This window comes from Chenopodium album, chromosome 17 (assembly GCF_948465745.1).
Source record: "Chenopodium album chromosome 17, dcCheAlbu1.1, whole genome shotgun sequence".
Taxonomy (NCBI): domain Eukaryota; kingdom Viridiplantae; phylum Streptophyta; class Magnoliopsida; order Caryophyllales; family Amaranthaceae; genus Chenopodium; species Chenopodium album.
In genome coordinates, this window is record NC_137850.1 from 6904105 (window position 1) to 6976193 (window position 72089).

A 72089-nucleotide genomic window follows, 5' to 3' on the forward strand; every position below is an offset into this window, starting at 1 on the left:
TGGCCCAAACCAAAACGATTAAGGAGTACGTCACCTTCCTTTAGCTATCCTCTTTGGGGCTTAAATCATTCGGTCCAAATGCCTCGTCTTCACACAAGTCGAGCCCTTATTCACCGGCTTGATTACTCTAACCGATCTTGGGCTATGAAAGATGGTCGTGCTCCTCCAATGCTCGTAGTTGCTCCATAAAATCCCGGGAAAATGCTCCAAAGGTGCAATTCCCTACAAAACTCAACCAAAACTATGAAAACACTAGAAAACACATATTAGTAATAAAAGTGGCTCTAAAGAGGCAAAAAACACTACTAATTATGACCAAGGGACGGGGGTAAAATACTATATAAAATAGACATATCACTTAGCTTTCCTTGTTCATTCGCCCTACCGACTGCCTCCATTTTCTGTAACATAAAGTCCCCAACCTTTAGGGGTCGCTTGTGTACTCTTTTGTTGTAGGCTCTAGTCATTCTCAGATAGTAGATCTCATGATGCAAGACGGTATTGCCCCTGCGCTCAGGAAGTGAGTCCAATGCTAGCCGCATGGCCTCCCAATTTGCCTCTTCGTCATATAGCATGACTCGAAGAGTCAGCTTATAGTGTTCAATGGGCAAAATGGTTTCCGTACCGTAAACCATGAGAAATGGGGTATCTCCAGTTGCCCCTTTTGCTGTTGTTCTGATGGCCCATAGGACGTGTGGTAGTTCATCCGGCCATAGGCTGCCAGCTCTTTCAATTTTCTTTTCTATACCTTCTGAGATTAACTTGTTAAAGGCTTCAACCTGGCCGTTTACTTGGGGTCGGCCGACTGATGCAAAACAATGTGAGATCCCTTGATCTCCCAACCAAGTCTTGAGATGAGGCGTCTCAAACTGAGGACCATTATAAAAAACCATAGACATAGGCACCCTAAACCGGGTGATGATGTTCTTCCAAATGAAGGAGATGACGTCCTTTGTCTTGATGGATTTGACCGCCTCTACTTCCACCCATTTGGTGAAGTAATCCACGACAACAAAGATATTTCTTTCTTTTATTTGACTTTCCTTCAAACCTTGCACCCAATCAGAGTTTATTTTACTTGGAGAATTGATGAAAAATGTGGTGATGATGAAATATTGAATTGAGAATTGAGTTATGACTCTCTTGTTTTTCGAATGGTTATTACTTGGAATAAGTGTTTAGTGAAAAGTTTTACTTGGGAATTTTTGAGAATAGGCTTATGAAGGAATTGAGTAAGTTTCATTGGGAAATTAGAAAAGAACTTGGTGAGCTAGTTAATAAGTATTAAAGCGTCAGTATATGAGTTAAACTACGAGTGTTTTGTAGAGGATTGGGAGATGATTGAGATGAGAACTACCTACGAAATTATAATGAAATGCTTGGTGATAATATATATTGAGGTGAGTTACGGGGGCGTAACTCTTTTCTTTAAGAGAGGTAGAATGCGATATATAATTTCTTGCTTTTTTACCTAATTCATGCTATTTATTGTGCAATTTTGCATGATTTTCCTCGTTATTGCATAAAAGTATTGTGTTTGCATGCTATTAAAGTATGTAAAATTTGGCCAAGTACGAGTCTATTGAGTATAATAAGTTCAGTTTGTCGAGTATAAATGTTGAGAAGCAAGCAATGTACAGCAATACAAAACACAAAAGTTTGAATAATTTTGAGAAATTATGGATTTTGGGTAAGTTTCGGGGACGAAACTTCTTTTAAGAGGGGTAGATTGTAATCCCCCACGATTTCGTAATTATTATAATTATTTTTATTATTAATTATATGATTATTTTACGATAATTATATAATTTTATAAATATTTCGAAAATAATAAATTAGTTTTAAGCTATTTTAGCTATTACTAATTATTGAGAATAATCATTTTACCCATACAAACTAAGAGCCTCGTCCAAGTTACCTCAAAGCCCAACCTTACACCTTATTATTTTTTTAAGCTTTGGTATATATTTGGGCCTAAACAAGTTATCCTAATTATATTTGGATTAGGATACCCTCAAACCCATTTTTTATTATTTATACCCACCTAAAATTTTTCCCCTTATTTCCCCTCCAATTTCACATAAAACCTCACCCCCTCACCAATTTATTTTGCTGCTTTGCCTCTTCTTCCTATTCACGCATCAACCAGCAAAAAAAAAAAAAAAAAAAAAAAAAATTGCTTGCTGCCGGCGACACCGAGCCACCACCGGCGCCACCCTGCTAACCGGAAACCTCCGCGGCCCCCCTACATCAGTCTGCTCTTCTCTCTTCTTTCTTTCCTTTTCTCTCTTTTGTTAATTTAATTCAAGGTTTTAATCTTTATCAAATTTTGTTATTAAATTAATATTATTGTGGTTTGATAATGTATATGAATTATAAAAGAGTATAAATTTATAAGTTTTATCATGTTTAAATTATGAAATAAAATTTCAGATTTAATTATTTAAGAAAATTAGGGCTTAAACCTTGTTTTTTCATGATTTTAGGGCTTAAAACGTGTTAACCAATTTACTTATATATATATATATAGTGATTATATTATGTTAAAATTATATTTTTGATGATTAAAACTAATTTTTAGATTTGTTAAAGTTTTAATTTTGGGTCTAAATTGTATTAATTTAATGTGTTTCAAGTCTTTAATTTCATTAAACAAAGGCTTTGGATATTTTATGATGATAAAGTTGGGAACTTTAAAGTTTGATTGCAATAATAAATTTTCAGATTTTATGTTATTGTTTTTGAAGCTTCTAATTGCATTGAATTGGTGAATTTTTGAGTTTAAAGCCTACTAACTTAATATAAAGCTATAAGTAGTTTCAAATATTACTATAATTTTAAGATTTCATGTATAAAGTAAATTTTTCAGATTTTTATAAAGCTTTAAACTTGCTGTACTTTCATGTACAAGGGTGTATTTTAAGGTTTTTATGAAGGAAATTTAAAGAACTGTATATAAGCTTTTGATTTTAATTAAAAGGAAGGTTTTAATGTGTTGTTTAATTGGATTTTAAAGGTTTTAAAGTAAGTTAGTATTTCTATAAATTTGGTTGTTTGGGTATTGATTGAAATCAAATTGTTTGGTTTAGGAGAGGACTTTGTAGAAGGTGATTTCTAGTTGGTTAAGTGGCCAACCAGCTCGTTTATTCAAGGTACGTATAAGTTACGAAACCTTGCCTTTAGAAGCATGTTTAGGTATGTATCGAGAACTTAGTATCATGTATAGAGAAGACTGGGCTTAATTGTTTGGTTATGCACTGTGATTTCTGTATATTGTGTATTAATCTACCTTGTAAGTATTATTTATGCGTTAATTTGCAAGATGCGCTTAGGGTATGTGAATTTGTGGAATGAATTATTTTATTACTCGTTCATGATTATAGAAATGGAATGAGTAAAGGAAGAATTAAAGTCTTATAAGACGAGGTTAAGGATTTGAGGTGCCTTATGCACTTAAGGTGTTTATACACCGAGGTAGTTAAAGGATTCAATAATAAATATTGCTTGTCACTAATAAATCAAGAATTGAATTGGAAACTTTAATTGCTTGTATGATTTGATATTTGATTGATTGTATTGTTTGCATACGAGTCATCACCAAGTCTAAACTTGTAAATCACGTAAAGAGCAAGATGGATGAGCAATAAAACTCTAGATTGGTGCACATCTAGAGTAATGACAATCAGGGTTGGGGTACACGGGGTATTAGCCATGCACTTTTCTAGAGCCCGTCTGATCTACGAGTCTCTTATTTCAAATAATTTTTAAAAACTATAAGGAGTTAGATGAGATCTCATACTAGGTACGGTCACGGAGTCGCGCTCGTGGCCATTGGATGTTTATTGATGTTTCCGAAAGGAGGCATGGGGTTTTTCTTTTATTGATATTCCTAATGGAGTATGGGAGGACCACCTTGTCTATTGCTTAATCCAATACAATGAATAAAATGAAATAATTTATCTAAATAATAAGTGAAGTCTTAGTAATGTAAACAGGGAGTCATGTGTTTGAGTCTATAATTAAATTGTATTTGATGATTGATTATTAGTAGCATGCTAGGAATTCCTTATTATATTTCGTAGCTTGTATGTACTCGGCGTTGCTGATTGCGTGCTTTTGTGTGTCTTTCTTTGGTCATGGCCTTTGCCTTTCAATGACCCTATAATGATCCAATTTTTACACTTGTAATATTGGGGAGCAGATTAACCACAGGTTTTTATATATTTAGAACTTGTATCAAGGTGGTGGGATTTTGAATTGAGTGTTGATTACCATTCACAGTTTATATTATTTCTTACTTTTGAATCTATTTAAACTCTAATTGTTTTATTTACCACTTTACTGGATTTTGAATAAGGGCCTTAATGGTTCCAAGTTGTAAGATTTAATTTGGTTTTGATCGTTGGTTTTGAAACTTATTTTTTTTAACTGAGTTAGTTTTTTCGCCGCTAAATTCTGAATTTGCCTTAACGTTTGAACACATGGCAGTAGCACGTCAGTAATTCTCTTGGATTTTGTTAGGGTACTCACAGGTTTGAAGAGAGAATTATTGGGGTGTTACAAAATGGGGTCTCTCCAGTTGCCCCTTTTGCTGTTGTTCTGATGGCCCATAGGACGTGTGGTAGTTTATCCGCCCATAGGCCGCCAGCTCTTTCAATTTTCTTTTTTATACCGTCTGAGATTAACTTGTTAAAGGCTTCAACTTGGCCGTTTGCTTGGGGTCGGCCGACTGATGCAAAACAATGTGAGATCCCTTGATCTCCCAACTAAGTCTTGAGATGAGGCACCTCAAGCTGAGGACTATTGTCAAAAACCATAGATATAGGCACCCCAAACCGGGTGATGATGTTCTTCCAAATGAAGGAGATGACGTCCTTTGTCTTGATGTTTTTGACCGCCTCTGCTTCCACCCATTTGGTGAAGTAATTCACGGCAACAAAGATATACCGCAGTCCGCCTGATGCAGGAGTATATGGCCCCAAGATGTCCATGCCCCATTTGGCGAATGGTACTGGGCTATGTATGGCCATTGGATCCGTGGCCGGACGGTGTATAAGTTTGCCGAATTTTTGGCATTTATCAAATTTCTTCACCAATGTCATGGCGTCTTCCTCAAGGGTGGGCCAAAAGTAGCCCTGCCGTCAAGCCCTTTCTGCTAGAGACCTACCGCCTATATGTGAGGCACATAAGCCCGCTTGCAAATCTTATAGAATCTCCTGCCCCTTTTCGGGGGTGATTGACAAGGTAATAATCGCGTCGTCAAACGACTACACCTAGATCAAATACAATTTATACAACCTAAACAAACCTAATACGAGTATAAGGCAAGCATAGGGGTCGAACCACAGAGAACGATTAAACACTACCAAATGCTATCAACAATTAAGCTAGTCCGGAATAAGGGAAGGTAAACTAAAGGTCTAAATATGCTAAAACTAGAGATAAAACATTAAGGGAAATGGTTTAGGTATAGCATTCACTTGAACATAAACAAAAGCATAGAAGTTGAATTAATTATGAACTAAACATGCTCAAATATCGAAATAAAAGATCCAATCTAGCCGCCTTCCGGGGATAATCGGCTTCTCCTAACATAGCCTCTATGTTTCCACATTAGAACCATATACTAGGAGGTACTATCAAATAACAATCGATATAAATGAACCTTAACTAAGTCAACTTCCGTTTCATGTTAGCAAAGATTCACTCCCAATCAACTAACAACATGCATTTTGCAAGTAGATTGAAGAACATCAAGCATATAAAGACTTTAATCACAATAAATCAATTCCAAACCCTTGAACATTCTCAAGATCCAACTACACCACAACCATCCCCTTAATGGGGAAATTACTCACTAATCATGATAACAACAAGATTAATCAACAAATAATCAAGAATCAACATGATTAACAAGCAATACCAACAACAAAAACAATAATCAAAATAAAACAATAAAAATAGAGGAGAGAGAGTTAGAGATTCTCATTGATTGAAGATGAAAGTCTACAAACAAGATGATCAATCTTCTTCTTCAAAATCCAAGCTCAACAATGGTGAAACCCTCACTTTCTCTCTCTAAACTACTCTAATCCTAAGCTAAACCTAGAGAGAGAAGCTCTCCTAAAACTAGGGAAAAAGATCTAAAAGAATGAAGTTCCGCTTTTACAAAACAAGCCCCGCAATATATAAAGAATCGCGCAAAAACGCTGAACAGGACCCGCTGTGCGCCCGCGCAAGGATCTGTGCGCCCGCGCATGGTAGCTGTGCGCCCGCGCGTGCGCCCTCGCAGCGGTCTGTGCGCCCTCGCAGCGGCCTGCGCTCCCTCGCAGCAGCCTGCGCGCCCGCGCAAAGTATCTGCGCGCCCGCGCATTTGTGGGTTGCGCGGCTTGTGCTTGGGTGTGCGCGCCCGCACGGTGTGGGTGTGCGCCCGCGCACATGTCGCGCACAGGTCGCGCAAAACTTTCTGCCTCGATTCTGCAATTTCGCCAATTTTGCGCGGGTTCTCACAGGGCTGCGCGCCCGCACATTATTTGCGCCCTTGCACCTTGCTTTCTTCGATTCTTCTCTCATGTTTCCTTGGCTTCTTCTTTGCAATCCAGGACTTCAAATACCTAAGCACAAACACCAAGGGAAGCAATAAGGTATAGGGAACGGTGCAAACACGCAATGAAGGCAAGCATACAACAATATACGCGATTTCATTAAAATCACATCGAGACATGTATGCATGCATTATTTGAACAAAACAACTACAAAACACCCTAAGACAAGCTAAAACAAGGCATAAACACTATCCTAGGAGTGACATAAATGTCACTCATCAGTGATGCATTTCAAGAGGGGTTGTAGAAACCCTTTCTTAAAAAGTTCTCCTTTTCTAATTTCAAAGTTGGCCGTACACTTTTTCAGTGCGGCTGCTTCAGGAGATGAGTCTGGCAGCGTTCCGTTTAGTAGATATGCCTGGATATTATCCATCCAGGTAGAGGTTCGATCAAGTATTCCAATAGGATTCTCTTCAATGGTTCGTTTTTCCATCACTTCCCAGAAGACTAACCGAGGTGTATCACATAAGGCGGATGATGCCAGCTTAGAGAGAGCATCCGCCTGATTGTTTTCGGACCGGGGCACTTGACTCAGATTGAATTTTTCAAGTGTCCCGGCCTTAGCTTTGACCGCCTGCATATATTTGATCATAGCCGGATGGGTGGCCTCGTAGTCCCCATGGTATTGGCTAACAACCAACTGAGTGTTAGAGCAGGCGTTAATTTTAGTTGCCCCTGCCGCCTTGCACATGCGGATGCCGGCTAGCAGGGCTTCGTATTCTACCTCACTATTCGAGGCCTGGAACTTGAACCGTAGTGCATCCTCGTACTTATCTCCCTCAGGAGACTGATATGTAATCCCTGCACCACAACCGTTCATAGTGGAGCTCCCGTCCACATACACTTTTTCAAACCTGATCGGCGTTATCCGGCGCAGCCGGCCTTGTCATTTTGACAATAAAGTCGGCGAATGCCTGCTGTAGACACCTGATTGTGTCTCCCCAAAAACCAAACCTAGTGATGAATACCTTTCGCGTAATTGATTATCGAACGAAGTGAAAGTGTGAAAAGTTGTTTTAATAAAATATCTCTTCTTTCTGTTTTCAAAAAATGTACTCTATTTATGAAAATGTCCAATACAATTTAGTTTGGTCCATAATAAGGGTCCAATAATGGTGTAGTTGGATTGGGCTTGAAAAGAGCTTTCCAACAATATATTATAAGCCCAATTCCGATGAATAATGAGGAAGTTATGGCCAAAATACTAAATTGGGCTTGAAATGGTTTTTTATATGGCCCAATGATCTAGTGAAGGGCCCATTAATTATTATTCCTAAAATTATTAGGATTGATTTAATCTTCTAGAATAATCTAGAAGGTTATTTTGAATTCTAGTGGAATTAGGATTAATAATTATGTTATAAAAATAAAGAATTTTATTTGGATTAAAACAAGTATTTTAAAGAAATTAAATTTGATTTTTAAAGATACGTACGGACGATAATTAGTCGAACTTAATTAGATTAAGGACTCCGTACGGATTTTAGAAAACGCGTGAACCATCGCGAAACGACAGAACTAGCATGATAAAGCTGTCGCACAGCGACAAGGCTGTCGCGCCGCGCTGGAGCCTGTCACACCGCGACAGAGGTAGTTTTATTTCAAATGGGATTCGGTCTTTTTCTGATCGTTTCCGGGCTACTTTTTTCTTATAAATAGGGTCGTATTTCGCCGTTTTTTATTCATTAACAATCATCAACAATCATTCACAATAATCAACAATCATCTTTCACTCTCTCTTAAGCAATAGCTTATTCTTTCTCCCTCTTTCTAAGCCTTCCCTTTTCAAACACAATACCGCATTCACAAGTTCTAGACACACCTAGCCAAGTTCGAAGTTGCCTTCGCCCTAGATGTGAATGGTTGATAATTTCTGAGGGTTTGGTCCCAAATCCCTATTTCAATTATTTGTTTGATCTAATATTTTCATTGAAGTTACTAACGTGTGTATTGTTTTGATAGAAAGAGATACGAGGCAACAAAGTAAGTTGTTTTATTGCTATATCTTTAGAAAGCATGTTTATATTATTTTAATTTCTAGTATCATGTTAGGATGTTATTTATTGCTTTCTAGTATCATGATTAGGTTGCTTTCTATTTCTCCTATCATGTTGGTATCATGTTAGGGATAAAGCTTTGATCTTTAATGTTTAGTGACATGCAAGGATTTGTTATTAATCATGTTAATATCATGCCTAGGATCTTGCTAATATTATTATGCTTTGATGATATTATTATTTTGATTATGATAATTATTGTTATGTTGCTTGATATATTATTATTATTTCTTGATCACGCCCTCTCTTGTAGGTTTAAAGGGAATTTGTACTTGTAATCATGCTTAATAAGATAGTTAATAATCTTGTTTAGGTTAATATGATTTTAATTCAAGTGATCGCCAATAATAGATTTGTTTGTGCATTAATATTCAACCAACATAGATTATACAGGTTTAGGATTAATATATTGTTTGTATGTTAGTCAGAAAGCGCACATGAATATGAGAAGAATAAAGTAGAGGCCTTTTTAGGGTAGGTTCAAATCTCTCTTAGGTTGGATTTGTAATTTCATCCCCGAATATCCAGTCATGGTTCCAGACCACAATGGAGTTAGCGATCTCATAGATCGTGAAGGGGTGTAACCTTCACCCTGTGAATGGTTTACAAGTTCCTAAAATTTGTTGGCGACTCTTTTACTCTAGCTTCCTTCCCTTTGGACGCCACCATGCTTAAGTGTATGATCACAGTGGGGTTCAAGTGTGGGATGCTTGAAATATTCTCTACACCTGCCCTTTTATTGCCTCCTTGGTTCGTAAGTGATTTCCAGACTTTGCATTTCAATAACCCATTTGAGCATTCGGCCCAATGATTCCAGGGTTGTCATTGGCCACTTGATCGGTTGATCAGTATAGACCACTACCGTATGTGCCAAGAAGTAGGGTTTCAACTTCTTGACAGCCATAAAAAGAGCGAGGCCAAATTTTTAAACCATGAGAACATGGCTAATGAAATAGACCGAGAGTTGGGTGTCGTCTCTTTCAGCAAGGAGAACAACACTGAGAGCATGATCTAAGACAGCCAAGTGCATGCAGAGCGTTTCTTTGGGCAAAGGGCTGACTAGCCTTGGCAAAGAGTGCAAATGTTGCTTCAGCTTTTGGAAAGCCACCTCAGCATCATCCCCCCATTCAAACACAACCTTCTTCCTGATTGCTTGGAAGAAGTAAAGGTACTTGTCGCTTGATCGGCCGCTGAGGAATCTCCCTATGGCCTCTAGGGAACCTGTTAGTTTCTGAACTTCTCTGACTGTACGGGGTGACTTAATGTCAATGACCGCTTGTATTTTTTTTAGGGTTGGCCTCTATCCCCCTCTGATTAATCAAGAATTCGAGAAACTTCCCAAACTCAACACCAAAGACACTTTTCTTAGGATTAAGCATGACCTTGTGCTGCCTGAGTGCTTGCTGCTTGGATTTGACTATCATGTCATCTATGTACGCCTTTACATTCCTCCCAATCTGATTAATGAAGACTGTATTAATCATTCATTGTAAAGTAGCAGACGCATTCTTCAAGCCAAATGGCATCACAGTATAACAGAATAACCCCTAATCAGTGACGAATGCCATCTTCTCTTGATCCTTTTTCCACAGGGGAATCTGATGAAAGCTTGAGCAGGCGTTCATGAAACTCATTAGGGCATGTTCGGCTGTATAGTCGACCAGACTATCAATCTTTGGAATCCGATAATTTTCCTTCGAACATGCTTTATTTAAGTCACTGTAATCTACACACATGCGCCACGTACCATTTGGCTTCTTTACGAGCACAACATTCGCAACCCAATCAGGGAAGTTACATGCCCGAATGAACCCAGTGTCTAACAGCTTTTTAACCTCGGCATCTGCCGCCTGACTTTTTTCCTCGCCGTGATTTCTTTTCTTTTGCCGGATGGGCTTCTTTTTTAGATCCACGGCGAGTTTGTGGACAGCAAGATCCGGGCTGATACCGGGCATCTCTTCCACTTCAAAGGCAAAAATGTCTTTGAATGCAGATGGTGCAAGTCTCCACCCAAATTCGCAAAAGCAACCGTCCCCACCTTAACAGTTCGCTCTGGACTGCTGTCCTCCAGAGGAATATTAATGTGCTCGCCAGCTGGCTGGGGACGGAGGTCGTCTGACCGTTACCCGGTTAGTAATTGCTATTGTTTTTCTTTTTAATCACCACCAGCTGATCAATTTTTCTTTTCTTTGTGGCTGGTGGGGCAGGATCAGGATCCTTGATATTATCAAGGTCTATTGGCTCCTTCCCCTGTCCGGCTGCTGCGCCATGGGTTTGACGTCTAAAAGATAGCATTCTCTAGCCGTCTTCTGATCTTCGTTCAAGGAGCCAACAGAGCCATCATCCCTTTCATACTTGAACAGCATAAGAGATGGGATGATGACGACCTTACACTCCTTCAGAGTGGGTCGGCCCAGAATGAGGTTATAGGCGGTCAGCTCTTCGACCACCAGAAACCGGACGGTCATGTGCCGCCCTTTACCCTTCTCTCTCAGCCGGATAGGGAAATCTATCCGTCCAACTGGGTGCACAACTCCTCCCCCAAAACCAACAAGAGGGTAGGAGACATCGTGCATGCTATCTAGCTTATACTTAAACTTGACAGGCACTTGTAGCTGATGATGTCAGAGGAGCTACCTGTGTCAATTAAAATTCGGCCAAACATTTGGTTGGCCACTTTGCATTCAATGACCACAGGGTCATCATGCGGCCGGCAGACTTTGCCCCGGTCTTTTTCAGTGATGACAACCTCTTGGAATGCGCTGGTGGTAGACGCCTGCCCTTCATCAACAAATTGACCATCTTCCACAGATGGTCCTTGGTGCCCCGGATGGTCGGGCCACCTCCAGCAAATCCTCCTGCTATAGTGTAGACTGGCTCCTCATCAATGTCCGAACTACCAGCAGGTTGGGGAGTCTTTTTGGAGGACTGCCCCGGATTCATCTTGGAAGTCACTTTGGACTTTACATAGGATTTCAGCGCTCCTTTATCGGCCAGACGGTCAAGCGTCCGCTTGAGGCTGTAACAGTCGCTAGTGTCATGGCCGACATCCTCATGGTAGTGGCAGTGTTTGTTTTTGTTCCGATTTTCAGCGGAACCTTTCATTGGATTCAACTTCTCTAAAGTTAGTCGGTCCTTTATCTCTTTTCTCTTTTTGCTCTCTTTAGACTTTTGAGCCGGCTAAGCAGGCCGACTCTCTTTCTGCTTATCAGACTTTTTAGAGTCCGATTGCTTATTGGAGGAGCAGAGTTCGATTGCCTATATATAGGCTTCCGCCTCCATCAGAGCTCCTTGGAGGGTAAAACTTTTCTTACGGACGAGATCGAACTTGAAAGTCGACCCATCCTTCAGACCCTTGAAGAAGTCTGTATAGGCTACCTCGTCAGATAGCCATTGAATCTGGATTCACACCAGATTGAATTGCTTGACGTAGGAGCGCAATCCTTCTCTATCTCCCTGCTGCACATTGCTCAGATCGAGACTTGTTTTCTTTGCAGGGATATTCATAGAGAAGTTCGAAGCAAACAAGAACACAAGCGTCATGAAGCTGTTTATGCATCTAGCCGGCAGGTTTCCGAACCACTGTTGGGCTATGCCCTTCAGGGTAGCTGGGAAGCAGCAACACCAGGCGACATCATCCAACCCCTGTAGATACATCAGGTGGGTGTGTGCTAGAAGGTGATCTTCTAGGTAGGTGGCACCATCATAGGTGCCCACCAACACATTTTTAACCTTGGCCGGTTGTTCAGCCTCGGCTGTCTCCCTGAAAAACGCAGAGGGTTGTTCTCCAAGGTTTTGCAGCCGAAGGTGCCAGTCCATAAGCTGGAAATTGTATGCCGCCTGTCCTTCGAAGAAGGCAGGTTGAATGTAAGGCAGGGCATGCAGCCTGTATAATGGCCGGGCCACATATTGAGCCAAATTAATTACATGGGGACCCGTGTGGATGTAGGGACCGCCTGATGGAGTTCCATGTACAGATTGTGAATTTCTCACTGAGGTATCTTGAAGCTATCTGGGTAAGTCGACGTGGAAGCCGACTCGGATAGCTGCTACTTCTTCTTTTGCTCAATGTAAAGTCGAGCATCAGAAAAGGTCTTTTTACTGCTGTCTAGCTGAACATGCTGAATGGCCTTTCTCTTTGTCGTTTCTGGGAAACGGATTTTAGAAAGATCAATCAAGGGCCGAGCCTTCTCCTTCGTTGCAGGGTGAGGAGTAGGTTGTCGGTCTTTTACTAACTTAGCTTTCTCAGTTTGAGTTGGTTTTTTGGCCGACTGCTCTTTTCTAGGAGTAGTCGTCTTTTTGGTGATCAAGTCCTTGATTTCACCCTTGAAACTTGTCATGAATTTCATGAGCTCGTCTCGGGTGACTAGGGCTGATTCTGCCGCCTGTGTCTGATTAGATGGTCGTCCAAGGGGCTTGCTTGTACCCGCCTGGTCATTTTTCCGCTCCCGTCTGTCTTTAGGACGGATGTGTTTAGAGGTGAGTGACCCATCAGGGGCCACATAGGTCTCGACTTCACAGTCGTTGTCAGAGTCATGGTCCGTATGGACCTCTCCATCAACCGGAGGCCGGTTGGTCTCTGGAAGCGGTATAGGTTCTTGTGAAACCATCTTTGAGGTACTCTCCCCACAGACGGCGCCAAATGTTTCGGGGTTTTCTGTGGCCCTTGGGAGATACAGCTCGAAGATTGGATCCAACAAAGCCGCCTGTACCTGCAAAACAACGGAACTCCGGATGTTCGGAGGTCCACCTCCGAAGGTTAAGTTAGTACGGGTTTGGAGTAAAAACGTGCGGGAAGTAAATATCTTCTCGGATTCTGAGATCAGGCGTTCTCTGTTTTCGAGAGTAATAAATGATGTAATGATTAGAACGTGTCCCAATAAATGGGGGAATCTCCCTATTTATAAGGTCCTAGAAAGGTGTGCCTTGTCCTAGGGTTTGATGACCTATGATTTAGGGTTGTGCCGTTTTGCGGCTACCTCGGGAATTCGGCCTTGAAGGCCGCCAATTCCTGAGGGGTATATCTGCTCGACACGTGTCAGCCCCTGAGAGGTCCATTTGGAGACCTTCTCAGGTGACACGTGGTGAGCTCTCATTGGGCCATGTGGCGGGGTAGAAATACCCAAATCAATATGGATGATTTTTATTTTTTTAATAAGAAGAAAAAAGATTTCATTAATGAAAGATAGCCAACCGACACTTACAAACAATTCCTAGGAAATCTATATTTCCAACACAAGTACAATTCACCCTAGAACTAATTACATCGCAGATTCAATCAACGATCGCTTTAATAAAAAACTTCATCTAAAGCAATACAATCTATAAGTTAGCACTAATTTGGCTTGAGATGCACAGATGAATAGTTGTTTGGGTGCAAACTCATATGACATTCTGGATACTTCCGGAGAATATGAAACCCTAAATCTTTAATCTTTGACAGACGAACAAACAAAGAAATTAAGCCTAATAGAATAAATTAAAGGAAAAATACACTTTAATAATCCCAACTATTGACGATTTGCTTCTAATAGTCCCAACTAAGGTTTATTATCTAACAATCCCGACTATACTATGAGTTTGCCTTTAATAGTCTTAATGACTGGTAATCGGTTGAAGGGGTAAATTTTTTAATTTTATTTTTTTTAATTTTATTTTTTTTAAAAAAGAAAGCCATGTGCCAACACGTTACTAGTCTAAAATAAAATTAAAAAAAAAAAAAAAAAGCCTAACAACATCAACCACCAACCACGATCCACCCCACCACCTAAATAGATACCCTAACTGATGCCACCTACTAATCGCCTGCCACCGCCTGCTCGCCGCTTGATGCCGCAACAACAACACCAACTATAGCCGCACAAATCTAGTTGCTCCTCTAATTCACCCAATTGTTCTTCTCAACCACCACAATAGCCACCAATTGCTTCAACAATTCAACCACCACGAAACAATAATTCCACCTCCAATAACCACAATTCACCATAAATTACATCAATTTTGACCACCAATCGTAGCAGTTACGTGGGTTGTTGGGGGTTGTGTGGGTTGGTGCGCTGAGGGAGGGTAGGGGAAACAGGGAGTTGATGTTGTTGGGTGAGGTGCGTTGGAGTCTAGGGAGTGTGGCTAGTGCTGTTACGACGCAACTTATGGTGTTGTGATGGAAGTTGGTGGCTGGTGGTTTGTGCGACTGCTTATGGTGTTGTGATGTTGGTGTGGTGCTTTGAGGCAGCAGGGGCTAGCAAGGAGTTGGTGTTGGCGGTGAGTTTTGGGGGTTAGGAGGTTTGGCCGACCGATTTCAGGGGTTAGGGGAGGTGGCCAACCGTTCTCCGGTGGGCTAAGGGTTTTGCCTTGTGTTTCATGGTTAAGGGGATGGTGGCTGTTAAGGTTTTGGTTTTTATTTTATTTTTTATTTTTAATTTTCAACCAATCACGTGCTGACACATGCATTGGTTATCTTTTACAACAAGTTGTTGACTTGGTGTTGACCGGTTGAGATCATTGGAGGCAAAGTTATAGCATAGTTGGGATTATTAGATAATAAACCTTAGTTGGGATTATTAGAAGTAAATCGCCAATAGTTGGGATTATTAAAGTGTATTTTTCCTAGAATAATAAACACCATCATAAAGATGAGATCCATTTATTGAAAGCAATGAAAAGTTTTTTGGGGCTTAGCTTACCACCGGTAAAAACACCAATGGAGGCCCCTACAAAAATTTGCAATTAAGACCAGAATAAAAAAGATGAAAGAGAAAGAGAGAAAAGGAGAAGAGTGAAGCAAAACCTTCAAAAAAGCAGAAAAATCTAGCATTGGAGGCTAGAAAAACCTTCCCAATGGAGGGCCCTAGAGGGAACCAATTAACCTTCCCAAGGAGAAAACATAGAAAGAACTCAACTTTTTTTTTTTTTTTTTTTTTTTTTGCTTACATATGGATTATATCATCCAACACCTAAATAATATCAGCTAACATATGGATGATATACTTTTAATCCATAAAAGGAAAATATCATCCAATAGTAGCATAATATCCTCTATTCTTTAGAAATATCATCTATTCCTAATTATAAATTACGAAGACCTAATTTCACCGGATAACCAAGAATTCTCTTGCAAAATCCCCGATTAATAAAACTTAACTCACTACGGAGCAGATCAGATTATGAACCTTAATAAAGGATTTTTTTTTTTTTTAACAATTAACACCTACAATTTGCTGTTTTAGGAATTAGCACCTACAATTTTTTTTTTTTAAATTGAAATTTACCTTCTACATTTTATGAAAATGATAAAACTTCTCACCATTTTGAAAGATGGTGTCATGGTGGGGCCCGCAAACGGTCTTCTCTTCATTTTCCCTCCTTCCTCTTTCAATAGCGTTTCAAAATTCATTGTTCTTGTTTCGAAGCTCCAATGCAGTTACGAAAAAAGGTATGTCTGCTAAATTCATGTTCTGAACGACTTAAATTAGGAGTTTTTCAATTGATATAAGATTTAATCAATTTGGAAATTTGATTATGTTGTTGAAATCAATCAATTAGAATTAGGGTTTAATTAATTTTTTTTAGCTGTAATCAAATTGAAAACCTTAAACCCTAAATTCAATGCAATTGAAAACCCCTAAATTAATCCCAAACCCTAAACCATTAATTAAATTCCCAAATTTAAAACCCTAAACCGATAATTAAATTTTCAAAGTGAAAACCTTAAACCCTTTATTCAATTGAAAACCCCCAAATTAATAAGTACCTAAACCCAGTAATTAAGCAACCATACCTTTTTTCGTGGAATCATTATTGGAGTGGTGAAACAAGCAAGAATTACGACAATCTCACAAACATAATAGTTTGTGTTTTTGGATATACTTAAAAAATGCAATTAGAAATTAATAAATATGAATCACGGCATAAATTCAATTAAGTAGACAATACATGTCTATATAACTGTATATATTCAATCAATATGCAAACAACACATGTAGATTTAGAGGTGTGACCTCTATCTTCTGCTTTAATTTACAAGGTTTGTCCTTGTTTTTTTTTATTTGTGTTCCAATCGTTTCATTTTTTAGGCTAATTCGGATTTAGGGATCAGTTTTAAGTGATTAGGTTCCAGTCCCCTCTCAGTTATTGTTGCGGAGGATCGAACATGCATTCTTCTCTATCAAGTGCAGTCCTTTATTAGCTATGTATAATTCATTCATATAAAATTTCAATAACCATACGTGTTTTATCCAACATTTATAGAATATAATATTTGTACTATGGAGTACTTATTTTAAATAGATTGGGTTATGTCATGAACTTGATTGAACCAATAGCTAACCTTTGTACAACTTTGTTAAACATTGAAATGATTCCTAGCGTAACACTAAATTATCCACCCATCTTGGTGGATTCAATGCGCACGTTCATCATTAAATCAAATGCCCATCTCAAAACTGTACTTCATTTGTATGAAATAAATATATAATAAGAACCCACCATCCTTCTTACCCTAATCAAATAAATTAATAATACTCATTTGTTCTTAGTAAGACTTAGATACTGTTTACTTTTTAAAGTCTTTTGTTTGACTTTAGACTTTACTTACTCAAGAATCAAACACATGAAATCGTTGAACTAAAAATTTCCAAGTTGGTAGAAAAAAATAAAGAACCTTTTCATTAAACTTTAGTTTATGTGAGCTTCAATTCTTTTCAGTTCTCACATGACCCTTGTTGAAACAAAGTCTTCAACTCACATTATCTTGCTTTTGTATACTTGCTAACTCTACTTTTTATTTTTCAATCGGTATTGTCAATAGAAGGTTACTTTGTCGTATTATACCATCATATTTTCTCTATTCTTTATATTGTAAGAGTTATATTTTTAGAAAGATTTTTACAAGTATAAAGATTTTTACATATATTACGCGTTTTTTTTAAAAAAAATTTCCAACATCTCCTTCAGTGCTATTATAATGTAAACATCTAATATATGTTTACTATACATGTTTATGTTCTGTTTTGTGGGTGCTCTAATATATTTTTTTATTTAATTTTACATGTCTTCTCAATATTACAATATATTCTGAACCAAGATGTATTCACTTCGTTCCTGAAAGAAGGTTACGTTTGCTCATTCCTCTTTAATGATTACGTTTCAATTATTCTTAATTTTTTTTTGTCCACATTTTCCTTATATTATTATATTTTCTTCCAACTATCCCCATTTATCAAAATATTTATCTAATTCCAATGCAACTATTCTATTTATAAAAATATTTACCTAATCCCAATATAAGTATTTCTATTTTTAAAGTTAGTTTAATGTTTGATTCCTACTGTATGATTTTTTCTTATTAACCATGAAAAACCTACAAATGTAACCTTTGAAGTGAGTATTATAAAAAGCAAGTAAGTAATTTGTTATATAGACATATACAGTAGTATATAATAAAATATGATTTTAATTGTGTCCCTCTTTAAATCATCCTCTACAATTCCAGTTGTCATACTAATAAACCCGTGAAAAAAAAACAACGAAATAATATTGATCATATTCACACTTTTCTTTTCCTGTTTCTCTCACTTTTGCCATTACTTATGGAAACTCTGTTTATATAACAACTCATTTTTGACTTCCATTTTACACTATTCATCTGGCTATTAAACCACATAAAAACAATGGAGTATAACAAATCAAGATCTGTAAGGTTTCACGACGAAGTCGAAACAGCAACAGCATCATCAGCAGCAGCACCAGAAAACAGAGAAAACAGAACCAACTTAGTACAAGTAAAGCAGAAGTATACAATTGATGGAACTAAGATACCATCATCATCATCATCCCCATCATCGCCGTTATCGTTGAGAACCAAGATGCTTTCGAGAGTTTTCTCTGAAGATTACGAAAGGGTTAAGAGAAAGATACATGATCCTAGAGGAAAGACGATTAACAGATGGAATAAAGTGTTTCTTATAGCATGTTTGGTTTCGTTGTTCGTCGACCCGTTGTTTTTCTTCTTGCCTGCTGTAAAAGGAGACATCATGTGCATTGAGATTGAGATGAAGTTGGAGATTGCTCTTACTGTAATTCGAACAATGGCTGATGTTTTTTATGTTGTTCAGATTTATTTTAGATTTCGGACTGCGTATATTGCTCCGTCTTCTCGTGTTTTCGGGAGGGGTGAGCTTGTTGTCGATCCTAAGAAGATTGCTCTTGGATATCTTAAGAATTGGTTCTTCATTGAGCTCATTGCTGCTCTGCCTCTTCCTCAGGTTCACTTCCTTGTTTCGTAAATAATTTTCGAACATTTTAAAGCTTGGACAATATAATCGATACTAGAAATAGTATGTGTTCATGTTGTTAAGGGGTGACAACATTAACTTTTAGTACTTAATATAGCAAATATATAATTGAAATTTATAGCAAACATGGTTTTTGAATTTTCATTGATTGGTTTTCTTTTTTTTTTTTTTTTTTTTTTTTGTGTGAATGTTTTGGTTTAGGTGTTGATATGGGGAGTGATTCCGAACCTAAGTGGATCGATGATGATGAACACGAAAAATGTGTTACGGTTTATCCTGATTTTTCAGTACTTACCGCGATTGTTCTTGATATTTCCTTTATCGTCTCAAATTGTGAAGGCTACTGGTGTGGTTACTGAGACTGCTTGGGCTGGTGCTGCTTACAATCTCATGCTGTTCATAATGGCAAGCCATGTAAGTGTCTGACATAGTGACAGATTTCTGTATTCATTTTAATATATCTAATTTTGGTAGGGTGCAATTAAATATTAAGTCACTTTCTTTGCATAATAATTGGTGCTTCTGATTGTATTTTACTGTATTTTCTATTGTCTAACTAGGATTCTCTGAACTTCAATCATTTGACAGAACATAATGATATAGAGCAAAAATCTGATCATGATTATGAGATAATTTTGTTGTCTTGTTTTCATATATGTAAAATTACTTAACAAGTTAATTAAGCGAGTCAGTACAACCTTTCTGATTATTGTAGGTTTTAGGAGCTTGCTGGTATCTTCTGTCAATAGAGCGAGAAGAGGCGTGCTGGAAGCACGCTTGCAGCCTCGAGACTCAGATTTGTCTATACAAATTCTTTGATTGTAGGAGAGTTCAGGATGCAGGCAGAGAGAGTTGGTTTAAAATGAGCAATATAACAAAAGTATGTGATCCTGATAAAAACAGTTACACTTTCGGAATTTATGGTGAGGCCGTGACTACTGGGGTTACCTCTTCACCTTTCATCAACAAATATTTCTACTGTCTTTGGTGGGGTTTGAAAAATTTGAGGTAATACATTGGACAAAATATGTTAAGGCCAAATAATAGACATGCTTGTTTAAGCTTCTATAGCATATTGGCTTCTCAATTGTTAATGGTCTGATCAGTTTCGAATCATTATGTGCAGTTCCCTTGGGCAGGATCTTTCAACAAGCACATCTATTGGTGAAATAGTTTTCGCGATCATAGCTGCAACCCTCGGATTGGTCTTATTTGCCCTCCTTATTGGTAACATGCAGGTTAGCAACTTAGCACCCTGTCATAATAGGCCACTATGTCAGCTTAATACATTTGAGTTACGACTTTAGTGGCCTAGTATTTAGAAACGAATTTAGTACCTAAGTATTTAAGAGTGAATGTTTACATGTTCTGTAATTCAGACATATCTGCAATCAACTACAGTCCGGTTGGAAGAGTGGAGGATCAGGAGAACTGATACAGAGCAATGGATGCATCACAGGCAGCTACCCCCAGAGCTGAAGCAGTCTGTCAGGAGATATGATCAGTACAAATGGGTGGCTACAAGAGGGGTCGACGAGGAAGCTCTTCTTCAAGGCCTTCCCATGGATCTACGTAGGGATATAAAACGTCATCTCTGTCTTGATTTAGTCCGTCGGGTAAGTTTACAACAAACATTATTCAATATTCATAGTACACAGTAATAGAAAGTAATCACAGTGAAAAGGAATGACAAGCACTTCTAAGTACAGGTCCCATTATTTGATCAAATGGAAGAAAGGATGCTAGACGCAATATGTGAGAGGCTGAAGCCTGCCTTATGCACGGAAGGCACATTTCTTGTAAGGGAGGGAGACCCTGTGAACGAGATGCTCTTCATAATCCGAGGCCATTTGGATTCATACACAACGAATGGAGGCCGAACAGGCTTCTTCAACTCATGCAAAATTGGACCAGGTGACTTCTGTGGTGAGGAGCTCCTAACATGGGCTCTAGATCCCCGACCTAGTGTTATCCTTCCATCATCAACTCGAACAGTCAAGGCCATCTCAGAGGTGGAAGCCTTCGCTCTGAAAGCAGAAGACTTAAAATTTGTGGCTGCACAGTTCAGAAAGCTGCACAGTAAGCAACTGAGACACAAATTTCGATTCTACTCCCATCACTGGAGACTGTGGGCTGCCTGCTTTATACAGGCAGCATGGCGAAGACAGAAGAAACGACGACATAATGCTAGTGAGTGTAAAGCTCACGAAGACATGTTGACATATGAGCATGATCAAGGGCAGCTAAGTAGTGAAGATTATGATGTCAGTGGATCAGGGTACTCTTTGTATGCTAAGCGATTAGCATCAAGTAAAAGGAAGGCCGGTAACAAGCACTCGAGTATGGATTCGAGTATTGGTGCATTGCAGAAGCCAGCTGAACCTGATTTCTCCGTTGATGAGGACTAAACATGCATGTATTGAGCTGTTTGTACATTATCCATTGCTTCTCATTAACACTTTATTCTTCTTATCTACCATTAATTATATGTAGCAATTAGCTTAATTAGTTACAAAATCTAGCTAGCAAGAAAGTTGTACAAGAATTATTGTACTTTCAAAAAGAATGATACACCACACTATGGTGTGGACTAATTCATCTATAAACTAATGCACAAAAGGTCAAAAGTAAATTTGGTACTATAATGTAATGGTGATATTACAAATATATACTGTCTATCCAAACTTTTTTCCACGTGTGCACAATAAATGTCAACTATCTTAGCTGGTTAAAGTGTCACAGGTATTATCTACCGCCAAAAAAACGTACACCGTGAGCGGGATTTGATCTCCTTGGACTTCTAATACGTTGAACAGACAATCCCTTAATAAAAAAAAGGTGATGAAGTTGATGAGCATAGCATTGACTGGCAAATAGCTGTATTTTAAATGAAAGGCATGATATATGGGTACTAGTACTACGGACAGGGTTGACATCACAAGAAGATGGGGTGAGATGTTATGCTTTAAAATAAGTTGCTAAGTTTGCAAGTAATTAATGAGTCATTGAAACTCAGGTTATTGGAGGGAGCACTTCATTTAATACCACACCAGATTGGTCGGCACTCCCCGTTTATGATGCAGTGCCATCTTTCCCCACTTGACAATGATACATTATATTACGGAATACATATTATCGGATCACTTAACTAATTTTTCTCATTCCATTTTATCCATTTTTAAAAAAATGTGGTCATGCTAACTGTAACTTTTTTTATAATCATTGCCATTTTAATCAGTTAAAACCAATATTAATTGCCAAAGGAATCATTCTATTCCATGTAAATCAAATTTTAATAGTGAATTATACTATTATAGTGCATAATTGAAACATTTATGTTTAAATGTGTGTATTAAAAACCATATAAAAAGACAAATGAGATTAAAAAAGAAATTAGAAATAAGATAATCATACTTAAATACTCTCTCCGTCCCTTTATTAAATGCATATTTTTAGCATTTATTACTCATATAATAAAGAGAAGTAATCATCTAATTAAGGGACGAAGGAAGTATCAACTAACGAAAACCTTATCCTTAGAAGGCATGAAGGCCATATGACCAAGCTTTAAAACAAAAGTATATGTCCCTAAAATTACGTTTTAATATGCGCTTTACCCCATAGAAGATGAGTCAAAAAGTGAAGAAAACTAAAATAACACATACAGATTAATTAAGAAAGCACATTAAATACAACTGCAATAAAAGATTCACATTATGATTAAAGAAAAACATATACGACTTGTGAACCAATTGACCAAAAAGGGAACAAAAGAATCTAAAATCTAAAGTCTAAAATACTCTAGATGTTGCGAATACTCCGTAGCATATTAAGAGGCTTTGCAATAAAGATGATGATTAAAAAAACCAATTATTGTTGGTGTAGTGATGATTGGGACTACACTTAATAAGGAGGATTCATGTTCGATTTCTTACAACAATAATTGGAAGGGGACTGAAACCTAACTATCTAGAACTGATTCCGGAATTCGAATTAGCCCAAAGTGTGAATCAGGTGAAACATTAAAATAAAAAAATAAAAATAATATACTCCCTCCATCCCCAAAACTTCGACCCTTTTAGGTTGATTTTGCGGTTATTAAGAAACTTAAATAAAAATAGATAAAAATATATTGGAAAAGATAAATTTACATTGGATTTGTAAAAAAAAAAAAATAGAGAGATAAAGTATTAAAAATACATAAAAAGAAAACAAAATTTTATATGGAAAAACTAATTTTACACAAATATTATTGTAAATTGATGGATATTTTAATACAAATGAATCGATCATTTTAGGATTAAAATTAGGCCAAAAGGGTCAAAGTTTTGGGGACGAAGAGAGCAGTAGAGTAGATTAGTAGTAACAGACAAGACACTTGTCGTAAAGTAAAAGCTTATAAATTACGGAGTACAAAATAGGAAGTAAATACGAACAAAACATATAGGAAGTGGGATCCCCTCGTGGTAATAAATTTACGGAGTAACATCTGTATCTTTCGATTCATACGAAATTTAAAACAATAGTTCAGAAAGTCTAATTACTTCAGCTATTTGGAGTGTGTTCCATCAAAAGTTAAGAAACAGAATTGTAACAAAAGTTAAAACCGATTTATGTACTGCCAAAATCATTTCCCATTATAGTAACTGAAGAATGAACACAGTGTAGGTTCGACGTGCAATACTACTTCAAAATCAACGATCAATTTACTCTTTCCATCAATAATTTTACTCAATACAAAACTTTGATACACTTCACTACCAAAACAAGATCTGGATTATTAGTCCTACCTTTAGTAGCCTATCATACCCTAGCTTATATGGTCATTCCGGGTTGGGCTGCAGCTGCAGCTTTAGCATTTGGCTTCTCCACGACAATAGCCTGAGTAGTCAATACCATTCCTGCAACAGAGGCAGCATTTTGCAAACCACATCTTGTCACCTTAGCCGGGTCAATTACACCAGCCTCTACTAAGTTCTCATATGTGTCGGTCATTGCGTTGTAACCAACCTCCCATTCACTTGCCATCACCTTCTCTACAACCACCTCACCTTCAACCCCGGCATTGTAGGCAATTAGAGATGCTGGTGACACAAGTGCCTGCATCAATTCGCCAAAACATAAGATTTAACAGAAAACGCAACAGAGAGAGTAGCTTATCTACAAAGCAAATTGAGAGCTTCTAATGATCTTTTATAGTAGTATGTCGTAGCAATAAACAATTGGGTCATTTTTGGAATGAGAAAGTTCCCAGTCCCTGACAATATTTTACAGACATGTGAGAGACTACTTAGCACTACTAAGATGGAACTCCCAGATATGTGCAGATACACCGAGAGATTTAAGCTTTGTTCTTTAATCCAAAATTTATTTACTTCAAAAATTTGCTGATCTTAAGTTAGTTCTTATATAATGCTATATGAAACTTATCTAAAGTTATCTTTTGTATAAACTCATATTACTACAACTTCACTAATTTTCCAACGTAAAAAGAACAAGGCCTAAATATTTTCCTGTCATACAAACTTGCAAAAAGCATATATTGACAGGGTGCTAAGGCATAGCTGAGAGTTCCAGAAAGTTTACTCCATATCTTATAAATTGATTGCAGACTAAAGAGAATCAGATATTAAAAGAAAAGGTTTTACCTTCTGCACAATGTCAGCACCCAAACGCTCATCAGGGTCCTCCAGTCTCTCCTTAATAGAAGGCACACATGTTGAAAGATGAACAAGAGCAGCACCGCCACCAGGAACAATGCCTTCCTCTATAGCAGCAAAAGTTGCATTCTTTGCATCCTCAATTCGCAACTTACGGTCTTCAAGCTCAGTTTCTGTGGCTGCACCAACTTTTATAACAGCAACACCTCCAGACAGTTTTGCAATTCTCTCCGCAAGCTTCTCAGAATCATAAACAGAATCAGTCTCAAACAATTCTTTCTTAAGCTGTGCTATCCTAGCCTGAAGTTCATCTTTAGATGCAGCATCAGCAATGAGGGTGGTGGAATCCTTGGTTATTGTCACCTTCCTTGCCAATCCAAGCTGCTCAACAGATGTACTCTCAACTGCCAATCCCAAATCACTAGCCATGAACTCCGCACCTGAATTACAGAAGTTACACATTATTACCCACATGACTATAGCTAGACAAGCAATGGAAGTAGTTACATACTTCAAAAGGCAAGAATTATCTAGAATAATTCTGTCAATAGGACCTCTAAAATCAAATATTTGATCATGAACTCGGAAGTACCATCTCTGTTTCTTATTATTTGCAACAAGGAGTTTTTTTCTGTCACAAATAATACCCCTTTGTTACAAATATTAAGAAACAGAGGTCATATATATGAATCAATCCCAAAGAACCAACGATAAAATATCAGCAATCATGATACAACCACATTTAAAAAAAAGTGTGAACAAAACCCTAAACCCGCAAAAATCAAACTACTTCTAGAAGATATAGTTATCAATATAGTTGGTTATTTGATTGATTCATCAAATGGCTCAAAACTTCATTTTTTGCCTTTGAGCTTACCATTTACAATTGCAAAATCACACATTTTCCACAGTATAATGCACAGAAAACAATCCAATACCTGTCAAGATAGCAATATCTTGAAGCATAGCCTTTCTCCTCTCTCCAAATCCTGGTGCCTTGATGGCAGCAACATTGATAATACCCCGAAGCTTGTTTACAACTAGAGTGGCCAATGCTTCTCCAGTAATATCCTCAGCAATAATAAGCAAAGGTGCTCTCATTTGAGTGGTCTTTTCCAATAATGGGATAATATCTTTAATTGCAGATATCTTCTGGTCAGTTATCAAGACTCTAGCATTTTCAAATTCAACAATTGATTTTTCAGGATTGGTAACAAATTGTGGAGATATATACCCTCTATCAATCTGCAATACAAGGAACAACCCACATTATATGAGGACCATTTAGTACAAACTCACATTACAAGCACATTAATTGCTAGTATACAAGCCACAAACCTCCATTCCTTCTTCCACTTCGACAGTTGTCTCAAAGGAAGATGACGACTCAATGGATAAAACACCATCTGGGCCAACTTTGTCAATAGCGTCAGCAATCATGGTTCCGATCAATTCATCATTTCCAGCAGAAATAGTGGCAATAGCTGAAAACAAATGCATGATCAAATACCATAAAAATGCTTTTACACTTCATAATAACTCAACACCAATCTAGCAGTAATCAGAAAAAAAGTAGTACCTTTGATATCCTCACGGCCATTGACTGGCCTGGCTCTCTTTTCAAGTTCCTCTATTAATCCTTGGATAGTTTTATCAATTCCTCTTTTCAAAGACACAGGGTTAGCACCTGAGGTAACACTGAGCAGACCTTGTCTGATAAACTCGCGTGCAAGAACTGAAGCAGTTGTAGTTCCATCACCAGCTGAGTCATTTGTTTTACTAGCAACCTATATCACCAACGCTATCATATCACATATAGAAACTATTAACCGTGACAACAAAGTTTAAAACTCTAAATTCTTATCCTCCAAGACAAGCGTAGCGCTCCTTAAATGAAACAACAGTCATACACTTATACATGGAAAATCCATACCTCCCTAATCAAGGCAGCACCAGCATTCTCCATAGGATCAGCCAGCTCAATAGCTCGAGCAATAGTAACTCCATCATTAACTACCCTTGGGTTACCGAATTCATCCAAAACAACATTTCTCCCTGCAAAAAGAAATTCAATCATATGCCATTATACAGCATTAAAAACAGCAACTCAGCCAGAAAAATCCAGTAAAAAGAAAGCATCAACATATAGTGTCAGGAGTTACACATGATAAACATGCTTAATTAATACTTCGTATAAAGTTATCAGTGTTTAATTGAAAATTCCAAGCAAGTAACGGTGGTACTACTTTTCCTAGGCAAACATATGTCAAATTTACACATTTTTGTCTTCCGGGATTATAAGATACCTCTTGGACCAAGGGTAAGTCCAACAGCATCAGCAAGTTTATCAATGCCAGCCTGAAGGGCTGCCCTGGAATCTTGGTCAAAGGCAATTTGCTTCGCAGAAGCTCTCACGACAAGCCGCCTGCTTGATGGTTTGTAATGCACCTTCTGCGCCCGCTGAGGAATTGCTTTCCTCAAGCTTCCCTAAATCCATGGTACAGGTCATATAACAAACACATTAAGGCAAATATAGCTTTCCACTAAGAGAGAACAACACAAACAAAAAATTCATTATTCCTTATCCTTCAAACTTATGCATAACCCAGGAAATGTTTTCTTATCACATTCGAAAATCGAAAACATGTCAAATTCACAATCAATTACTAATATGGAAAGTAACGAATACGCAAATCTAAACAGTGGCAGCAAAACAACTAAAACCCACGAATCATTAACAGAATAAGCAACCCAATTCATCAATTCAAAAATTCAATCCAATCACATTCAGATAGCTGTAATTACACCAAAATTCTAGCCAGAAAAACCCACATAATATTAACAATTTCAAGCATTATTAATTAATCTATACAGCTTCAAAGCTAAATTAGCATAACATAAAACCCCACAAGTTTGCTGAAAATGAAAGACTAAGAAAACAAACTAACAAAAGACTAATCCAATTCCCAAATATAAAAAAAAAACTTCAAAACCCAATCTAAAAACATAAACATGGAAATTAATCAATGACACAAAAACAATACAATAATACCCAATTGTTAATCAAAGAAAGAGTAAAAATGAGGAGATAGAAAAAGATGAATACCTTTCCGGGTGTGGAAAGAATGGAAGTGGTTGAGATAGCATTAGCAGAAGCCATTGTTTATAGAAAGCAGAGCAGATTATCGAAGAGAAGAGGAGAGAGAAAGAGAGAAGATGGTGAATGAAATGGGGTAGTGAAGTGAGGATAAGGAGCAAAGGCTAAAAACTGATAGGGTGAGTGAGGGTTTGTGTAGGTTAGGGCTTTAATTCAAGTGAGAGAGAAACAAAGATAGAGAGAGGTGTTCGAGAACTTTCCACTACTTCCAGAACTGTTGAGAGTCTTTGATAACTTTTTCATTAGAAATACCTAGGTTAGCACCCGTGCGATTCACGATTTATATAAAGCCTATTTTTAATTTGTATATTTTAAAAATAAATCTCTACTATACATGAATATAAATAAGAGTTACGCATAATTTGTAATTTTAAATTTTTGTATTTTCATCAAAATTATGATATAGTATATGGTCATTTATTAGTATGCTATTTAAAATTGTTTTAATTTCCTACGATAAATTGATAGATGTTAGTTGTAATGCTGAAACTTCTAATATTTAAAATTTCAAAAATGTTAAATATGATAGCTCTATAAAAAATAAAAAAAATAAAAAAATTTGACATCATCATTGCATTTAGGCGGTAAAATTTTTATTGAGAGAGCGACATGTGGGTAGTAGTGACGTCTGCATCTTCTGTTTTAGTAATATTAATAGATAGATAGATAGATTTGTTTATTCACCATATAGACATGAAAATTTTTAAATTGATCATATAAAAAATTGTTCAAATGCTCAAGTGACTAACAGTCATCAACTCTGTTAGTCGTTAAGGTTAATTATGCCACGTGACTCATTCTAATTGGTTAATATTTATTATTATTATTATAATTATTATTATTATTATTATTATTATTATTATTTTAATCAAACAAAAAAAATTAAAAAATAAAAAAATCTAAAAATTTTATTTTTATTTTTCAAATCCATTTCAAATTGAAATTAATACAAAAATTCATTTTGACAATTTTCGCCCAGCCCCCTCCCCTCACCCTGTTGGCATCGCCCCTCCATCTCCTTATCCCATGTCGTCGTCGTCCCCCCACCCTTCACAGAACCACCACCCTAAACCACCCCCCCCAAACTCAAAAAACACATCCCTACCCTCACGCTAGCGCCCAATCCCCCTACCATATCCACCACTCCCTCCCGAAAATTCTTAAACCCCAAAATCGAAACCCTAGATTTTAGTTTTAGGGTTTCGAGGTGGTTTAAGGGAAAAGGAGGAGGGGACGACGTGCAACGCCGATCGCAGGGGAAGTGGGTAGGCTAGGTTAGGGTCGGCGTCAGAGATGGGAGGGGGGTTGGGCACTAGCCAAGGGAGAGAGAAAAATCGAGATGGTGGCTTAAGGGGAGGTTTCAACGGAAGGGGATAAAGGGAGGGAGAGGCGCAACTGACGCCAAGTAGGGGGGGCTTTGACCGCCGACCAAGGGACGCTGGGCTTGGGGGTGGTGGGTAGGAATGGTGGCTAGGTTTGGGCAATTTTTTATATTTATAATTTTTAATAATTAATTTAATAAATTTAAAAATCTAGGAACCAACCACGTGATGCCACGTGACACAATTACCCCTTAATGCCTAATGAAGTTGACGTCCGCTAGTTATTTGAGCATTTGGCAACGTTTTTGTTAAAATCGGGGGTATATGGTGAATTTGAAAATTTCCATGGGGTATATGGTGAATTTGAAAATTTCCATGGGTATATAGTGAATAAATGAATAACTCAGGAGTATATGGTGAAAAACCCGTATTTTCGCAGAATTAGAATTAGATTTTACTAAATTGAAATTATTTTTGTTGAATTGAAATAATTTCTACTGAACTGAAATAAATATTACTGAAATGAACTTATTTTTAATAAACTAAAATTACCTTTACTGGATATGTATTTTATTTTAAGTTGAAGAGAACATGACCTTAATCATGTGTAATTTACTTTAATACTTCCTTCATCTTTTTTAAGTGTTATTGTCAGTTGATCAACATGTTTTAATATACTTAGTTGTTGAATGACACGTAATACGCTACACCCCTTGTTTGGGGCAAAATTATCCCAAAACGTGGGCCAATCCCCCCTAGTGACATGTGGCCCAATCTCGGGGCGACACGTGTTACTATAGGAAGATACCACGTATGCAAACCCTACTAAGAGCACCTAAAAAAGAGAGAAAAAGGGGCCTCCTTACATCAGGAGGCCCAAATCCCGAGAAAGCCGCAAAACGGCGCCCCCCAAGGACACGTGTCTATGCCTGATTATGTCGCCAATCAGAAAACGTCATTCTAGGGTACTAACCCTAAAAATCTCAGATCCCCACCCCTATAAATACCCCAATCATTTATGATGGGAGGGGTGGATTATGACATGACATTCAATAGAGCATTAAAAACAACTCCAACTTCTCTCTACTTTCTCTCTCTAGCTTTTCCGATTTCAGGTTACTAACTTAATCGTTGGAGGCGAATATTCCGTCACCGGAATATTCGTGTTTTGCAGGTGTCTGGGCCGTTTGCCAGAGCAACGTGACCAGTGTCCCATGGGAAATCACAAACGCACCCGAAACATTTGGCGCCATATGTGGGGATACTCGTCCGTTATGGCAATAGATGGTTAGACACCGAACACGGGTCCTGGTCCTGGTGAGGACGGACATGTAGAGGATATAGTTGCAACAATCAATTCTAGTGATCCTCTAACCGCCTCATTTCATGAGGCCGAGGATCCTTTAGTGACTGCTGGTTCACTTAAGCTCGCCTTGAGCAAGCTCCGAAGGGAGCCTGAGGGTAAGATGCCTTCTTCCTCTAGGCAGCCGCCCAAGAGAGGAGGAGAGGGCACTCAAAAGAAGACCCAGAGTAAGGCGACCGATGTCGAAGATGCTGGAAACACCCTGTAGGCGTCATTCGAAGTGCGCCTACGTTAAGCATGTCTGAATATGCTTGGCACTTATAGGAAGTGGGAATTGACGTATACGATTAGGGACAAATAAAGTAGGGAGCCTCCAACAATTTTTTAAGGAACTTGTAAACCGTTCACGGATCATAAAAGGCAACCACGAATAAAGGGACAACGGTAGACAACAACGATTGACCCGTGAAGGTTACACCCCATTCATAATCCATGAGATTACTAACTCCATATGGTTCGGAACCACGAAAGGAGGATCGGGGATGATGGTACGAAGTGAGTCATGGAGTCACATTCGCCCGTATTGGCCTCTACTCGATTCTTATGGTGAAAAGTGATTCCTGCGATCTCAAAGGCGTACAAACAAAATATTCAATTCGCTCCAAACTATTATGCTGAATTGGTTGAATATTAATGCAACATATAATTCTAAAATATTGTGATCACTTCGATTAAATAACAAGATTCAAAAGGAACCTAAACCGGTCGTCCAAATTATCTTATAGTCGTGATTTTCAATTACATATTCCCTTTAAACATGTAATAAAATGATCATAAAAAAATATAATAGAATCAACATCAACATTAGAAGCAATTCAACAATAAATTGTTAATCAAATCAAATAATTAAACCTAATCATGATACTAGCAATATTAAAATAAAGTAAGTAATTAAATTAATTAATTACTCACATTTCGCACGCTCCGTTAAATTGCTTTCACGCCTTGGTTTAAGGACAGAACCTCGGGTCAAGTATGGACTCCTTGGAGTGCTTAGGGGAAGTATTATGGAAGAATAGCGATGCTAGTGTTTAGGCTAAAGAGGAGAAGAAAATTGACAGGCTAAAGTCGTATCATCTAATCAAAAGTATTACCTAAGTCCTCTAACTAATGTAGATAGGGAAGTAGGGTCGAATCCACAGGGAAACAAGTCTTTCTATTCCTACTTATTTATTATAATCTAAGCTATCAAGTAACCAAAATTGTTGTTATTAAAAGGAATTATACTACGGAGATTAAGATTAGGGAGAAATCAATTAATAAAAGGGCTAGGGTTACAGGTTCACCAATAATTAATATTTCGAGATAAAACAAAACAATCAATAATTAACATTGCACATATAACATGATTAACAGGCTCTCACAATTTATTAATCAATATAGATCTAACAGGCTCTCACAATTTACTAGATTTAAGTTCCTATTGAAAATAGCCTTAATATCAAATTAACATCTGCTCGATTCATCAATTCAATATTGCTATACTAGTACAAGCAAATCACATCTGCTCGATTCATAATCTGGTTGTAAAGCGTTAAAACAATTCAATAAGAAATTATCATGCAATATCAATAATCAATAATAACAAATTATCCCTTCATATTAATTATGGATCCCCCAAAACCCTAGAATTAAACTACTCACACATAATTAAATCTAAACTAGCAATTAAAGGAGACATGATTAAGATCAAAGTAAAGAAAATAAGTAATAAAGGAGAGAAGAGATAATACCAAAAGAAGGAAGTATGAAATTGCATAAACCAAGAGTTTAGAGAGAAACAAGAGAGAGAGAAATCTAAGGGTTTAATTAAGAGGAGAGAGAGAAAAGTTAGAGAGAGAAAGAGAGTAAGAAGGAGTCAAAAGAAGTAAAAGAGAGAGTACTAAACTCGCTTAACAAAAGTGTATTTATACTAAGCTAACAAATCTTAAGCTTAAACGAAGTAAATCCGACGCTTAAACTCTTCTAGAAACACGCGCCCGATCGGGCGAGGCACCGCCCGATCGGGCCCGCCTTTTTCTTCATGGGCGCTTCTCTCGCGCTCGGTCGGACTCGAGCTCGGGCGAGGGATGCTGCTATTCTTGTTCTTCCGCCCTGCCCGGTCGGGCGCACCTCCGGGCGAGGTGGCTGACCGGGCCATGACTCTTTGGGCGACTTGGACTTCTTGCTTGGGCTCAAAACTTGGCCCAAACCAAATATCCTCCTTGGGGCTTCAATCACTTGGTCCAATGCCTCGTCTTCTCATGAGTCGAGCCCTTAATCACCAGTCCGATGACTCCAACCGGCCTTGGGCTACGAAGGATGGTCGTGCTCTTCTAATGCTCGTAGTTGCTCCAAATAATTCCGGGAAAATGCTCCAAGTGTGAAATTCCCTACAAAACTTAACCAAAACTACGAAAACACTAGAAAACACAAATTAGTAACAAAAGTGGCTCTAAAGAGCCAAAAGCACTACCAATTATGACCAAGGGACGGTGGTAAATCACTACATAAAATAGACGTATCAAGAATAATTTTGAGATCAAGCTTGTTGATGATTGAAAAAGGGATAATATGACTTCTATTTATAAAGAAAAAAGAAGGGTCGAAGAATTAAGATAAAATCCAAATTTGAATCAGAATAAAACTCTTGCGGTAGGCAACAGTTTTTGCGGTTTTTGTTTTTATCATATCTTTTGATTTAAAATCGGAATAAGATAAATAATATGTCATTGGAAGCTATTGAAGTATACTTTCTAACCCAATTAAAATAAGATTAAAATAGTTTGTAGAATAAAATATATGTCCGAAATAGTGGGAAAGTGTCAGTTCTGGATAGAGTTTCGTATTTCTTTTATTTCCTTTTCGTTATAGCTCGGTATTAATATTATAATATATCATTGAAAAGATAATTTCAAGGTCTATCCAACCATCTAAGATTTAGATAAAAACTATGAGGCACGAAAATCATATCTTACTATCTTTCAATTCGGGTAGAATTAGGTTTTTCAAAAAGAGGAGCTTCATTCAATTTCAAAATCTTTAAACTTATCTTTTCAAAAATGATAATTACGATCTTTTAGAAACTTATAGAAACTTCTAATTAATCCTAATTGGTTTAGGAATGGGATTAAATTCTTTGGAACCTCCACATGATCGTTGGGTCGTAGGTAAGGTGGGCTTAGGTTCGGTTTGGGCTCAATTTAGTATTTTAGTACAAAATTTTCACTGCACTCTAGGGCAGGCAGCTTCCCCTACACCCCTTCTAACTACGTCGTTTTATATGTCATCTTCAGCATGCTTTTTTTATTATTATTTTTTTTTATTTTTTACTTTCCATTCTAGAAAACCATATATACATTTTATAGGATCTAATTTTTAATTTTCTCTCTCCTATTTTTCACTGATTTCATTTTCTCTCTCCTTTTTTTTCTAATTGTTTTTCATTTTTCTCTATCTTCTTCCATGGACATCTCAAAGCTCAATTGCATTTGATGATTGTGAGTCAATTTTCCCTGTTGGAGTTGGATTACTTGATTCGTTTAAGCATCATATCAATGTGAGTAATACGTATTTTAAATGATAATCTATCAATCGATTTTGATAATGCTATGTTTTTCGATTGTAATTGCACGATTATAATATTTTGATTTCATAGTTTTGTTGTATTGATTTTAATTTTGATAATGCTCTGGTTTTAGTATTGTTATTGTTGATATTAGTTGATTCATAGTTTTTGGTTGTATTATTCTTCTAATTTGATTCTTATTTGTGTTATTGTTTTTATTTTTTAATTTTGATTATAATCTTATTATTTGATTGTTACCTTTAATTTCCAGTTTTGTGCGTCTTATATGAACATCTATACTTCTTATCATTTTGCTAACCGATTATTTTTATCAGTTTGGTGTGTCGTATAAAAATAAGCTTAGTTAAAAAAATGATCACTTGTGTAATAGTAAATGTTCATTTATGTTTAATGTATGTTTTCTGTAGTAAACTATAGGTTTATTGTAGTTGTATTTGAATATATATGGTGTACACGTGAATTTCAATGATTTTCATTCTATTAAAGACGCTCATATATATTTTAACTAGTGAACATATTTTAAAATTTGTTATTGTTGTAATAATGTTCAATTATGCAATTATAAATGTTATATATATATATATATATATATATATATATATATATATATATATATATATATATATATATATATATATATATATATATATATATATATATATATATATTGTGTTTATGGAATTACAAGTTGTATGTGTGACTTTTAATGATTTCACTGTTTTGTAGTTTCATAAATAATATTCAGTCATGTAACTATAGATGATCATTTATATTTTTACATTTTGGTAATTTAACTGTAATTGATCAAATGCATTATTGTAATGGACCGTCATTGCTATTGTATGTGTTCATTTGTTATATGTTTAATTATTACAGTGGGAAAGGAGGATGCTGTTATTTGAAGAAGCAAGTCAGTTTGATTTTTGGAGGAAACAATTTCCTTCTGAAGATGATGCTTATGAAATGTATAATGAGTATGCTTTTATGAAAAGTTTTAGAATCAAAGTTAGGAGGATTAAGAGGCAAAGGGATGACTCATTCTCTATGAAAGGATATATTTGTTCTAATAGGTCTTATGAGAGACTTGATACAAGAACTGAATGTTTAGCTTAAAGTTTTCTATTGATTGTTCAGGTGTGTGTTATGAACATGTAGTGTCAAGTATTCTAATATAGTTATTGAATGATGGTTCAAAGTCGACAATTGTAAATACTCAACCACAAATTCAAGTTGTTATGAATATTAAGTTTTTTTGTTTATGAACATGTTGTTTTCCTAATATGAACATTATTATATAAGTTGTCAAAAAATATGAACATTATAAATATATATATATATACTATTTAAATGTTTGCTTTTGAAGGATGTGATTTGTAATAGTACGTACTATGGGAAAAACAAATTTATTTCCTTCTTATTAAAATCAAATAGAAATTGTATATCACCAAAAATTAAAATATTGGATATTAAAATATACAACGCAATTCCACACATATTATTATACACAATGAATTCTCGATCCAAAATCGAAAAATACAAGCTCGTGTTATTGGTTCATGTTGCGCGAATCCATGCCTTCTTGATTTCCTTATTTTTGTCGTCTTCCTTTTTTTTCCTTGCTATTGTGTGGTGTAACTCACTATATCCACGATTCTTTGTTTAACTAATAGACAAAAACAAATGATTTTTTAGTTAGATTTGAGCAAGAATAAGTGTTGAAATGAACCAATTTTCATATGAATATGAATAGTAGAACAATTGAAATGATCGATAAGGAATGAACATATATTAATATATAAATGAACATATAATAGTGTAGAAATGAGCATCCATTAATATGGAAATGAACAACTATTAATACATGAATAAACATAATTAGATAATTGAATATTACAATGACCATCTATTAATATATAAATGAACATGCATTAGTTTAAAAATGCCTGTGAAAGATATCAATCAATGAATATGAAATACAAATGAACATTCATCAAAATAATTTTCCACCCCAAACTATGAAAAAGAACTAACATTAATACAATGACTATGTAGTAATATATAACTAAACATTTGTATTAATTATCTATTAACATGTGAATGATTGTATACAAATATATAAATGAACATTTATCAAAATGGAAATGAACATTCATTAAAAAAAATACCACTACGAACTAATTTAATTAATGTGCTTACTATTCTCCAGATTTTTTGATGTTCTTCTCAGAAACTATTTCCTTCATACTGCAATAAAAAAATGAAATACTTCATACTCAAAAACCAAATTGTACTTGTTCGTACTTGTTCAGATTACTAGTTTTTAAACAAAAATTAGTAAAATGCAATGGTTCATACTCTTTTTTCATGTTTTATGCTTCGATGATGTTCCTGTAACACAATTACAACAATAAATTATTAAAATTAGGGTTTATACTCTTTTTCGAATTAAATATGCTTACTCCATTGAATTTCGACCTTCATTTGTTGAATTCTGTAGCAATTGACAATTTTTTTGGATAATTTGTCACAAATTTGTAGAAATTTTCGGATTAGAAAATGCAGAAAATGGGTGTAGAGAGAGAAAAGGTAGAAAATGGGTGAGGAGAGAGAAAGTGAAACAAGATCAATGGTGGTTTGATTATTTTTTTTTGTATATATAGGGGGGGGGGTAAAACAGTACTGTTATTGTGCAGTTGCAAAAAGTGGGTATATTAGGGAGGTTGTTAAGCACATCGTTTAGGGAGGGAGTGTAGGAATAGATGCCTAGACTAGAGTCTAGCCATAAATAATTAGTATTTTAGCAATAACTTATTCGTTATATATAACTCGGATTTGGGCTTATAATATATCGTTGGAAACATCTTTTCATACCTCATCCAACTATTCAATCATTGGACCCAGATTATGGACCAAAATAAACTAGTCTAAACGTTTTTTTTAAAAAGGACACGAAATGAATGATTTTAAGGGACACGAAATGAATTATTTTGGGTTTAAAGGCACGACAAGAGGAAAATAAGTTATGGTTTAAGGAAATGGGATAGGAATTGGGTTGATTTTTAAAATGTATTGGGATTGAATATGGATTTAAGCACTCCAAGATTAAATACTCAAAGCGAGCAATAATGGCGGTGAAAGGTTGTTCATCACCGAGTTTGGTTTTGGGGAGACATTTTTAGGTGTCTACACACCCCTTTCAGACGGCCTGGAAGATCTCTCAGGGTGCCACGGACGAACATGTCCAGGTTTCTTGAGAAACACAGTCGGCTGGGGGGCATACTAGACAACCTCAAAGGGAAGAGCCTGAGTCGTCTCGGAGCTGGAAAGACGCAAGGGAATACATCCGGCACAAGCAACGGGAACGAGCAGCCTACTCAGACACTGCCTCTACTCCCACAATGCCGAATGAATTCTCAAACCCCTCTCTTTCCAAACATACCAACTCGGTCAGGACCAGCAAAAGTCAAGCTCATCATATTTAAACTCTTATTCCAGTTGTTCAACCGTTTCAATATCAGACCCCCCAAAATTTCAATGCAATCATGCCGCCTAACCCCCCCTGTCTTCAGGCAGTACGGGCATTATGGCCAGCCGTTCGACCAGGCCATGTACCTGGCCGGACCGGCCGCACAAACTCAGCCCATTAATTGGCAAATGCGCTTGTGAAATCTCGGTGACAAGCCGCCTTCGTTTTCTCAGGAAATTCTAAACTCTCCTCAACCAGCAAAGGTAAAAGTGTACTTGTGGGTGCCTATGATGGTACGGGCTACCCGGAAGAGCACGTCACTTCGTACAAAAATTTGATGTATTTGCAAAGTGTGGACGATGCCACATGGTGCAGGTGCTTCCCGGCCACCCTTAAGGGCGTGACGCAGGACTGGTTCAATAGTTGCCGGCCGTTTATTGTTTGTTGGAAACTTCTCATACAATATTCCCCCAAGGAAGACCAGCCTGAACTTGGCAACGATCGTCCAAGGGAAGAATAAAGGGTTACGTTCGTACGTTCGGAGGTTCAATCAAGAGAAAGCCCAAATTCATAACCTGCCGGATGAAATGGCCTATTCGGAATTTCTCTGGGGGTTAAGGCATAATGGTTTCAAGTTTTATTTAGTCAGGAAAAAAGTTCGGACATACGCAGGCGTGCTGCGGGAGGTCGAAGCTTATATCAAAGCATCTGATTTTTGTTCGCTTACAAAAGCGGAACAACCGGCCCAGGGGCTGAGAAGAAGCAACCTTCTTAGCAAGACTCGGCCGAGAAGAAAAAAGAAGGAAACAAGCGAAAGGAAGTCTAGGTGGCCGACTGCCAGCAGACAGTAAAAAAAGGCCAAGACGTACGAACCTCAGTAGGAGTTCAACAAGGATTGTTACTCAATCCTGATGGAAATCAAAGATAAATTTGAGTTCGAGAAGCCCCAACCACTGAGAGGCTCGACCTAGTATCGCAACAAAAACAAATATTTTCATTACCACAAGGACGTGGGGCATGACTCGAATGAATGCATCAATTTGAAAAGGTTGCTAGATAAACTGGCTGAAAAGGGCATGTTGAATTTGTACGTCTTAAAGTTAAAATTCACGTACACTCGGACAGACAACAAATCCGAGAAGAAAAAGTAAAATGACAAGGAAGATGATGGAATAGCACTGACTCTGGTTTTGTGGCCGTCATATCAGGCGGCTTCATCGCAGGCGGCCCTACCATGAAGGGAATCAAGCAGGACGCTTGGAAATTGGGGAATGTGATGCACGATGAGCCCTTCCCAGAAGTGACGGTCTGCGAAGCAGATCGAGGCGAGATAAGAGCCCCTCACAATGACCCTATGGTGTTCATCATGAAGGCAGCTAACCTGAAGGTCGTCCGGGTGCTAGTTGATACTGGCAGCTCGTCCGACATAATCATCCTAGGATGTCTGAAAAATTTGAAGTTTCTAGAAGATGCCCTCTAGGATATCTCCCATCCGCTTGTTGGATTTGGTGGGAGTATCACTCACCCGGTTGGACAGATTGATTTACTCGTCCAATTTGGGAAGAAGGGAGAAGGAAGGGACATGGTCGTCCGCTTCCTGGTGGTCAAAAAGCTTACAGGCTACAATGTCATTATCGGTCGTCCGTCTTTAACAGTAGCCAAGGCAGTAATCGTACCTCACTTAATGCTCACTTAATGCTGATGAAGTTTGAGAGGAAGGACGGTAAAATTGGTACCATTCATGGTAGCCAAAAAATGGCTAAGGAATGTAATCAACTAGCTGTGAAGCCAATAGCTAGAGGACGACCACGGTCGTCCGAGTCAAATTCAAAAGAAGGGTTACTCCAAACACAGCATGTTGGCCAAAAGCGCATCAAGAAAGAGCAGGCAAAGCAGCTAATGGTCGTCGGCCGGCCAGAAGAGTTAAGTCCAGAGCCGGCTGGCGATCATACGGATATAGTGCTTGATCCGGACTAACCTGATCGAACGGTCAAGGTGGGCACTATGGCTGTGGACCTGCTAGGAGACGACCTGATAAAGCTACTAAGAGAATTCAAAGATATTTTTTCATTTGAAGTTCATGAGATGCCGGGCATAGATCCAAGTCTGGCCGTCCACAAGTTAGCAGTAAATCCAATGATAAAGCCTATCCGGCAGAAAAAGAGAAATCGTGGAGAAGAAAGGGGCAGAGGTTAAAAAGCTACTAAACGCCGGTTTTATTCGGCAATGTTACTACCTTGATTGGGTAGCAAATGTAGTTTTGGTAAAAAAGCTGAATGGAACATGGAGAATATGCGTGGACTACACTGACCTCAACAAGGCGTGTCCTAAGGATAGCTTTCCCTTGCCTAAAATCGATCGATTGGTCGATTCAACAGCCAGACACGCCCTAATAAGCTTTATGGACGCATACTCCAGATTCCACCAAATCCCCTTGTGGGAAGAAGATCAAGAGAAAACCGCATTTGTGACCGAGCAGGGTCTGTACTGCTACAAAGTCATGTCATTCGGCCTTAAGAATGCCCCTGCTACATTTCAGAGACTTGTTAACATTGTTTTTAGAGATCAAATCGGCCGGAACATGGAGGTGTACATTGAAAACATGATTGTCAAATCAAAGCGGCCGGCCGACCATCTGAACGATCTTTGAGAAACATTCACCGAACTCAGGCGGCATAAGATGATGTTAAATCCTAAGAAGTGTGTCTTTGGTGTTGAGTTCGACAAGTTTCTCGAATTTCTGATTGATCAACGCAGCATTGAGGCCAACCCTGAAAAAATCCAAGCGGTCCTGGACATGAAGTCGCCGAGGACAGTCAAGGAAGTGTAAAGAATGACCGGCTGCCTAGCTGCACTCGGCCAATTTCTGTCAAGGTTAGGGGATAAATGTCGATATTTTTTTCAAACAACCAAGAAAAAAGCTATGTTTGAGTGGACCAAAGAGGCCGAGGAAGCCTTTGTACAATTGAAGAATCATCTGCATACACGTCCTCGGCTTGTCAGTCCGCTCAAGGATGAGAAGCTAGCTATACATGTATCTTGCTATTTCAGATCACTCTTTAAGCGCCGTCCTCCTTGTTAAGAGGGACGGCCATCAGATTCCCGTGTATTTCATAAGCCATGTCCTAAACAATACTGAGCTGAGGTACCCACCCATTGAAAAATTCAGGCTGGCATTGTTCATGTCTTAAAAAAAGCTAAGGCCATACTTCCTTGCTCACTCAATAGTGGTCTACACGGCCAACGGCTGAAAAAACCGTTCACAACATTGGAGGCCAGTGGCCGAATGCTTAAACGGGCCTTGGAGTTGAGAGGTTTTGATATTACGTTCGAGCCCAGGAAAGCAATCAAGGGGCAGGCCTTTGCTGATTTTCTAGCTGAAATGACACGGCCGGACTTACAGCCAGCAGGGGATCAAATTTGGAAGGTTTCTGTGGATGGAAGTGTAACAGCAACTGGATGTGGTGCTGGTATCATTTGGCAGTTTCCTGAGGGAGATAAATTTGAATATGCGATGAGATTTCAGTTTCAAGCCTCTAACAACGAGGCCGAGTATGAGGCCCTTCTAGCCGGCCTTAGAATATGTAAGGCGGCCAGGGCAACAAAAGTTGATGCTAGTTTGGACTCCCAACTGATAGTCAACCAGGTTAATGGTGACTATGAGGCTAGGGAGCCGGCCATGATGAAATATCTTCAGATGGTGAAAGATAAGGCCGATGCTCTAGAACATTTCACCCTACAACAAGTTCCTCGTTCAGAAAATCATCAAGCGGACACACTCGCCAAGTTAGCATCCTCGACATCATGTGATACTCCCAAATCAGTGTTTGAGAAGTAAAAGAATAAAGGGGTATTGATGCCAAGCCAGTGCAGATCATAGAAAGAAGCTCCACTTGGATGGACGGGGTGGTGTCCTATCTGAACGATGGGACACTCCCGGACGATCCCGAGGAGAGCTGGCTGATGAAGAGGAGAGTGTCCTGATTCGAAATGAAGAAAAGGGGAATTATTCAAAAAAGCGTTTGTTAAGCCATATTTGAAGTGCATCACCCCAGAGAGAGGGCATGATGTGTTGGACGACCTTTACCAAGGGCAATGTGGATCGCACATAGGCGGTGGATAGGCCTTAGCTAAAAAGGCTACCCACCTGGGGTATTACTGGCCAAGCATGAATTCGGACGCCATGAGAATGGTGAAAATATGTGACAATTGCCAGAGGTTTGCCACCCTTATTCACCGATCTGAAAATAGTTTGTCGGCCATAAGTAGTCCACTCCTCTTTGCAAAGCGGGGCTTGGATATCTTAGGGCCGTATACTCTTGCGTCTAGGCAGAGGCGGTATGTGTTAGTAGCAGTAGATTACTTCACCAAGTGGGTTGAAGCTGAGGCCGTTCGAGAAATTAAGTGGACGGATATGTCCACCTTTATCTGGAAAAATATCATCACTCGCTATGGTGTGCCACAGTCAATGGTGCTCGAAAATGGACCCCAATTTAAAACACGCTAACTCAAAAATTGGCTAAGTGACCTGGGCATCACTCATTGTTTTGCCTCGGTCAGACGCCCGCAAGCTAACGACCAAGTTGAAGCTTATAACAAGCTGATCTCCAACGGTATCAAGCGCAAGCTTGAGAAGTAGGCAGCCTTTGGGCAGATGAGTTGGTGAATGTGTTATGGTCCATTCGAACCACAGCCAAGAGTTTAACAGGAGAGACGCCATTCTTTCTAGTCTACAGAGCTGAAGCCGACTCCCAATTGTGATGTACGAACCTACCCTTCGGGTAATGCTATATGATGAGTCGGGAAATTGGGAGGCTATGAAGACGGCCCTGGACTTTCATCCAGAAACCAGGGGCAATGCGGCACTTAGACATGAAATTTACTGTCTCAAAATGACGAGGGCATACAATCGCAAGGTGTCTAAGTGGCCACTAAAGATGGGGGATCTTGTTCTGAGAAAAATGGAAGCAGTTGGCCGAGCTATTGAAGATGGAAAGTTAACTCCTAACTGGGAAGGGCCATACCGAATCAGAGAAGAAGTACGGGATGATACATACCGTCTCGAAGCCTTATATGGCCGTCCTATTCCTCGTACTTGGAATACGGACAATATAAGAAAGTATTAAGTTTGAATCTAGTACTTAGCCAGAAAGTTGTATATACAACTAGGTCGTGATGACCTAGCCTTGTAATTAAAGCCATACGACCCCTTAAAAATGTAATTTTGACAAAGTTAACGAAAAGTCGAACATTGTTATCTAAATTCTTGTCATTTATTTACTTAAGCAGAAATGCCGAATAAAAGAAATAATGATGTTGTTTGCAACATAGTAGCTCGACCCTTATAAATTAAAGGTGCTACAGAGTGGCCGAGTAGGTGTATAGCAAGGGCATCCCTTAGTTATACGACTCGGCTACAATGACTAAAAAGTCAACTAGTCTCTCCGACCTCAACATGGTCGGACGACTGAGCATTAGGAAGCCACAAAAACTTCCCAAGGTATTCTCACCTAAATAGGGGCAAGGGCTTGCCTAGGCATACAAGCCCAACCAATATTCAGAAATTTCTAAGTTGGAATATTACTTGAAATTTCTTGAGTTGCGTCCGAGCGATAAGTGTCAAAGGACAACTCAAACAAAGCCAATAAAGCGGCCATATATGATGTTGATTCGGCATTCACCTAGTCCAAGGGCAATCATTATTATGATTTGATTAACTTATTAGTCATCGTACCCTTTGAGGTATAAAACCTACTAAGTTAATCAAACCACCTGGAATATGGACTACGCGAATGCCGAACAAAGGGGCATACCCCCAATACTCGTACAGGCACATATAAAGCATAAAAATTGCTAAAAAATGCTAAGTATAGAGAAACAAAAGTTGAGTTAATTAAAACCAAGCCTCTTAAAACAAGGCGGTCGAAATCAAATTTATACAAGACCGCTCAAACAGGTGGCCAAATGTGAAATTGTTCGATGAAGTGAAACAAAAGAAAAAAAAAATCTAAGTACTAAAAGCTTAAAAATTTGCTGCTGAAGGACCTGAGCTCTTTACTTAGCCAGGTCATCACTTTTGGCAGGCTCCTCCAAGGGCGATTTCTTCTCGGCCGCAGCATCAGTGGGCTCCCCCTTGGCCTCCTCCTCTTCGCTAGTGAACTTGGCCGAAGCGTTCTTGGCTCCTCCTTGGACGTCTCCCCTTTCGCCAGTTAGCTCGGCCTCATTCTCCTCAGCATCATCGTCTTCCTCGTCTTCAGACTCAGACGAGGTAACTTCAAGTTCGAGAGGAGGTTATCCGGCCTTCTCGGCTTCCTTTTTGAGGCAGACGTACTCAAGGCGCTTGGTGAAGTGCTCTTCATGGTAGGCAGTCATCCCTTCCTCGCTCATCAGCTAGAAGGCCTCAAAGAAATGGCTTTTGAGTCTTTCCTCGGCCTTGTGCTCAATCTAGACGATCTCCATTGCACTAGGCGGCCGAGGGGCCTTCAGCTTCTCAGTTAAGTCAGCCACGGACTTGTTTAGCTTGTCCACCTGAGCTTGAGGGAGTCCGCCTCGTCTTGAGCGGACTTGAGGGCCGTCTGGGACGAGGATAATTCGACCTTTAGTTTCTCGGAGGCCTCGAAGCCCTCCTTCCACTGAGAGGCATTTAAGACCGCCTCGTCCCGCTCCATGTAGACACCTGATTGTGTCTCCCCTAAAACCAAATCTAGAGATGAATATCTTTCACGTCATTTGATTATCGAACAAGGTGAAATGTGAAAGTCTTGTGATGCGGTCGTTTTAATAAAGATGCATCTTTCTGTTTTCGAAAATATTTCTTTTCTTACTCTATTTATGGAAATGTCCAGTCCAGTTTAGTTTGGTCCATGATGAGGGTCCAATAATAGTGTAGTTGGATTGGGCTCGAAAAGACCTTTCCAATGATATATTATAAGCCTAATTTCGATGAATAATGAGGAAGTTATGGCCAAAATACTAGATTGGGCCTGAAATGGTTTTATATGGCCCAATGATCAAGTGGAGGGCCCATTAATTAATATTCCTAAAATCATTAGGATTGATTTTAATCCTCTAAAATAATCTAGAAGGTTATTTTGAATTCTAGTGGGATTAGGATTAGTAATTATATCCTTTGGTAAATATAAGAGTTTTATTTGGAATAAAACAAGTGTTTTATTAAGAATTAAATCTGATTTTAAAAGATGGGTACGGACGTTAATTAGATTAAAGACTCTGTATGGCTTGAGTTAACGCGTGAACCATCGCGAAATGACAGAGCCATCGCGTCGCGATGGCACCGTCGCGTCACGATGAACTCTGTCGCGCTGCGATGGGAGCAGTTTTACTCCGAATTAAATTCGATCTTTTTCTGATCGTTTCGGGACCTTTTTTCTTATAAATAGGGTCGTATTTTCCCGTTTTTATTCATTCACGACAATCATCCAATCTTTCTCTTCTCTCTCTTAAGCAATAGCTTGTTCTTTCTCCCTCTTTCTAGCCTAGCCTTTTTACAAACACCATAGCGCATTCACGAGCTATAGACACACCTAGCCAAGCTCGAAGTTGCCTTCACCCTAGACATGAAAGGTTGATAATTTATGAGGGTTTGGTCCCAAATCCCTATTTCAATTATTTAAATTAATTGTCTGTTTTAATATTTTCCTTGAAGTTACTAATGTGTGTATTGTTTTGATAGAAAGAGATACGAGGTATCAAAGTAAGTAATTAGATTACTTCTTAATTATTCTTTTGATATAGAAATCATGTTCCTTATATTTTATTAATTACTAGTATCATGTTAGGATGCTTTTATTGCTTTCTAGTATCATGTTTAGGTTGCTTCTTATTTTCTTTTATCATGTTAGTATCATGCTAGGGGTAAAGATTTGATCTTTATTATTTAGTGACATGCTAGGATTTGTTATTAATCTTGTTATTATCATGCCTAGGATCTTGCTAATATTATTATCATTCTTTGTTGAGAATATTATCATGATGATGATTGTTATTATTATGTTGCTTGATATATATTATTATTGTTATTGCTTAATCACACCCTCTCTTGCAGGTTTAAAGGGAATATGTATTTATAATCACGCTTAATAAGATAAGATAATCTTGTTTAGGCTAATATGATTTTAATTCAAGTGATCGCCAATAATAGATTTGTTTGTGCATTAATATTCAATCAACATAGTTAAACAGGTTTAGGATTAATATATTGATTGTATGTTAGTCAGAAAGCGCACATGAATATGAGAAGAATAAAGTAGGGGCCTATTTTTAGGGCAGGTTCAATCTCTTTTAGGTTGGATTTGTACCTTCATCCCCGAATATCCAGTCATGGTTCCAGACCACTATGGAGTTAGCGATCTCATGGATCGTGAAGGGGTGTAACCTTCACCTTATGAATGGTTTACAAGTTCCTAAAACTTGTTGTCGACTCTTTTACTCTAGCTTCCTTCCCTTTGGACGCCATCATGCTTAAGTGTATGATCACAGTGGGGCTCAAGTGTGGGATGCTTGAAATATTCCCTACACTCCACCTAGAACGCCTGCCTTGCCAGCTCTTCTCTCTCAAGGGCCTTCCCTATTTTGACAATGTCCATCGTTTACTGAGCTGCCTTGTCGGACAAGGCCTTGAGGGTCGACTCATAATGAAGCTTCAAGAGGGCGACGTTGCCAGTGTTCGCGTCCTTTGCCCTCCTGATCTGGGCCCAGACCTTCTTGATTTTTTCGTTCTCCTTATCCTTCCACTCTTGGAAGGCGCAGAGACAAAGGAAGAGCTATATTTGGACGAGTAAAAGTTAGCAAGTATGAAAAGAGAAAAATACTCTAAGTAAAAATAAAAGGCGGACACAAAAATGGAAGATTAGACTACCTCAGCTGTACAATTGACCATGGGGCCAACGACCCGTTGCATGGCCTCCCCCATAGCCTTCCTGTCCGTGCCCGTAAGCGATTGGCCGGGTGGTTTCATATTCATATCCTCGGCAATATCTGCACACGGCCAAGAGAAAGGTCAGAATGAACAAAATGAGTTCGCAAAAAAGACAAGTTAAAAACCATGACAAGAACCTTACAGTCCGAGAAAGATGGTGGGGTGGGAAGGTTGAAAGCAGGAGGAGGTACGGGTTTGGCCCCATCTCCATCCTGGCGACCGAGCTGATCCTCAGCCGACTGAGAGGCAGCCGTCTGCCAATCAGATTTTTTAACTAACTCGACATGCGGAGTCGAGATTGGGCTGGTCTGTTTTGCCGGGGTCGACTTACCCCCGTCATTCGTTTGGACGTACTTTTCGTGGATCGACTCAATAGTCTGATCCACGGACTTGGAGCCCCCACTAGGTGACAGCTTGGGTGGCTCTCCTTCGGCCTGCTTTGGATCAGTCCGCGACTTCGTCTTGGCCGCCTAAGAGGAAGACGTCCCTTTAGAAGCAGTGCTCTTGCGGGATTTGGACGCCTTCCCTTCTTTTGAAGCAGAGGTCGGCTGCTTCCTTTTCGACCTTGGGGTGGGAGTGGCCAGCTGAAAGAAAGCAGTTTGAAGTTAAGTAAAGCTAAAGCGGAGCGTCCGAGCATAGGTATGAACACTAGAAGAAAAAAGTTAATGGGAAGCCCCAAATGGCAAGAGGTTATTAAATTCCGCTTTCAAAAACACCTTTAAAAATAAAACCTGAAACAAGCAAATGGCAAGCAGTTTTGGGTGAACCGCTTGCCAAAATGTAAATGGCAAGCAGTTTGGACATTGAACCGCTTGCCATTTGCTAAAGAACCCTAAAAGGCGCGTTCTCCTCTCTTATTTTCACGCCTCTTCTTCTCTCTCCTGCCTCCCCTCATTTCTCACGCCCCCGTCTCTCTCCTCCCCTCAGGCTCCTTCTTCTCTCTCCTCTCCCCTCATTTCTAAAGCCTCCTTCTCTCTCCTCTCTCCCCTCCATTCTCGATCACTTCCTCTCCTTCTCTTTCTCCACTACAACCACCGGCCAACGCCCACCAAGCATCCAACACCCACCGAGCATCATCAGCCCGCAACACCAATAACAACATCGACAAGTTGACACCCACCGAGCACCACCAACTTTTCTCTCTCCTCTCCTCTCTCAGCCCCCACATCAACTTGGGTTTGGGTTTGATTTTTGTGAGTTTCAATTTTAATTTTAATTTTGATTTCAATTTTGTGGGTTTGATTTCGACTTTCGTGGGTTTGATTTCGGATGTTTGGGTGAAAATTTTTAAATTTAATTCTGATTTCGATTTTAATTTCGATTTTTGTGGGTTTGATTTTGGATTTTTGGGTGACAAATTATAATTTTAATTTTGATTTCGATTTTGTGGGTTTGATTTTGGATTTTTGGGTGAAAAAATTTAATTTTAATTTCGATTTTGTGGGTTTGATTTCGAATTTTTGGGTGAAAAAATTTGGGATTTTAATTTTAATTTCGGATTTTAATTTCGATTTTGTGGGTTTGATTTCGGATTTTTGGGTGAAAAAATTTGTTGTGATGTGTGTGTATTGGCTTGTTACAAGCGGATTTGGTTTTGGTAGTGGTGGTGATATAATTGGTACCGGCTGGTGGCGCGCGCGGCTGGTGGTTTAATCGGTGATATAATTTACTTCTATTTTTTTCTTCTAAAGTTTGTGCGTGGTTCGAATAGATTTAAAATTTCAGATTTTTTTTTAAAACTTAATTTCAGATCTCATTTTGATTGTATGTGCAGGTGGTTTAATCGGTGGTGCGCGTTGGTGGTGGTTGCTGGTGGAACGAGAGCAGCACCAAGTTACGAAGTAATTGATTTTTTTTTAGAACAGTGTAACTAATTTTATTATAATTTTTTTTAAACTGTATTCCTTTTTTTTTATTGAAATGTAATATTACAACAATTAATTAATAAAAATATTAATGTTTTTACATATGTTTGGTTTGTGTATCAATTTATCTGAAAAAAAAAGAAATTATTTTTTATACCCATAATGGGCAGCGGTTTGGTGCTAAAACCGCTGCCCTTTCTCTAGTAATGAACCGCTTGCCATTTAAATGGCTAATGGCAAGCCCCCTAAGCCCATGCGGTTCAAAACCGCTTGCCATTAGGGGGTTTGAACCGCTTGCCATTACGTTTTTTCTACTAATGGAAGGAAGCCCTTTCCAAGGTCCCAAGTCGGAGGAAGGGCCAAAATAGAGTCGTCCGTGTTAAACCCAGAAGGACTCCTCTTCCAACGTACCAGCTCAGCCCAACCAATCAAAAAAAAAAAGAGAAGAGAAAAGGTAGATGGCCAATACCTCCTTGGTATGTTTGTACAACTGTTGGCGGGCCTTGTACCGAGCTAAGTCAAGCTCAAACATGTCTACATCCCCCTTTTGCTCTGGGTCCAGTATGGCTAGAGCTTCGTCTGTGTAAGAAAAAGGAAAAAGAGTTAGAAAATTTTTGACATAATTTACTCGTAAGTGGCTAAGGTACAAGTCTCCACCTTGGGGAATGTTTCGGTACAGGCCGCATGCCGACATAAATACCGGGGTCCCTGAGCCAGCTAGACAAGGGAATCCATTTTTTAGGCACGACCACTGACTTGCCGCCCCTAGTCACCCTCTTGACTCCAAAGTAGTCAAGTTGGTGGGCGTAGTCAGGACGGATGGGTGGCTTATACAGACGGTGCTGCCCTCGGCCAAGCTGGATGGGAGCAGCATTAAACCTATTTATCCGCAGGTTGAACTCCACGTTCTTTGTCTTAATGCGGTAGAAACGGTTCTTCTAGTCACGCCACTTGGATGGCCGGCCCATCACCACTAGATAATCCTTAGTGGTGCATAATATGAACCAACCGTCCGTCTCTTTATCCAGGCAGATCATGGAGTGCATCTCGCAGAATAATGGGACGTCCGACTTAAAGCCCTGCCTAAGGCACGTCACCAAGTACCCGAAAATGTTCAACCAGTTGTTCGGCATCAATTGGAAGAGGGCAATGTTGTATTCGTCCAGGAGCTCCTAGACGAACGACTGAAGAGGGAAGCGAAGTCCCACTTCGAGGGCAGCACGATACACGCTAAAGGATTACCGGCGCGGCCGCTCATCCTCCCTGGCGGCCACAGAATGAGAGCACTTTGGAGCCTTTAGCTCATATATATCCTTCTCCCATCATAAGGAAGCTCTTGAACTCCTCTAGCCCATCATTGAGGAAGCCTAGGGTTGTGTCCCCAACTAGACAGGCATACAGATCTTTAAAATTGTCCGCATTGGCCTCCTCACCGGCCTCCTCGGCCTCTGGATTTTCGCCTCCCCTTCATCAAGGTGGGGTGTGGCCCTAAACTCCGAGGACAACACAGTGTCCAATTCAGCAGCTTCCGCCGAGCTCCTAGTTTTAGAGTCCCGGCCGCCCTCGGAGATAGAAACTCCCTCCAGAACTAAGGGTCCTTTGCCCTTATCCTTTCTCCTGGCGTCCGCCTAATTTCTAGGAAGAGGAGCACTGTGAGATGTCAGGTCGGCCGGTTCAACAATCACTATGCCAATTCTAGGTCTGGCCGACCTGGTAGTTTGTGGAAGGGGTTGTTCAAAAATTCGAGCGGACACCCTAACGTCCGCCTGTGACGAAGAAGGAGGTTCTTTCAAAGACTGCAACTCGGCCGGATCTATGACCGAGTTGGCAAATTGGGGAAAACGAAGGCCCGGAGTCTTCCCGGACGCTTCCCTACCAAAAGAGACGCCTTGCCTATGACGTTCTTCGAATGAGGCAGTCACTTCGACAGCCGAGCATTCGCTGCCACTAACTGTGGCGGTGTTCGTGTTGGTGTTTGTGGTGGTAGCAGTCTCCTCGTCCGTGTTACTTGGATCATAGGGGACCCTTGGATTTACTAGACTGCCGTCTGGATTTCTAACGGCGTACTTGTTGTACGTTTGCATGGTCAGGGCCATTTGCGACTGCAGGGACAGAGAAGAATAGGTGGATGTGAGTCGGTACACACTAGAAATGGACCCACTCCACGAGGGAGATGACTCGTCCCCGTCCACTCTAGACTCCTCAGACCTAGGCGAACGGTCGGCCTCTTGAGGAGAAACGGACGAAGCCGAGTGTTGAGCCAGATTTAAAAACAAAAAGAAATACAAAACAAAGTAAAAGAGGAAGAAAAAGGGGCAGGCGGTTACCTTCGTCCGTGTAGAAAACTTAGGAAGATCTTGAAGGTTGACCGGAAAATTCAATGACTCTAACCGGAAAACTCAAACGTACTGCGAAACTCTTGAAGATTCAAGGAAGAAATCACTCTCTCTCTCTAAAAGCTCTGACTTCTCTTTAGAATTCTCAAAGTTCCAAAGTAACAAAATGAAGTCAAACATCCTATATTTATAGGCAAAATTTATGGGGGCAAAACGGTAAGTCCGTCTTTCCCGCCCAAGAATTCGAACGGTTACTTTTTGAAAAAGTTAACCTAGAATTCAAATGGTTAAAAACCACTTCCGTCACTTTAAACGGAAGGGAAGACGAATGGGCTGACGGCACGTCAAAATAGATGGCCAGGTCAGCAGAATCCAAACCATTGTCCCAAAATCCCAGGCACAGATGTCCTCCCTAAAAAGATAGTCAACCTGTTGCGTCTGACTAACCTCAAGACCCAGAAGTGTCCAAATAGAGGAATTACAGGCGAACTGGACCAAGCGTCCGGCCCAAGGGAGAAATCCCCAGAAAAGATAGACGGTACTGTCCGCATATCAAAGCAATGCTCAAATTCTACAAATACCCGGACATGTCCGGACGAGTAGAAAATTAGAGGAGGCGGCCCATAGAATACGAGCCACCCCCTTTGAGGGGCAAATGTTTGGGGCAAAATTACCCCAAAACGTGACCAATCCCCTTGTGACACGTGGCCCAATCTTGGGGTGACACGTGTCACTATAGGAAGATACCACGTATGCAAACCCTACTAAGAGCACCTGAAAAAGACAGAAAAAGGGGCCTCCTTACATCAAGATGCCCAAATCCCGAGAAAGCCGCAAAACGACGCCCCCCAAGGACACGTGCCCATGCCTGATTGCGCCACCAATCAGAAAACGTCATTCTAGGGTACTAACCCTGAAAAGCTCAGTTCCCCACCCCTATAAATACCCCAATCATTTATGACGGGAGGGGCGGATTATGACATAACATTCAATAGAGCATTAAAAACAGCTTCAATTTCTCTCTACTTTCTCTCTCTAGTTTTTCCGATTTCAGGTTACTAACTTAACCGTCGGAGGCGAATATTCCGTACCGGAATATTCGTGTTTTGCGGGTGTTCAGGCCGTTTGCCAGAGGAACGTGACCAGTGTCCCAGGGAAAATCACAAAATCACCCGAAACACCCCTCAAATCGGGTACGATATTAAATTAAATGAGAAATGTTGAAAGTCGAATATACGAGTAAAAATAACTACATTTCAAGTTTGGATAGGTTTTATAATATAGGAGTTCCAAATCACACCACAATTTGAGTAAAATATCAAATTAATTCACAATTTATATGCAATTTGAAAAAAAAAAATTATATAAGAATCTTGGTTTTTTGTTGTGATTTATACGTACAAGAACAATCCTTCAAACAAAAGGCAATAAGACGATTAAAATTAAAGATAATTAAATTGAAAAAAAAAAGGTACAAGCATAATAATCACCATTAGTAGAATTTCAATTAATTGCTAATTAAAAAATAGACAAGGAATATTTATAATCCAACAATCCGCGTATAAATGTATATTTAATTTATGACAACAATATTACAAATTTACAAGCAAAGAATGAGAAAAGTGACAAGCTAATCCATAATTATTGGATAATTATTTTAGTAATTAAAATGTGAGAAAGTTAATTTTTTAAGATAATTTTTTAATTTAGTACCATATCATACAACTGGTAATTAATTTAAATACGAAAATAAATTTATTTTTAACATGATCACACAATAGAAGTGTAGGCGAGTAGAAATGGAAAAAATAAAGGTTTTTCAACATGACAAACAACATGTATTTCTCAAGGGCTCATTGTTGTCATTTTGAGTAGGTATGTGGGGTATTTTGAATTTTCAGCCATAACAGAAGTTAACAATTTCCTAATTTCGTGAATTTCACAGAAATTCGAAGAGCTCTTCAATGAAGATTTCAAAAGCTTCAATGGAGATTTCAAAAGCTTAAGGTCTGCTTTGATGGAAAAACAAAACACCCTTAAGTCTTAACGTTTTAGGGTTGACCATGTCCTTTATTTCTCTCTTTGTTCTTAGGGTTTTTGTTTAATTTGATAGCGAAGCAACCATAAATGTGGTGGACATGTTGGTGGAGATGAAAGATGCCAGAAATGTTGAAAACGGTGGTGTTGGTGGACAAAAACTCAAGCTTTTTCAACAGAGTTTATTGTAGGAAGAGGAGGAAGAAGAAGAGTGAAGATGGATGGGAAGTAAACGGTGTTATTTGAGCAAAAAATATAAAATATTGATAAATGTACTCTTATTCACATTTACACCAATAGAGAAACATCTCATGTTTCTCAATGGAAAAATTGGGGCTCGCTCATGTATATGTATCAAGTGGATTTTGTTTTTTCCACAATAAGAATATTTCAAATTACATAAGTGTATGATGAGTAATAGTGTTTTTTGAGTTGAAAACATAACCAAATAAAGCATTAACATTACCAAGTGTTTGAATAAAAGGTTTGGATAATAATTATCATTACCTAGGGATAAAATAGAGTTGGGTTTAAGTGATAATGTGATACTTTTTTATGATAAACCCAAACAAATAAAAGGTAAGAGTTAAATGATTCTTTTCCTTCCTCTTATTATATGTTTTCGTTACCAAACAAATAAAAATGTAGTAAGAGTTTTCTGAAAAACAAAATTCAATTTTGATACGGAATACATAGTTGTTAAATTCAAGTATTCCTACTTCATATAAGTATGCTACATACAAGTACATTTCCTTCTCAGATGAAACATAATTTTACATGTAGTTCATATTGGATCAATTTAGATATTATAGTTGTAAATTCTTGTTCAGACCCATTTTTTTTCCATTTTGGGGCGTTTTTAAGGTTGTATACATTTTTGACATACCCCTAATGAGTGCACTCCCAAATCCCAAAACCCAAATTTTAACAAAATACGAAGTATATTCCAAAAGCTAGAACACTAGCTCAAACACGGTACACCGGAAGAATCTTGCATAATATGAGTGCACCTATTTCATTTCAAATTAATCACAATTAGTTACATTAGCTGCTAACCTATAGCTACAATAGCAGTGGACTGCATACAGCTTGCAGACCCAGAGAATACTATAATTCTTAATCCCAAGCTGAAAATAGAATCTAAGTTACAACAAATTGAAGGTTAGGCCGTTAGGGTACCAAGAATGTCACGATATTTAGTCGTCATCAGATAAACAGACCACGTCTCCATTTTGCATATTAGATGAAGACGGTTGCACATTCATTGCTTCTTCAACTCGGGATATGCCCCAAGACTCAGAACTTCGCACATTATCTGGCAAAGAGGGTACGTTGTTAGAATGAAGATTTGCATCATGCCGCCTTGTAATATCCATTAGCAACTGTGTTGCACTCAAGGATAAGCTAAGTGGTGTACCCCGTCCCATAGAGTCTTCTTGGCGAGACTGACCACGAGAGTTTAGCTGTACTGGTGCTGCCAGTGGAGGTGGCTGTGGTGGGAGCTGCAGTGCTAAGTTAGAAGTTGGATTGTTAGGTGGCTGTGGCACCAACGCATCAGAAGACATACAGCTGGAAGAAATAGCAGATGAAGCAGATCTGAAGGGCTGTATATGAGGGGCTGGGGCACGTGCTTCACACCTAATTAGTTGCTGTTGTCCTGCAGTTAGTGCTACAAGGTCGACATGAGAAATTCTGGCTTGAGCACTTAAGGTCATAGAGGGATGAACAGCCCGTAAAGGTGGTGTAGCACTAGGTGGACCACTGGAAGGTGACGTAGCAGGAGAGAAAGGTCTTGTAGAACGTAATTGTGAGGCAATCTCTACAGAACTAGAAGAGTTACCTGTAATATAAATTACTGTGAGAAGCAGACAACAATGAAATCAACTATGAAGCACCACCAATAATAAAATCAGGAAAGTGTGTAACTACAAAGTAATACTGCCGCCTCAATATCATCGGTCCTCTTGACTTCAACGTCAAAGTTTTATAATTTTGATTTCAAGGTCAAGATTCTTCAAACATTGACGGCAAAAACAAAGGAAAAAGAAGAAGAAGAAAAAAAAAACCAAGATTATGAAGGGATCTTAGTAGATTTGTTATCATGTGTATTTTCAACTTTTACAACTTCTATTACTCTCTCTCTCTCTCTCTCTCTCTCTCTCTTTCTCGCTTTTTTTTTTTTAAAAAAAAAATTAATTTTTTTTAAGAGGGGCTTTCTCATTTGACCCTAAATTAAACAAATGTCATTTGTAAAGCAAAAAAATTAATTACCTAGTTGTGGCATCCTTGTAGCTGCCTTATAGTCTATGCATTTAGATCGAAAGGCCTCAGCCAGCATCTTATGCATCACGACCTTGTTCTGACATGTTTCAAGATCCTTACTTTTAAGTGCAAATGATGCCTCAGCTTCATCAATCTTCTTGTCATAGTTTCTCTTAATTTGAGCAACAAGTTCCTCAATTTCTTTATCACATTCTGATTTCAACTGTGACTTCTGCAAGGCCCGGTGGGGAAAAATAATTAAGAAAGGCAGACATAATAAAAAAAAATGGAAAAGAAAACGAAGGCAATGCATGCACTAACCTTTTGCTCATGAATGGTCATCAAATTACCCATCTCTCTACGTATTCTATCTACTTCAGATTGAAGTGGATCAAAATGATTGGGTGTTGTAACCAAAGAGTTAGTAGGCATTTGCATTCGATTTGCATGGCTGGAATGTGCAGGGACAGCTCCTCTTGCTACTGGTGCATTAGTTTCATTCGGGATGAAAAAATTTGCAGGAACTACATGAACAGGCATCTGTGAAACAGCTCCACCTAAGACGCGGCCCCTATTTTGATCTTGTTGACTTGGGGTAGTGGTATCCACAATAAATCCATGATTTACCATTGGCTGAATATTAAGCCTACCATTTGCAGCCACTCCCATTTGATCTTGATGCCTTGGGGTTGTGGTACCCACAATTGATGTATGATTTCCAATTGGCTGAATATCAAGCCTGCCATTAGGAGCAACTCCCAACTGATCATTGTAATGTGTAACCCACTCATTGAACAAAGCCTCGATAGAAGAGCGTGCTTCTTCTTCATTATGCAAAAGGTCAGATGGCACATGATTGGGACGATTTAAAGATGATGTATCACCTAAAGGCGTAGTATGTGTCCGGGTAGCAGGTCCTACTTGCTCTCCCACTCCAATACGAGATTCATCTCCAAGCCCCTAACCAGATAATAACAGTAAAAGAAGTGAATAGGAGATAATAAAAGGAAAGGAGAATAGATAGTAGCCAATTGCCCCCACAATCACATTCTGGGTGCAAGGCTAAAAATTACTCAGAATGTTTTTTTTTCTTCTTAAATCATTTATAAAGATAATAATGAAATGGTCCCTAATGACCTGAGAAATGCAGCCCTTTGTGCTAGGTGAAACTCAAGTCCAAAATACACAACATAAATGACTGACCAATTCACGTATGTATTATAGAGACCTAGGCAGAACATCTTGTGACAGAACTCAGATAATTAAAAACATTGAAGAAGGGAACAGAAAGTAGAACAGCAGAATTGGAATAGAAATGAGAAGATGCTGAAATTAACACACCAACCCGGTCCACCCCTACCCCTAACCCCATCCAAAAAAAAAAAGAAGAAAAGAATTATAAGGACAGAAGATAAAGCAAACCTGACTCATAACAGCATTTGGGTGCTCCGTGAATGAACCAATTGGAGAGATCAATGGCCCTGTTCTACTGGCTCCATTAATTTTGTTGCTTTCTACAGCAGTCAACCTATCTACTATCACGTCATCTATTTGATTGGTATCTTTCTCAATCTGTCCAGTAGGAGCAGAAGGCTGTTCAGGTGAACATGTACTAGTATCAGGCCTATTAGGTGCTGGTACGCTCTCTATACCAGTTATAGCATTATCATTCCCACAGTTTTCTATCTGTTCATTTGTATTCTCCGGATTTTCAGCTTCTCCCTCAGAATTTTTCTGCTTTGGGAGGTTTCCATTGATACCTCCAGTTCCATTTGATTCTTTATCTAGTCCAATAGGTCCCTTAGATGCTGGTATATTCTCTATGGATGCTACAAAATCATCATTTGAGCAACTCACTCTCTGCTCATCTGTATTCTCCGGATTTCCATCAAGTACAGATGCTATTACTTTCGTCTTGAAACTTTGCTGCTTTGAGAGGTTCCCATTGATACCCACGGTTCCATTTGACTCTTCATTTGATCCAATAGGTTCAGCAAGTTCAGAATTTACTCCATTCTTACCATCAGGTTCATCCGAAAGCTTATGGCACCCCAAGGAGTTAATTCGTTTCACATACCCAGCTAGCTTCTTCTCTTCTAAATCCTTTTCAGCCTTTTGCCTAACTTCAAGCTCTTCATGTTTGATGGATTTTTGTTTTTCTAGCTCTTCCCTTTTCTTAGCATGATCATTATCCAAGGCCTTTAACTTATCAATTCCAATTGAAGAATTAGCGTAAGTATAACGAATAACGGTTGACTCTGCTTTACACCGCTTTTCTAGCTTCATCGTCAACTCCTCCCAGGATTTTTCAAATTTCTCAAATTCTTCATAGTGTTTATTTTTTAACTTCTCCATTTGCCTGCCACATTTCATTTCAACCTTCTTCATATGTTCCTCAAGCTCTACAGTTATATTTTTCAGGTTGCCTAGTGGCGATTCTATAAAATTTCCTTTGGAATCTGGATTTTTCGTTCTCAAACATATAAAATTATCCATTGTTGGCTTCAACCTTGAAATTATTTTCTCAGTGTCACGTTCTAAGCAATTAAAGCCCAACCTTTCTCTGGCAATGGTAAGTGACTTTTTGTGATTAATTTTGTACTTCAGTTCCTCAGCTGCAGTCCAACACTATTAATGAAAGCAAATCAAAGTGAGCAAAGAAAATAGAATCATTCTAAAGAAAAACAAAAACAACACAAGAATATTTACTAAAGCAGCTTAACAATTTTGGAGGACCACATATCTTTAGATGAGACTACACCAAACCTCTCTTGAATTACAGAGAGCAACACATGACTACAGATTCTCTAAATAAATAAATTATTCTAATATACGAAGCTTTTTGCTTTTTAATTGTTGCACCCTGTAATCATACATTTGAATTGATCTTGTATTGCTATTTCCTTGGCAAAGATTTCATGTAAATTTCCATGAAGAATGCATAAATGCTCCTAGTAAATATACATAACACAACTAAACAATACTCCACCAAAAAGAATGCAACACTAAAAAGTTCCCTTGGTGCTATTTGGGAAGATAAAGAAATACAATAACTTGAATATTTTGGAAATTAATCAAATGGCAAGGCAAAGCCCAGGTAAATCCTTTTAATTCAATACAAATATGAACAAGGGTTTTAAAGATAAAAAATGTCAAACATGGCAATATGACACAAAATAATCTCATTCTATTTTGGCCACCCAATTCAAGGAAAATAAAAAATATAAAAAATTACAAGTGTTCTCATATAATCTAAGGATAGGGATGGAATTAGAAGAAAAATCCCACAGCAGACAAGGAGGATTACAGCCCACTAGGGACTCTTTGGGATGAGGATTCCCTTATACAACCCCCCTTTCCCTCCCAATGAGTCTGAACTGCAAAGCTGGACCAGATTGACTTGTGAGAGGTGCCGATTCATTAGGGTTCTTCATACCTTTAAAATAATATATATTATAAAAAAAAAAATAAGGAGGCAATACATACCACTGAGAATAAGAAAGCTTGTAATGTAGTCTCAGGTTCTCTTGTGACTAGATAATTTTTCACCAGATACTCGAGAAATTGCTCAGCCAATCTTTTCACATTATCCTGCACAAAATTTAAAATTCAATCACACTATCATTACTAGATTCTCACAGTCTATCATTTAAATGTAAATATAATTGTATAGTCACTGCAGATAGACATTTAACCTCTAAATAATAGAAATCCCTTTTGTCTATTCTACCCAATTTCAAGTTTGATATCTATCCTTTGTTCCAAATTAGTTGTGTTGACTTTTGACACGATTCATATAATTTACTTTGAATAACATTTGTGAATTATAGATACGTAAAAATAGTCATGTTAATTAAAACTAAAGTTTTAGTATTTTTCACAATAGTATAATTGAAGATATTTTTGATTGAGTTTAAGCATTGGCAAATGTGATAAAAGAAACGTATCAACTAATTTGGAACGAAAGACATAAAATAAGCGATTTCATTCAATGTTTGATTCAAAGATATACGCTAACCAGACCCCCCCCCCCTTTCCTCCCGAAGCTCATTTCCATTATGTTATCTAGCAAAACACACTACCTCCCGGGCATAAGGCATATTTTGAGGTACAAGGACTCTTATTAGTTTAGCTAACGGCTGTGGACTATGACAACGGGAGCAAGAATGACTGGACTAACTCGAGAAATCGCTGATGTCAGTGATGAGCTTACACTGACATCAAGGCAAATCATGATTATCTCTCTCAAATTTTATCCACTTAACATATATTCTTGAAAAACAATAAGCTGGACCAATTAGTAAAACATACCAACTATTGTACTACATTTCATCCCACGGAAATGTTTTACGGACACAGTAGAAAAGGAAAAAGGCAGCACAGGCTTTTGAAAACAACATATAAAGGTCAAGTTGCCAAGTTTCCAGTCATTAGCCCTAAAGACTACAACTAGTAATCTAACCCCTCTCAGAGAAAATACTCCACTTTTCAGGTATCTCTCTTGGTCTCTCAAATTTTTCCTCACTGTCAAACTGCAAATCCCAACTTAGGGTAAACTCTAACAGTTACATTTTCTTGTATGCTGCCCAGAACAAGGGTCTATAAAAAAATATATATATGTTTATAGTAGATTAATAGGTTCAATGCTTAAATTTAAACCTAGACTAGAGTATTAGTGTTAAGTTTTGACACAAATATGATCCAGGACTACCATATAGAAAATTCTCTCAAGTCTCTTCCCTTAACCTTAACAATTCCATCACTTTGCCACCCTTCCAACCTCCTAACTAACTAGTGCATCACCCCATCTCAATCTTAAAATGTCCGAACCACCTTTGACAATTCATCTCCATCTTATTTAAATTGTAACCTCTACTTTCTTCCTGATTATCTCATTCCGCAATTAATTCCAACATAACATCCCGTTATACCCTAAACAAGATGATACAACTCATCCAAATCACCTACTTCCTCCGTTTCACAAATATTGCAACAATTACCATTTTAGGAGGTTTCACAAATATTGCAACATTTCCCTATTTGCACATGCTATCTCTCTTTCTCTCTCCTCATCACATGAGTCTATATCTTTATTCTTGTCTATCTCCCTCCTCTTCCTAAAAATCCGTGTCCTATCCCCATGTTGTATTAATTGGGGAACAGAGGAAGTATTACATAATAATTAATAGGGCATAGCATCAAAAAAAGGATAAGAAAAGAAAACATGTTTTGCAAGATCTAATCAAGATATCCCAGAAAATTATGCAAGAGAATACTTCCCATCAAACAGCCACACATAACATCAAAGCATTATAAAAAAATATCTACAACACATGCACCACTTTCTCAACTCCGTACTAAAAGCATACCTCAAGTAGCAGAGCTTCACAAAGGTCTAATAGAGTTGGCTTCAACAGTTCAAAAAGATCCCCCAGCTGGTTATGCAGAATCTCTACATCACCACACTCTGCAATAGATATAGTCTCAAGGTTACAATTGAATTCGACAAACAAGGTTGTATCAGCATTTACATAAAAATAAAATTGTTTACACTGGATGCTAAAATTAGTTACTAGGGTGATCCAAATTTTGATGCATTATGAATCAATAATATAGAAATAACTGAAAATATACCTTGATGCTCCGTGCTCCCGGAATCTTGTTTCTGTGGCCTTGGTTCAGTTTGCTGCTTCATCACTATGAACTTCTGAAGGAGACTCCTCAGAATAATGGACACGCTTCCTGTGTCTTTGAGATGAGCCCGTAAGATACTTCCACTGAGGCTGCTTTAATGAAATCATTTGCAATACTTCCTAATAAACAAATATTCACAACATGAACCAAAGAGTACAAATCAAAATCAAATAGTAAACCCTTAGTACAAAAGATCCTAACTACTACATAAAAAGGAGAAATTGGGCATTGCCAAGAAATTAATCTAAGAGTATATGATTGAAGGATCCATTAGAAGACAGAGAGAAAAAGCAGGACAAAGTTACCCACAAGAGATTTCCAGCAAGTAACAACAGTCCAGCAATAGCATTGCCCTGAATCCTAATTCATTATAACAGATAATTAGGGATCCCAAAGAATAGCTTTAGATGCTAAAGAAAAACCAGACTACATATATATGCAATGTGAAGTGATCATTACAGATGTAGATGTTAGTAGATAAGCAAATTAAACGAAAGTATTTATCTCAATGTTGTGTAGACCAATTGACAATTGCCGCGTCGTGGTAAACCACTGACCTAAAAGACGATTCCGCGCTACCCCGGTGCAGTAGACATCAAGCGGCCGCCCTCCAGGATAAGCACGGCGCCGAAATTTGTGTGCACTCACAAACCCGACTGGAATTCAGAATACTTGCCCAAAAACCGAAGGGATATATTTTAAGAGAAGGTAAGAAGTTAAAGATGGATGGTTTTGTTGTCATATCTTTCGGAGGTGAATAATGTTGATTTATAAGGCAATGGAGGGAGTAAAAACAACCAGCAATTAAGGGGAAATGGTCATCAATCAAGTGGTGTAACATCCATCCATTAATCCCCAATAAGAGCTAGTTTTAATCAACATTAAAAGGGTAACAACTAGTTTTAAGTAACAACATTAATCAGCAATAATGCCCATTAAATTAGCAATAAGAGGAAGCTAAAATTAATGGATTCCAATAGCCATTAAATCCCAACAGTCAAAAGAATTAACACCGTAACTTTCTTGGTTTTACTTCAAGAACTTCCAACAATCCCCCACAGGTTCGAAGAAGTGAAAAGAAAGAAAGAGAGAAAATTGGTTTTGGGCAAAACAAAACAATTGCATAAGTGTCAATGTCTCGCGACTTGAATTAACACATAGTGGACATCAAGCTATGATCCCACCTACCAAGTGACCTTCGTCTTGAACTTAATAGGGAGTTAGGGACCCGTCACTTTGAGCCACACAATTGAACATGTATAATATTCTGAAATTCCGCGAATAAAGGTGACGCATTATACTGGCCATACGTCCAGCCTGGATGCTCATAGGTGCTCTAGAGTATTAGCCCACCCAATACTCATAGGAAGCGGCCACACTTCCACACCTAAGTAGGTGAATCCCATCAAGTGTGAGCTACAACACACCACCAAAAATATGGATATGGGTTCATTAAGAGCCATTTGCTCATCCTCTTTCCATTTGTAGCAAGCACAAATCAAACATCTAGGGATGGACAAAAATAAAATTTTGTGCTTCCGAATTATTTCATAATGTTCCCCTTTGAACTCATGATGAGTAGGAGTTGATTACTCATAATTCATACTTTGGGCTTTTAGTCCCATCCCTTCCGATGTTACCAAAACTAGTTTTGTACAAGGCCTTTACTTAACGGATCCGTAACATATCTTTTAGACTTTTTCTAGTCTAGTGATATCACCCTATTCGACAATTTATCTTTGACATCAACCATTATAGGCATGGTTCAATCAAAAGTAACCACGACCTGCAAATCACAAGGAATTCTCCTTCAATGGGACATTTGCAAGCACATGTGCTCATAAGAGCCATATACCCTTGACCATCTTGCCTCATAACCTGTCAATTCAAAAGCAATAAATTTAGATTATTCCAAAACAAACATAGCAAAACAAGGTTGCTTTGCACAATTTCCAAAACATAGCTCCACCACTTAGTGGTGCAGACATAACCGCTTGAGTTTGAACTCATCGTCGAACTCCAATCACTCATGGAAACTTGCAATAGTGCAAACTCTAATCTTGTGTACTTTTCAAGTACCTATGCAACCTCCTCAAACCGATCTAAAGATCATTGCTCGAGTTAAGAGTATACTTTCTTAATCTACTTACATAATAAGCAATAACAGACTAAGAATAGTTCCCAAGAAACATATCAATACTAAATGGACACAATTGCTCCCATATAATCAATAAATTCAAAAAATTTATCTGATAGCAATGACTCATCCAAATCAAATTTTTAGCCTTAAAGACTTCTAACGAGAACTCGGTGAATTAGCAACACAATCCACAAAAGAGATATTAAGCATCACAATCCCAGGAAAAAGATTGTAATATTCTGCACATAGTTAGACATAATCTAACTAATATTCAATGACTTCTTCCATGGAAACAATCACTCATGATATTCCATTGATTTAAAGTAGATACTCTAAAGACATAGAGACACCAAAACAAATTTGTAAGGCAAACACCATCAAATTAAAACCCGTCTTTAGCACAATTAATCACTTTCAGGCTTTGCATTAAACAATAGAAAACTCTAACATTAATGTGCATGTTCAGGCTTTGCTCAAAGAAGAAAGAAAGACATATGGCATTCCATTGTGCATATCTAATCACTTGAAACATAGTGCTTACAAACATATATATATGCTCAAAGACAAATTATCCATATAAAGGATCAATCAGGCTCAAGATAAAATTACTCCAAGACTCGCATAAAAAGTCATGAACTAAAATGCAATTACCAAGCAAAAACTGAGCCTAGACTTTGAGTCCAACACTAATTCTTTATTACTTCCCCCACATTGGACAACAAAGTCCGATTCAAATCAAAGCCCTTAGCAGTACGCCTAAAACCTACATTCTCAATGAATGAAACTCCCTCCAAAATTCACATGGGGTCTTTAATGATGACATAAACTCCTTATATAGAAATTTTATAAGTTCAAAAACTTATAACCCCCACATGAAAACATAAGGTCCAAATCCAAAAAAAATCACAACTATGTCATAGAACCTGGGTGTAATAACATGAGTAAAAATAGATTTTTGAAACATTGAATTAATTAAAGATAATAATTCAACAACACTTCAAAATATTAATTCTCATGCCAACATATGAAATTTAGGGCGTTTACAAATTACTCATGCCTTATCCATAAAGAATTATAACACAATAAAGAGTTATAGGCGGTAACACTAAACCATCATAAAAATTGGAAAAAATTGTAGTCTAATTCCCAAAATATACTTTACTTGAAAATTCTCCAAAGAGAAAGTCATATAATATCCTTACAGAAAAATTATCATATAATTTCCCTTCACAAAACTCAACTAGTTTGAGAATTATAAATTTTACACATGTTAATGAAATACCGAAAATAAGGTAATGAATCAAATGAGAACAAAGCTTCTCAATACGAGTATTGAATATCATGGGTTCAATCAATTGACATAGTATACCTCAACTCCGATCCATACTCAACACCATACATGAATCATGCTAAAAAGTAGTACTCGGAGTACATACATGCACCTCAAAAACATGTTAAAAAACATTGCTCAAAACATCCTACTGAATAACAAGTTAATCCATAAAATGTAGAACCAACAAATTAAAGGTAACTGATTATATGCAATAAAATGTCATATTCATAAAATATCGACATTATAACTTTAATTTCTATTAATCATTCAACAAATATTTACTTGACAAATTCAACATTCAACATACTTTGTCAACAACCACAAAAGCATATTTCGTCAAGATGATTACTAGGAATTAATCCAAATGATAAACATAATATCATGAGACTTGGTTTAGAATGAACCTCCCTTGAATTAAATCAAGTAACATGTGTGAGACCTCTATGAGATGTCCAACCGTCTTCGTTGTAAATAAGGGCCTCAAGATGTCATCATAACTTACTAATTTGAGCAGCTAGTGAGAATCCAACCGTTGAAAAATAAGCCTCATGTGTCCCAAACATGCTCCTAAAATTTCAGCCCAAACCGACCAAGGATGACCTTTGATCGGGGGTCATCTTTGGGACTGCTCCCGGAAATCCGCGAATAACAAACAAGTCCTAAAATCTCAAAAATATAGCATAGGCATTAGAGAATATCAACAAAAACTCCACAAAACAATGAGATTTAGGAAACATTATAACACTCCGTCATGTTATTATATAAGATTGCAACTAGTTATATTGCACCATATATTCAACAACATAATATCATTGATAAATTAAAATAAAGTAACCCATATTACAATATTAGTAATATGTACCAAACAAATCTATTCAAATTATTGTAAAGTACCAAGTACAATCTTATGCATAAGTACATAACATAAAGCAATCACTCAACCATTTAAGAAATATAATCAATTTAATAATTAATTGGAAAGCATCCAACAAAGTGAAAAAATAATGATAACAATCATCTCAACAATACAACCTTCATTGCAGTACTATAATACAATACTTCATAAAAATTCATGAATAATAATACAAATAACATATGCTTGGTATTATGGTATTACTCAAGAAAAGTCCCCGCAAAAAGTTCAGAGGATAAAATCCCATTATCCCAATCATAATATGAAATTATTACATCATCAGTCTAACAGTATATTTACGCAACATAAAAATTGCTCCATAAAAGAAAACTATCCTAAATAATAAGCCAACATTCACAATTCTCAAAACTTTAGCAAAAAATTAAATTCTTAAATTCAGCCAACCAGCCACTGCAAATTAATAATCATAGATATAGCATGAAGACAACCTATAAGCAATACTATTATAATCCGTAATAAAGATTGCTTGATAAATCATGATAGCAACAAGTCAACAACAGTATACTCAATAAAATAAATTGGTCAGAATGCAATCAAATCACAACATTGTCTAAATTTGACATATCAAAAATTCAAATATTTAGAAATCATATCAATCGTCTTTTAGATTGTTCGTAGATAAGCAAATTAAACGAAAGTACTTATCTCAATGTTGTGTAGACCAATTGACAATTGCCGCATCGTGGTAAACCACTGACCTAAAAGACGATTCCGCACTACCCCGGTGCAGTAGACATCAAGCGGTCGCCCTCCAGGATAAGCACGGCTCCGGAATTTGTGTGCACTCACAAACCCGACTGGAATTCAGAATACTTGCCCAGAAACCGAAGGGATATATTTTAAGAGAAGGTAAGAAGTTAAAGATGGATAGTTTTGTTGTCATATCTTTCGGAGGTGAATAATGTTGATTTATAAGGCAATGGAGGGAGTAAAAACAACCAGCAATTAAGGGGAAATGGTCATCAATCAAGTGGTGTAACATCCACCCATTAATCCCCAATAAGAGCTAGCTTTAATCAACATTAAAAGGGTAACAACTAGTTTTAAGTAACAACATTAATCAGCAATAATGCCCATTAAATTAGCAATAAGAGGAAGCTAAAATTAAGGGATTCCAATAGCCATTAAATCCCAACAGTCAAAAGAATAAACACCGTAACTTTCTTGGTTTTACTTCAAGAACTTCCAACAGTAGAGTTATTAATGTAATGTTTACCAACAAATTACATCAATCAATCAATGTTGGTTAATCTTGATGATTAACATAATTTGTCAATCTTATGCTCCACCTCAGATTTTGTGGCCCCCACTTGATGAATTAGTGACATTTTGTTTGACGCCGTAACCGCAATTGGGTTATTTGACATCAACCATTGAAAAGCTTCCTCCTTCTTGCTCCATTAATGCTTGATCAAACTCCACCGAACCATTGAAGTGAGGTCGGCGACGAAGAGTGGAGATAAAATATGATAGTAGTTGTGATGATGGTGGTGGTGGAGTGATTTTGCGTTTGAAGTCGCCAATCGAGTGAGCTCTTCTCTTGGAAGTTTGCCTCCATTGTTGAGAGACAGAGAAGAATGAGGAGAGAGAAAGTTGGATGGAAAATGTTGTTGTTAACGGTGTCATATTACGGTCACCTGGAGTAGCTCTGTAATTTTTGTCTCTTAATTACGGAAAAGGCTACACATACAATCAATGTATATGGTTTCCACATATAATTTGACATGGAAGCTTTTAATTGGTTGTTCAATTGGGCCCAAATTCCACTAACTTTGAAATTTTGTTTGAATTTCAAATGAAATTTTTGATTAATTTAATATTTGAAATTCAAATTATTTTTTATTTCCAATACACATATTTAATTTATGAAATTATTAAAAAAAATATTGTTCATTTTTCACCACCATGAACAATAAACCTTACAAAGCAAGGGCCATGGAGGTTGAAAAAAAAACATGAATTTTTGTTTTTGTTAAATTATACATTTCATCCTATTCGAAACTTTCGTCCGTATTAAGGTAGCAATGGAGGTTGGTTGTCATTGCTTTTTGGTGGAATTGGACTGTGTGGTCCTCCATTGCCCAAGAAAAAGAAAGAAATTTCGACTTTCGGCATGATTTAAAATGATTTAAGGAGATTGGTGAATCAGAGTATCGCTATTTCTTTTGCTTTCATTAGGAGAAATGGGAATAAATCTACTCTAGCTAAGCTTAGTCTATCCCTTGGAACTCTTAATGTACTGGCTGTAAGAAGGCCCAAGTTTTTGTTGTTATAGCTGATGTTGCTGTAGCTTAAATATACAATTCGTTGATGTTACTTAAATAAATTCGCCCATGTTTTGTTGTCAATAAATAAAATAAAATTCTCAAATAAGATGAATTTTGTTTTTGTTAAATTTTATTGGGATTTTGTTGACAAAACAATCAAAAGTATTGAAATGGGTCTTCTTCCACTATATATATATACCGTATTACTCCGTATTAAAGTATTGAAATGGATCTTCTCTTCTTTCCTGCCATTGTCTATTGAATTTGGATTTTGGGTTGAAATACATAATTATTAAAGGGACAAAAGTATCCAAAGACATATTTTTTTTTTTATATGGTAAGATACAGGGGTAAATTGAAGATTTGAGGGACCTCACTAATGGTTGAAAATGGTTTAAAGTCGTGGCAGAAAACCCCCAATAATTTCGAACACTTTAATTTGCAAATTATTTAGTAACACAAGCTGATATGTTTGGGATGCACATATCTTAAACATACATGTGTGGACATAGTGTTTATCTCGCAATATTGGTTATTAACGCTGATCATAAAAGTGCATTAATGTTAAATTGTTTCGAATATGATTCATTACAAGCACATAATTTTCCCTATATAAGTTTTTTTTTTTTTTTTTTTTGGTGAAGCAATTATAAGTTAAATTAACTAGATTAGCTAATGCACGGTTTTAAAATAAGAAATGAATTATAGACTCTTTAGCACATCTTGAGAGAAAACAACTACTTTCTCTACAGTACTTTCTATTTTAATATGAAAATACAATATCCAAAAGTTCATTTTTTTCATATTTTTTTTAGAATCAATAAAACTATATTATTAACTATTTTTAACAACTATTTGTAAATAATAAAATAGCGTAATATGCGTAAAAAAACCTAAAATTTAAAATTCAATTTGAATTTAATTTTCAAAACAATGTTAAATAGGATAGCTCAAAAAGGGGGAAAAAAATAATATGACATCATCCTTGCATTTTGGCGGGAAAAAAATAAATAAGAGAGTGACACGTAAGCAGTGATGACGTCAGTGGTTGTTACTTTAATAATATTTATAGATAGATTATAACATATATTTAGGATACTGTATTTGTTGCTTTGGTTACTATATAATTTATGTTACAATAAGAAAATTCATAAAAGGGCAGTAACATATTTTTCTTGAAAAAAGGATGAATTATGTGCTTGTAAGGGAGGAAAATCGGAATAATGTAGCATCAATGTTGTTTTATGTTCAGCGCTAGTAACAAGGATTATGAGATAAATGAAAGAAAATATACTTCGTAATATTCTTAATTGTTATATCGGTTTAAGATATTTGCTTACCAAAGTTGATTCTTTGTATTACTAAATAATTTACAAATTAAAGTGTTCGACGTTTTTAGGAGTTATTACTCCCTCCGTGTTTTAATAAGTGTTACAGTTTGACTTTTTTTACTATTCACATAATGGATTTGACTTGATTAATTTACTAATATATAAAAAAAAAACAAATGTTATTGTATAATACATTGTTGGATTCGTTATAACATCTATTTCATAATATCAATGTTCCTATAATCTTATTGACATATGATTAGATAAATTAATGGTCAATGTTGTGTCTCGGCATGCGTGTTTGGTCAAATTGTAACACTTATTAAAACACGGAGGGAGTATGTATTTTCTACGTCATATCCTTAAGTCTAAAACTTTTTTTTCCACCTATTACTGATGTCCTTTGAATCTCCATTCATTGTAAGGGTAAATACAAAAAAATTTGAATTTCAAAATAACACTTTTCTAGTAACAACTATTTAGCAATATATTTTTTGAATTTAACTCTCAATTATTTTATTCAAACCCAATTATGGATATAACCTTGATTATCATATCTAATTATAAGTACCAAAATTACAATTTTGGCCTTCATAATTTTAATGGATAACGTTTCGTGATTTCATTTTAACTATCAATTATTTGTTTTAAGCCCTTCAACGGATGAATTAAATCCTCCAATGTACGAAGTATAAATTAACCCGTACAACACTTGATAATTTTATAATTGTATCTAACACTTATTTAATTGTATATAATTACTTTATATGTAATAAAATTATAATTTATACATTTTTTGTATGTTTGAAATTTTTGTAGTAACCATAACGCCTAGCTAATTACTAACATTTATTAGTAAGATCACACACTATAGTAAGGTTGAAATTGTCCAACTTCATAATTTTTTCGAAAATATATCAATATGGATATCTATAGAAAGATCTTTATAAAATAATTTTATTGGTTTTTTCATAATATTTTTTTGATTTGTAGTTTGTAAAATATCGTCTAATAAAGTATTATTCGATTCTTATAATAAACATCTCTCTTCATTAATGATGCTGACTAGGACGCTATTATCTCTAGTAACAAATTTGTATTTTTTAGTAACGAGATTGTTATTAGGCGCCAATGAAATTCTTCCCTCCTATTTCTGATAAATGGCGCCTAAAACTAATTTTTTTCCCCACTCATTTTTCCCTCTCATTTTTTGACTAATAATGAGTTGTCAATTTTCTATTGGTAATGTATGTGTGGTCCACATACAACGGTTGTATGTGTATCACCTCCCCTTAATTACTTTCTTGATTACTTGTTGGAATTCAGGCGGGCCCTAAACGTGGAATAAGTTACTTTTTACAAAAAAAAAAAAAAAAAACTTGTATTTTAATTTTGCCCTTGTTTTAATTTAGGACAAATACATTTTAATGATCTTAATTATGGACGATTTATTTCTAATAATCTCAATTAAGGTTTATTTTTTAATAATCCTAACTATGGGGTCAATTTACATTCAATAGTCTCAATCGGTCAACGATGAGCCAATAACCTATTATAACAGGTGACCATGACACGTGTTAACACGCGATTGGTCTAAATTTTTAAAAAAAAAATATGTATCTTAAAAATAAATATAAATAAATAAACTTCTCAGCCACCTCTCGCAACTCCCTAACTTCACCGAAAACCCTAACCCCACCCTCGAACCATGCTGGAAACCGGCTGATCGACCACGCTCCCTTAACCACCAAAAATGGCTGATTGACCCTCTACCAACCATCCGATCTACCCACGACCCCCGAAACAATCCACCCAGCCCACTTCGACATTTTTCCACCTTGAATTTGTGCTTTGCTCATTTTTGGGCTGCTATGGTGGCCAAAATTTGCGTGACTGCTTCTAATAATCCCAATTGGATTGCGTGCCTCTTATGCTTTCATTGGGACCATTGGAAACAAACACATAGCATAGTTGGGATTTGTAGTGAATATTTCAAGCATCCCACACTTGAGCCCCACTGTGATCATACACTTAAGCATGGTGGCGTCCAAAGGGAAGGAAGCTAGAGCAAAAGAGTCGCCAACAAGTTTTAGGAACTTGTAAACCGTTCACAGGGTGAAAATTACACCCCTTCACGATCCATGAGATCGCTAACTCCATAGTGGTCTGGAACCATGACTAGATATTCGGGGATGAAGGTACAAATTCAACCTAAAGAGACTGAACCTGCCCTAATAATAGACCTCTACTTTATTCTTCTCATATTCATGTGCGCTTTCTGACCAACATACAATCAATATATTAATCCTAAACCTGTTTATCTATGTTGGTTGAATATTAGTGCATAAACAAATCTATTATTGACGACCACTCGAATTATAATCACATTAGCCTAAACAAGATTATTAATTATCTTATTAAGCGTGATTACAAGTACAAATTCCCTTTAAACATGCATAAAAGGCGTGATCAAGCAATAACAATAATAAATATTAAGCAACATAACATAATCATCATCTTAATAATCTCACTAAAGCATAATAATATTAGCAAGATCCTAGGCATGATACTAACAAGATTAATAACAAATGCTAGCATGTCACTAAACATTAAAGATCAAAGCTTTACCCCTAACATGATACTAGGAGTCAAAAATAATCAAAGCATGATTTCTATATCAAAATAACAATTAAATTACTTACTTGGATGCCTCGTATCCCTTTCTAATAACAAAATACACGCGTTAGTAACTTCAAGGAAAATATTAAATCAAACAATTAAATAATTGAAATAGAGATTTGGGACCAAACCCTTAGAAATTATCAACCTTTCACGTCTAGGGCGAAGGCAACTTCGAACTTGGATAGGTGTGTCTAGAACTTGTGAATGTGGAATTTTGTAAAAGGGGAGGTTTAGAAAAAGAATAGAGGGAGAATAAGCTTCTAGCTTTAGAGAGAAAGAAGAGATGATTGTTGATTGTTGGTAATTGTTAATAATAAAAACGAGGAGATACGACCCCTATTTATAAGAAAACAGTCCGAAAACGATCAAAAACAAATCAAATCCCATTCGGAATAAAATTGGTAATTTGATTGAGTATGTTTTATTCGAGGATTTTGACAGGCTAAAGTCGTATCACCTAATCAAAAGTAACTAGTGTGTACCCCGAGCGATGCCCGGGTTGCTAGTTTGTGTACTTCTTGCTTTAATTTAACTATTATGTTTGACTATTTGTATAGTTAGTGTGTGTAGCGGTTCGGGTGTTGCCTCGGATGTCACTTTGTTTTTTTTTTTTTTACATCTTATGTATTTATATTCTAATCTTGTGAAAAATAAATGAATTTTATTACCTCTAATTTACTTAATAAATAAATGAAAGGAATATATAATAGTATGTGAAACTTGAAACATTAATAATAGGTGGTTGAGATGGTAAATGTATTACCTATATGTATTGAAGGT

At 37.5% G+C, this 72089-nt stretch overlaps 3 protein-coding genes across 3 annotated transcripts; 1 reads left to right on the top strand and 2 right to left on the bottom strand.

Annotated features, from left to right (window-relative positions):
• The first annotated feature begins 17556 nt into the window (after positions 1–17556).
• Positions 17557–21620, top strand: LOC145587528 (protein CNGC15b-like). Its single transcript, XM_081644266.1, has 6 exons — positions 17557–18924; positions 19156–19368; positions 19670–19962; positions 20081–20192; positions 20334–20570; positions 20664–21620. Exons 1-6 carry the CDS (start codon positions 18331–18333, stop codon positions 21360–21362), a joined length of 2148 nt encoding a protein of 715 aa, XP_081500392.1. The 5' UTR covers positions 17557–18330; the 3' UTR covers positions 21363–21620.
• A 1944-nt stretch (positions 21621–23564) lies between these two features.
• On the bottom strand, positions 23565–27908 carry LOC145589457 (ruBisCO large subunit-binding protein subunit alpha-like). Its single transcript, XM_081646030.1, has 8 exons — positions 27721–27908; positions 26921–27101; positions 26548–26669; positions 26194–26401; positions 25953–26098; positions 25553–25859; positions 24603–25054; positions 23565–24054 (listed from the first exon to the last, which is right to left on the bottom strand). Exons 1-8 carry the CDS (start codon positions 27772–27774, stop codon positions 23770–23772), a joined length of 1755 nt encoding a protein of 584 aa, XP_081502156.1. The 5' UTR covers positions 27775–27908; the 3' UTR covers positions 23565–23769.
• Positions 27909–53588: 25680 nt separating this feature from the next.
• On the bottom strand, positions 53589–61050 carry LOC145587529 (uncharacterized). The gene is made up of 8 exons (XM_081644268.1): positions 60932–61050; positions 60563–60741; positions 60298–60395; positions 58415–58519; positions 56351–57556; positions 55250–55888; positions 54938–55160; positions 53589–54506 (listed from the first exon to the last, which is right to left on the bottom strand). Exons 2-8 carry the CDS (start codon positions 60621–60623, stop codon positions 53863–53865), a joined length of 2976 nt encoding a protein of 991 aa, XP_081500394.1. The 5' UTR covers positions 60624–60741; positions 60932–61050; the 3' UTR covers positions 53589–53862.
• Between the last annotated feature and the right edge of the window lie 11039 nt (positions 61051–72089).

What these genes read in the sequence shown, in the direction of transcription:
- LOC145587528 (XM_081644266.1), top strand. Translation starts at nt 18,331, where the DNA reads ATGGAGTATAACAAATCAAGATCTGTAAGGTTTCACGACGAAGTCGAA. An exon ending in TGGGGTTTGAAAAATTTGAG is followed by an intron (nt 19,963 to 20,080) that starts GTAATACATTGG and finishes CATTATGTGCAG; the next exon opens with TTCCCTTGGGCAGGATCTTT. An exon ending in TCCTTATTGGTAACATGCAG is followed by an intron (nt 20,193 to 20,333) that starts GTTAGCAACTTA and finishes TCTGTAATTCAG; the next exon opens with ACATATCTGCAATCAACTAC.
- LOC145589457 (XM_081646030.1), bottom strand. Translation starts at nt 27,774, where the DNA reads ATGGCTTCTGCTAATGCTATCTCAACCACTTCCATTCTTTCCACACCC. An exon ending in TTCTTTCCACACCCGGAAAG is followed by an intron (nt 27,102 to 27,720) that starts GTATTCATCTTT and finishes CCATGGATTTAG; the next exon opens with GGAAGCTTGAGGAAAGCAAT. An exon ending in GTGCTGCCTTGATTAGGGAG is followed by an intron (nt 26,402 to 26,547) that starts GTATGGATTTTC and finishes TTGGTGATATAG; the next exon opens with GTTGCTAGTAAAACAAATGA.
- LOC145587529 (XM_081644268.1), bottom strand. Translation starts at nt 60,623, where the DNA reads ATGAAGCAGCAAACTGAACCAAGGCCACAGAAACAAGATTCCGGGAGC. An exon ending in CGGGAGCACGGAGCATCAAG is followed by an intron (nt 60,396 to 60,562) that starts GTATATTTTCAG and finishes TATCTATTGCAG; the next exon opens with AGTGTGGTGATGTAGAGATT. An exon ending in TGACCATTCATGAGCAAAAG is followed by an intron (nt 55,161 to 55,249) that starts GTTAGTGCATGC and finishes CGGGCCTTGCAG; the next exon opens with AAGTCACAGTTGAAATCAGA.